The 71,325-nt window shown below is 45.6% G+C and overlaps 2 protein-coding genes across 2 annotated transcripts; one reads left to right on the top strand and one right to left on the bottom strand.

Annotated features, from left to right (window-relative positions):
• The first annotated feature begins 15,993 nt into the window (after window positions 1-15,993).
• Window positions 15,994-41,314, top strand: SDE2 (SDE2 telomere maintenance homolog). Its single transcript, XM_014598175.3, has 7 exons — window positions 15,994-16,195; window positions 18,440-18,557; window positions 20,922-21,033; window positions 33,793-33,962; window positions 34,805-34,916; window positions 35,915-36,272; window positions 40,479-41,314. The coding sequence occupies exons 1-7, from the start codon at window positions 16,088-16,090 to the stop codon at window positions 40,692-40,694; spliced, it is 1,194 nt and encodes a 397-aa protein (XP_014453661.1). The 5' UTR covers window positions 15,994-16,087; the 3' UTR covers window positions 40,695-41,314.
• A 22,634-nt stretch (window positions 41,315-63,948) lies between these two features.
• LOC102576805 (left-right determination factor 1) lies at window positions 63,949-69,597 on the bottom strand. The gene is made up of 4 exons (XM_059717384.1): window positions 69,353-69,597; window positions 68,101-68,332; window positions 66,797-67,036; window positions 63,949-65,666 (listed from the first exon to the last, which is right to left on the bottom strand). The coding sequence occupies exons 1-4, from the start codon at window positions 69,570-69,572 to the stop codon at window positions 65,327-65,329; spliced, it is 1,032 nt and encodes a 343-aa protein (XP_059573367.1). The 5' UTR covers window positions 69,573-69,597; the 3' UTR covers window positions 63,949-65,326.
• Between the last annotated feature and the right edge of the window lie 1,728 nt (window positions 69,598-71,325).

The following is a 71,325-nucleotide window of genomic DNA, read 5'->3' on the forward strand; positions in this document are numbered from 1 at the left end:
GAGATTGCATAGGTGGGTTTCTTAGAGATGAATACCGTAAGAGCGTAAGCAGTCGTCCTGGAAAAAAATCACTTTCTATAGTTACAGTATCACACAATAATTAACCATGTTCTAGTTCTAGCTGTCCAGGCCCTTTGCAGATGATCAAGTTATGATAACAACTATTTCTCTCTCTTTTGAAGTATCATGCTTTCTTGTGGAAGGGGCCTTATCGTAATTAGGCCTAGTGTAAAATCTTTTATTTCCCAGTACTTTACTTCTGTGTTGGTAGACTGGCTTAAAACTGCTGAGGAGAAACAAACAGGATGAAGCCTAATTAGTTCTCAAATGAGATTCCTGTGACTCTACTGATTTATTTTAATCTCCTGTTTAGTAGAGCCTCAGTGAGCTGGTTTGCCCCAAGACCCACACTCTAGCAAACATCCCCCTGAAGACTTCCATTAGGGAAAAAACAGTGGCTTGCTACTTTCTATCCATTAGGCTCACACTGGCCTCATTTTATGGTGCTCATCTTGTAAAATATGTCTACTTCTGCACTACCACAATACCCACCCTATGTGATGTTGCCCTAAAAGCTTCCATCTTTCTGTAACTACTGTACATAGAAGCGCTGAAAGAGACATAGCATTCATTTCATATTTATGTTCAGTGGCACTGTCTCAAGCGATATGCAGTTTGTTTTCACAGGTGCCCAGGGGAGCAGCAGCTATACGGAGAAACTCAAGCATACTTAGTACAATGCAAACACCACACGGCTGGCTACTCAAAGCACAAGCAGCAGACCTCCACACCAGTTTGGGTCCTCACTATCATTATTGTCTTTGGCATGCTAATCCTCTCTAAACCCTTAACTTTCAAAATCTGTTTGATCCTGCTTCATTTTGAAAGGAGTAAGAGCCTCTTGAAAAGGTACCGATGCAACACAAGTCTAAATTGTGAACATCAGCTGATTTATGTTAACAGAGATGAAAACATTATTCTGAGGTCTGACCCTAATGCAGTTCTGAGGTGCTCTGCAGCCTCCCATCTTTCTTAATGAATACTCTTAAGTCTCAAAACCCACTTTGAGGAAAACTAGTCTCCTGCGAGAAAACTGAAAAGGGAATGAGGTGCTGGAGTGGCAGGCAGTAAATTTTAAAGTGACAGCAGGTAACTTTAATTATGTTCTTTTCACTCTTATGAGCCTGGAGAGTTTTATTTCTTAAACAAAAAAAACCAAAGCTTCTTGTCAAAGGGGGGCCTTTTTCTCCCCTGGAAATTCCTTGTAGACCACACAAATCATTGTGTCCACAATATTATTTTCCATTTTTCCTTAGAAATCAGTTCCTCCAAATCATCTCAGACTCATATCTCATGAGGCATCTCAAGATGGAAGCAACAATCTCTGTAAGGAATAGACTAGATATCAGTCCCTGAGTGTCTGTCACATATATACAACAGACTGATTAGAAAAGTTAGATCCCCTGAAAAACTCTTTCTAAGCAGTGCTCATTCCTCATCCACTTTATGTACATAGTCAGTGGGACCAGTTATCTCCTCTTCTTCTAGGTATCTGTTTCAGGGTAAGTGGTCTCATCACCCGAGTGATCCCCACAGGTGGCATAAGTGAGATCTAGAAATTCCCTACATGACAGCTTAATAATGCTTAGCACTTACATAGCACTATACTACCATGTTGTCTTTCACAGACTAAATTAAGGGGCAGCCCATACAAACTATGCGACTAATGCAACACTCATCCCATGCGTAAACCATGGTTTTCCATAGACAAGGCACATTTAGAAAGCATATTTAAATTCTTTTTCTTAGCTAAGTACTTCTAAATATTTTCCACAGTAGCAAAGAAACCCTATGAACCACCATCCTCCCACACCACCACTGCTACTTCAAAAAGCTGCCTTCAGTTCACCTGCAAAATCTTCTTCCTTCCTTTGGTATGAGAGTGAGGCACTTCTCACAGTGACTTAACCAGCAAGGTACTTGAAGCAACAGATGTGTCACTGATATACAGGTAATTCTGCTGGATGTAGACACACTCTTCCCAGGCTTCATTTACATGTGACATAAGAGGCAAGGTGCTATATTTCAAATTCCTTGTGGATAACACGTAATTATTTATCTTCACTGATTAACTTGCATCTTCCATTTAGGACAAAAAGAAACACTGCAGGGCAGACCAAGATATACAGGTAGTCCACTTAAAAAGAAATTGAAATATCAAAAGAATACAGATCAGTCAAATAGGTGCTGAAAGATTTAGTATAACCTAATAGGCAAAATGGCTTACAGGTACAGCCTCAAACCAAGACTTGAAACTGGATTAGAATTCACTTAGTATGGAGGTGAGGTGTAACAGCAGTTTAAAGGTGACCTGGAAAGAAAAAAAAAGTTGAAGTCGCTCTATCAAGAAACTGAGCTTCTTTATTGACTCTTAAGTTAGTATAATTCATGAGTGTTTACCAGCCCTTTAGAAACGTTAGCAGTGTCAAATGCTATGTTCCTTGCCCTTGTTAGAAGACTGCTAGAATGACCCAGAGGTGTGGAATGGAAACTTTCTCCACCGTTCATTTAAGGGATAGACACTAAATCCATATCTAATGGAGCTTACTGTCCAAGAGACCATGTTTAGCAGATGATTACAAACAAAACAGCTTTAGATAGCATGAATAACTTCTTTTGTCAATTAATTGTCACTTCCTTGTTATCTCTGATGTTGTAACTAGTTCTCCAGGCCCAAATTTACAATAGAAACAGAAGCAGAGAAAGAAAAGGAACTTAAAAAAAAACAACAAAAAACAACTTTTATCTCTTCTTTAAAAAAATGAAAAGTGAAAAAAAAAAGGAACAGAGCACACACTATGGTTTTTCCTTTGCAGGTTATCTTAAGCTAGCAGAATCTTCTCTATAGAAAGAAATGCATTAACTATTAGTTCTACAAGAATGTTGTTCAAATATGTGGTACTGTAGATATCCTTTACATTAGCAATGTAAGTAGTCATATCTGAAAGAAAGCAATGCTGAATTCAACACAAAAAGGATGTTAAAAGGATGAAGCACACACATGCCAGATCCTCAGCTTAGAACTCTCTCACTAAAATCAACCCAACTATGCCAATTTAACACCAGCTGAGAATCTGGCCTATAACATTTTACCAAATTACTAAACCATTTGTGTCATAATCACTGGCTCTAAAAAAAGTCTGTAACCACAAGCAACACAGCTGATAATATGATCAGGAATTCCAGCAACTGTGTGTCACCCCTGCCAATAGTCTAACCAGTACCTGGTTGTCTGTCTAGATGTCTAATACAGTAATTTTGCTGGATATGCAGGGCATTGGCTGGAGAGACAGGACATGCTTCCTAAGTGCAGGAGGACAGGATACATAAACCCATGTAGCCTGGCGGGCTGGTCCTTTGTCACAGTTTTCCAAAGCAGCAAATCTCAGTATGCTGCCTACTTATCCCTAGTGACAGACTGTGTTCATGTTTTCTAGGCATTTGACACCCCACAGTGAAGGTAAGGAAGAGGGTTTTTAAACGCAAAAGCTTGCTAAGAAATTTTTTTCCAACTATTTAAGTTGGTCTAATAAAAGATATCAGATTCACCCAAAGAACCAAATTTTCTCAGCATGCAGTGCTAAAAAGAAGGTCAAGCAGGATTGTAGTTGTGAACTCATAGCCACAGTTAAATAAAAAAAAAACAAAAAACCCCTGCTTTGTGAAACCATCTCAGTTGTGATGGTTTTATCCTGGTCAGATGAAAGCATCATCATAACTAATATTCCCTGCTCTTGTGGTTTTATTCCAAGTCTTACAGTTTTTCTTCTATAGTCTCTTCTTCTTCAATCCTGTGATTACATGAGAATCTCAGCTGCCTTTTAAAAAGAATAATCTTCTGTGCCTCATGATGATTGTGTTGGAAAGATTGAAAATGTGAATCCTTAAGCTTCACAAAAGCTTCACCAAAAACACAAAGCCCTTCTACCCCAGCACCAGCCAACCAGCCAAAACACATAGAAGGCCAATAAAAAAACCTAAAATGTATTATTTTTAAAACGTAATGATTTTAAAGCTAATCTTGCTGTTGTTTGGAGCCTGACATGATTTCTGAATGCTTAGGATTGGTAATACTCCAGACAGAAAAATAGCTCTACTCATGGTTTAAATGGGGCCTAAGGTATCAAGTATTTCCTTTTTTGCTCTTTTAACAACTCCAGCATTCTCATTGTTACACTTTCCAACCTTCGTTATGTCCAGCACCACTGTGCTCTGGTCACACTCCTTCCTCTTAGCACACCTGTACTCCAGGGGTTACCTCAAGGAACCATATAGAGCCACTCCACCAGATCTGTTCTGAAGAATGCTCCTACCTAGTGGCTGTTCCTGGCAGAGAGGAACTGCAGAATGAGGACCACTGCATCCAGGTACTTGGCTTTAAATAGTCTGTTTAGACCTGTATTCTGTCCTCTTTTTTTTGCTGCCCTTCCTTCTGTGTTAGTTCAGGCAAATCATTGCTAAACCCACGTGGGTGGGGCTGTGTAATTTGGGAGCTACTCCCAAGTACTGGAAATGCAACTTCAGTTTTAGGAAGGAGAGTTTGCAAATCATCTCTCATCTCAGTTGAAAAACAAGGATGTCAGTTGTGGTTTTTTACTTCAGGCTATTGTCTCAATAGCTACAGCTTGTTTTGGTCTGTCAGCTTGAAATTATTGCAAATAGCATCATGTTCAGATGAAGAAGTCATGTTATAAGGGCATGCAAAATTTGCCTTCTTTTGTTTCCTAAATATTTTGATGCTCAGGGACCTGCCTGACAGATAATAGAAATGTACTATGAAATAGTATACATTTCATACTGTACTGTATGGTCATTCTTAGCTTTGGATTTTGGCACTGTTGCCAAACACTCAGATGCCAATTAGAAAACTAGAATCCAGTTCTTACATAGATTAAGTAATTCAGCACAGTGTCTCTGCAAGCTATAATTAAAGGCAGTGAGCTCCATTACAGGGACGGCAAAAATAAAGAGAGGCAGAGAACTATTTTTGGAATTGTTTTCTTCTGTAAAAAAACTATTGTACATTGCAGTTCACCCACTTATCTCTCTCCAGACGCAACCAGTTAAAATAATCTAAACAGACCAAATTTAACAGCAAAAAACAACTAGCAAACTGGAAGAGGCAAACTCTGAGGACAAGTCCCTAAAGTCTGACTGGTGGAATAGTATTGACTTCTAGAAAATATGTTTCCCAAACCTCTCAAAAAGATCTGTTATTGCCAGTGTTCAAATTTGTTGTTGTTGTGCCAGGAATGGGGTCCCCTTGTGCTAGACACGGTATAAATCTCTAATAGCTTTTGCGGCCCAGGTTCATATTCTCTTTGGTAACTAAATAGGACTTACAGTATGTGGAATTTAGGTCTTTATAACTCAGGACAGAGAATATGTTAACATTAATGTAATCAGCATTCCACTGGTGTGAAAAATGTGAAACCCTAAACCAGGGTAACTTTGCCTAATCTGGGGGAGAATTTCTCCCTAAAAAATTAAAATTCTGTTGGTGTGAGTTGTACCGGCCTAGGTTTTGACCTTCCACGTGCATCCTGGGGCAGCTGTTTGCTAAAACTTCTCTTGCCCCTTAATGGCAAGGTGCCATAATGGCTGCCCACTGTATGAGCTACCCTGGGATAGCAGACAGTCTTTTTTGTTTCTGATTACAGTGTGATTTGCATAAATGTGCAAAGCAGATATACATTATACCAGGATAAGTGTTCAGCTGCCTATGCCCAGAGCAATGCTGATGGACCTGGCTCTGGCAACTGCAAAACCATTAATGTTTTTAGGCTTATTTGGTGCCTCCATTTTGGCCTGAAATGTTCTCTGGGCGTCAGAGCTGAGGCTCGTGCACAGGAGCAATTACAATTCAGATCAAGAATCTAACACCTAACTCCTGCCTAAGCTCTGGTGCAAACCAAACCAGAGCTGAGAAGTCCTCACATTCTGCCTGAATTCCTTACGTGATCAAAGAGCATGCCTCATGCCTAGTTACTAGCGAGAGTGTTAAGTTCAGTACAAAGCACCTACGGTCAAGTCTTGAACAAATCTTCAAGCACAGTAGTTTAGAGCTCTTGTCCTGGAAGACATCTGGGTTCAAGGTCCTCCTCAGTCTGAGGGAAATCAAACTCATGTCTCCCATTTTCCTAGAAGCCAGGCTCTAGAACAGCCTAGCCAGGGGCACTGTCTTAACCAATAACCAAGGATCCGGGTTTCCCGTTTGCTATGGAATAACACCATTTTTCTCTTTGAAAAATGCAGGCTTTCTCATTTAAAGGAGAAAAATGTGGATTTTCCTCTTTAAAGGAGAAAACCACAAGAAACAGCAAGTTTCCCCTTGTAGGCTGGCAGCCTTCCAACCTGCAAGGAGCTGCCTGGGGCTGGAGGGAGTGGGAGGAGGGTGATTGGAGGCAGGGGGCACCACCTGCACCTGTGTGCGCACATACACGTGGCTGGCATACAGCCAGGCAGGATGGAAACAGCCCTAGCAGCTGGATGCAGGCAAGTCTATGGGGGGCGGGGGTTAGAGGCCCAGGCCTTGGGGACTATCTGGGGGAGGGGTGAGGCATGTGCGTGGGTGTGTGGCAGAGGTGTGTGAGGGGGATGGGTGTGTGTGGGGGGGTGACTACTGGTGTTGGGGGAAGGTGTCCAGGCGCTGGGGCTGCAGCGGGGCGGGGGGGGCAGGTGGGATGTGCCTGCCCCTCCAATAGGAGAAGGGGGAGGGGGAACCCTTCAGGGGCGGTAGAAAGCTATGTGGCTGGGCCGGCAGTACTAGGGCTGGTGCTCATGCTCACAGGGGTAGGGTGGCCAGGAGATGCTGCCTGGGGTGGGGCTGTGGCCAAGCTACATGGCATGGCACAGGAGCCACAGCCCAGGGTGGGGTGCCACAGGCCTCCCCTCCTCCTCTCTCCAGTCCACGCTGGGGCAGGACTTGCTCCGCCACCCGCACAAGTCGGAGCCACCGCGTTCCAGCCTAAGCAGGATGGGGGACAGCTGGGGGTCCCCTTCAGCAGGGCTGTGCCAGACGGCTGCAGGTCAGGAGTGAGGAACACAAACATGGCCGCGCGGGGGGGGGCTGTGTCTTGGGAGTGAGGGGCACTGGTGAAGCTCAGGGAGCAGGGGGGCTGTGGCTTGGGAGTGAGGGGCAACGGCATTGGCAGGGGCAGGGCACTGGCATATCAGGGCTGCTCAGTGCCACAAAGCAGTGGAGGGGATAGCCACAGCTAGACTCACATCCTGGTGAGCAAAGTGGCAGGGGGAGCTCTGATTTTTCCATGATAAAAAAACCCAAAATCAAAAGCCAAAATATATTGGTGTTTAGAATTTATTTTATTATAATGATTGAGGCACTGATAGGCTTCCAAATTGCTTTAAAATTATAAATATATCAATAAAATGTTGTATTCAATTGATACATATATAGTGGTGATTAATTTTAATTGTGGAAAAACGTGGATTTTGGTGTTTTTAATTAGAGAAGTTGGGACTTTTATTAGAGAAGCTGTAATTTTTAAACAAAGAAACCAGGATCCTTGCTAAATAACTGTGTATGCAAAATGCGTAAACAGTCTGAGCTGCAGTGACAGGAACCCAGGTTTTTCCCTTTCCAGATGAGTGCCTCATATCAGCCCATTCTGTAGGCAGCACTGCACCTAGACTCCTGACGGTCCCAGGTGAACTTTTAGTATCGGGCCCCCTTCACCAGAGATAATGATAATAATTACTATTTTCAGGCCCCCTTCTGTCTGGGCCCAGGGCAGCCACCCGGTTCACCCATGCTTGTGTCCAAACCTGTCTATAGGGCGGTGGTCAGCACACTTTTCTGGGAAGAGATGTACGTTTGAAGCTACTCTGGCTGAGCAGGGCCTGGAACCCACATTTGCTACTTCCAGGTCAAGTGGTCTGACCACTAGGCTATCAAGCAAAACATGGACACTACTACTCCTAGCACTTGAGAGTGAAAGTTGTGTTTACTGCCCTGCTTTGTACTGTATTCAGTACACTTAGTGTGAGCAAGGCATCCTGGCTGAGTAGACACCTGAGCGCTCTGGATCCCAAGATGATGAAGGGACCTTTCATGACCCAAGTCAGACCCTCTAAGCTCTGAGGAGATGACAAGTTCAGGGATATCCCCTCATCTAGAAATATTACTAGCTAGCACTAGGGCCTGTCCTACTCAGCACCTGGATGCTCTGGATTGCTTTTTAGAGGCAGCTATCTCTCCCTGTTGACATAGGGATCCTAGGTGTCTAACCCCACTGATTTGCGTTACATCCCTGGGGTCAGATACCTAAGTAGAAGTAGAGCCACCTCTGAAAATGATGTGAATTTGACCCACTTTGTCTCCAAAGATCTTACAATCAAAATGGACAAGACTAAAACAGTATGAGGGAAGGAAAATAACACATAAATGGAGTGAATAATGTGACTGTTGCAAATACAATATTAGTGCCCCAATTGTTTTTTTTTAATTAAATAAATAGCCACTATTACTTGTTGTCAACCACTGGTTGAACCTAAAAACAGTTATTCACCACCTGTCTGTTAAGCGATTTAATCAGTGTCATTTGTGGCCACTAAAATCAAGACACTGACTGTGAAGTACTCAGTAGATTTGACAGTAGCTATAGCATTGATGCTAGGATGATATAATATTTGTATTCCTGGAGTGCAGTGTAGTGCTCCCAGCTCAGTATCAGGTATCATAATACATTGCTTTTACCCATTATGCCAGTAATACTGAAAGTGGAGCAGATGACTATTGACATTTGGCAGGATGCTGTACTTGCCGATATCAACTTAGATTCCTTCCAGTTAATTACATTTTTTGTCAAATGGCATGATGTCATAGTATTTGAAATTAAAAATGTTCCCTCATGTACCACAGCATTCAAAATGATTATCCCAAGAACACACACTAAGGTTTCTCTACATGTTGCTGCAACTTTCCATACAAAAAACTGAAGTTGTTTCAGTTTATGGACTGAAAATAGACAACCAGCAGTTTGTAACTTAAAATGCCGTAGAAATATAATCAAAAAGTATCTCAGGTATTTTGATTAACCAGTCTCTGTGTAAACTGTATTATTTAACACACCATCCTGAAGACAACAAATCACCTTCTTAAAATACATTTTTCAGATACCTGCAGTGATTACTTATGCATAAACCATAATATTGTCCCATCATTGTTCATCATTTAAAGTGATACAGTCCTTTTAAAAGAAAGCAGTATTTTTCACATTTTAAATAACGTTTTTCTTCTAGTTGTGCTTAACAATACCTTTGTAAGACAGAAACAATCCTCTTTATTTTCTTCATTCACACACACACATTTTTATTGAGTTTTAAAGAAGTTTTTTCTGTTCATTCTAATATTGTGCTGTATATCTCTTTCTTCCATCCCATATCTGCCTTTTGGATTTAGGTGGTAAACTCTGTGCTTGTATGGCACCTAGCATAATGGATCCTGTAAACATTATGGAATACAATGACTACTAATAAAAAGAAGTGAATGATGTGAGAGTTGAACAGACAATGAATATGGAAATATATATTTTTAAAAGGAAAAAAACTTTACACATAACAGATTAATAGACTGGAAGACCAGAAGGGATCATTAGGATTACCTGGTCTAGTTTCCTGCCTAGCCCTGGCCCAATAATGTTTTTTGGAAACCTGGAAGTAAACAGGAGAAAGACTTATAAACTAATGCCTGGAGCATAAGCCAAGGTAGTAGGAAATCCTACATTCTGACCCAGGCCCTGCCATTGACTAAATGTGTGATCTTGGGCAAGTAATTGAGTATGTCTGTCTCAGGTTCCCCTTCTGAAAAATCAGAGGATCCTCTTATCCTATAGGGTGACGTGAGGGTTAATTAATTAATGCCTGTAAAATGCTTTCAATACAGAAAACAGTAGGTATTATTTATTGATTGAGCCTAAAACTCCTCTGAGGAATTGGAGACTGCTTGTTGTTTTATCCAGAGACTAAAATTCACACTGCACAAATTCACATTGCACAAGCTCAATGGAAAGTAGACTGGAAACAGAAAATTATGGAAATAGCTGTCTGATACAATTACTGCGTTTTGGGCTCATTGATTTATGCAATTTTGGGAGGGGAGGAAACTAAGAAGCTATGTAATGGGTTCTGGGGACAACAGTGTAATCAAGAGCACAGACACGGGAGCTCTTGAACACTTAAATCTCTGCTCTAGTACTGATTTTTGTGTGGCTTCAAGCAAATCAGGAGAACACAGGCTGCAAAAGCAGCTGCATTGATGTACCATACTCTGAGATCAGCTTGAAGAAGTGCTGCATTTCTCACTCCCACATTTACTGCAGAGGTCACTCGCGTGCCATCTTTGGACATGGTGCAGGGGATCCAGATTTTGGCTATTAAACATCATACAGAAGAAGATTCTTGGTACGAAACCCCCAAACCCCTTGCATGATGATAACATGATATAGGGGGACAGGAGGGCATGATTCATCTCCTCACTCAGATTTTACATCAGTGTAACTCTGTTAGCTTCACTTCTCATTTACATGAGCATATGGGAGAGAATTAGGTTCATAATAGGTATATGAGGATAACATTTGGCTTTAAAAGAGTTCTGGATGATCAGCCATGGTAATAGAATTGTCTGGCTCAGTTCCCTGCTCTGAGTGCAGAGGGAGTTACAGTTTGCTCCTCCTGCGGCTGTGGCAGCAGCTGTGCCAGCTGAAACACATTCAAGGGGACTTAGAGTTCAACCAGAGCTCAGCAGGAACGCCACCAGTATCCACTGCCCAGGAAATGTGTTGAATCAGCAAAATCCACCACACCTCAGAGCCACCTTCTTTCTGGACATGCCGGCCTACTCTTTGGCCCATATAAACCCTGAATGCCAGCAGTCTGGATTCCAGAGCTGGAACTGAATCATGTCCTCTGAATGTAATAGAAATCCCTGATATTTTAAACAGTGTATATAAATATGTATACTCATTAAAAGTCGCAAGCTGCATTTACAGCCTATAAAACCAAATACCCAAAAACCAAGGGAATTCGCATTAAAAGTGACTTTCTAAAGATGAATCCTGTGATTGTGAATGAAAGGACCACTGCCACGTAATGGCAGGATAAGATGTCAGCCTGAACTTGGGGCCTGATCCAGCACAAAATAACCACAGCTTTCCAGACTGTGCAGACTTCAGAAGATTCTGGAGGCGCTCTCTGCAGAAAGGTGACCTATGCTTAAAAAACATCTCCTTATGGCAAGTCAGGTACTAAGGGCTTGGCTAGACTAGGATAGAAGGTGTGTCTTAAAATGTTTTATCTTATGTATTTTAAAGCATAGGGCAGACTGCATTTTAATATTCGCTGGTTGGTTGAGGCGAATCCTAAGAGGGGATACTGTTGACTACAGGAATTTTTTAACTGTGTTAGAGGTAAGCTGCTTCACTGCTCTCTGTCTCTGTTCCCCCTCACACTCTCCGTTTCACTTAGTTCAGTTATAAATTCTTTGAGGGAGGGATTGTGTATTTGTAGAGCCCTCAGCATAAAATGGGTCTGCAGTTCTGGTTCAACCTTTTGGTGCTACTGTATATAAAATGATAATGATGGCAAGGACTGTAGGTCAAAGGTAGAACAATCAGAGCATCACAGTGATTCAGGAGCCTACACCCATATTCAAAAGCAATTAAAAGCCCTTAGGAGCCTATGTGACATTGACTTTCAACCAGGTCTTGCTTCCCGTCTCCTCGAGTCCATTCTGAGTATGCAACTTGCAAGCCTGAATAAGTTAGGCACTATATTTTAGCCACACATAGTACCTCCCCTTCCCCAAAGAGCCTACAGTTTAAATTACAGCAGTATCCTCACCTAAGGGACAGTGAGTTGAAATACAGAGATAAAGTGATTTGACCAAGGGTACACATGAAGTCAGTGTCAGAACTAAGATATGAACCCTGGTGCCCTAAGTCTCAGCCAAGGGTCTTAATCAAGTATCCCATGCATTTCCCCTGCACTGGGGCTGTGAGTCGCATGCACTCCTGTGAGTTACACATGCTGTAGCTGTACATCAGCAGGGTTAAAACAAACCAATCCCTGGTAACTACAGCAGAATGATTGGGGTAGAGGGGGATCCTCTTGAGGGAAGCCTCTTTCCCTGGGCACTGTGGGATCTTTCAGCTCTGTCTCCAACCCACTGCATGCAGGGCCCCTGTTCCCCACCCCTGTGCAAAGCTCTGCAGCAGGGGCACCTGTCCCCATGGCCCTCCACTCTGCCCCAGCTGTCCATTAGTTCCAGGAAACCCTGCCCAGACGGGCCTTGCTGATGTCACTCTGGAGAGCCCTGGGGCTGCATGGGGTGGGGTGGCGCTTGAGCAGCCTGGTCCCATTCCAACCTAACACGCTGCACAATCTGCCCTCTTGCTAATGGCAGGAGCAATGCCAAGAGTCAAGCATGAAGGGGAGCCTGGAACTCAGGCCTGCTCCCAGGGCAGAGGAGAGGCAGGTGTGTGCTACCTGACCTGCGTGTGCTTTAGGGCAGCTTGGAGGATGCTTTGTCCCCAGGGCTAAACCAGAACTGAACTCACTTTACAAACACTACAAAAATAGCTCTGTTAGCACCAGGCAAACGGGGAAAGGCTGCATGAAAGAATACAAAGCATTGTTTGACATCCACCCTGAGATATGACTTGTATGTACTGCAATCTCTGGACAATCCTTTCAGGATTGTACTATGTATCTGAATCTCAATATTACTTAGCTGGTTAAGGGAATCACCCCAGCCCAGCTCAGGTAGATACCACATTTCCCATTTCTTTTCAAATGCAAGAAGAACAAAATACCTTCTTGACGTCACTCCAGTCTATTACTTAACAGTATCAGATCATTAACATAGAAAGTCATGTTTGTTTGTTTTTTTAAAGGAAGTGCATAAACTTTAAACTACATCATCACCATTAGGAAGTGCCTTAAATCCTGGTTCTGGCCTGATCCTGATTTTTTGCAGATTCACGATTGTCCTAAATGTGCAAGACTAAATCTTTAGCTTAGAGTGGGCAAAATCTTTTTTTGGTCCATAGCAAATTTGAGGTTTCAGTTATCCTGAAACTGTCTATGAAGTCAGGTTGATTTTGCTGACGTTTCTTTTTGTTTTGTTTTTCTGGGGGTAAAAAAATACTTGTGGGGGAGCTACATTAAAACCCTCCCAAAAACTTGCGGGCCATGATCTTTTAACCAATGGTGCTCACATAAAATGCGGGCAACCTAGGTCTATAAAAAAATTCCACTACTCTTTGAAAGACAGAATGACTTATTAGCTTGGTGATTAGGGCACTCCAATGGGAGATGGGATATCTGGGTTTCTTTCCCTGATCCCGTGAATGTTTAGACATTAGTGGGACAGAAGAAACTGAAAACACATCACGCCATGACTTGGTGATTTAAGAAAGTTTATGGAGATTTGGGATTACCAGATTGGCTCCAGCTCCTTCTTTCAGTAACTAGGGTAGCACCTGATCTTTACTGCACAACACTAGGGCAGGAAGAAACCAGCCTTCTCAGCACAGCAAGAAACCCAGAGGAGGAGGGAAGTCTTGAAACCAGCATCTTGGCCTTGGTAGGCTTGTACTTTTTATTCCATGGAGAACAATACACTGGGCTCTCAGTTTGCAGAGAATGGTGATAGGACAATTCAAATAGGTCTCCTTCCTACAACTTGGTTGAGTGCTTTAACCCCTGAACTGTTTTGCAAACCTAACCCTTTGTTTCCTTAGCTTTTTGTTATCAGTGCTCAAAAATGAAACATTTTATTTTGTGTCAAAGGGAATGTTGGGTGTGGAATAAAACGCTTTTTTCAGGTTTTCCTTTCAGGAAGGAGAAAAAACAATTGTGGTTTGATTTAAACTGGATCTGTTTTCAGTTCAGCTGCTGAACGTAAAAATAAATTATTCACACTATCCTACTTTAAATGGAGAGAAAATTCAGAGAGAATGCTGGAAATATCATTTAATGCTTGGTTAGAAATTCTTTCAATAGAATTTCAGTGCTTAGGTGGGCACCTTTCTGCTCTGTAGACACTAAACACGTTTAAGTCTCTGTTCCCCAGCCTAACAAGCTAAGCAGTTCCAGCTGGGTTCCAAGCTTGGCCCCAGCTCCTTCCAAAACTGCTGAACTTTGCTGTACAACACACTGGGACAGGAGGAAACTAGCCTTCTCAGCAGAGAGGACCCAAGCAGGGTGCGGGCCAGCCTGGAGCAAATCAGCCTGTGCAGGGCCTTGCCCCCAGATGCAAGAAAGCCTATGGCAGATTTGGTGGTGAGGGACCAGACGTGAAGCCAGCAGCAGTGTGGAATCGCAGCATCGCTTCACCTGGCTCCGCAGCCTCCTGCAAAGCAGGGGCCTAGGGCAGTCGCCCTGATTCACCTGCTCCTGTGTACAAGAAACCCAGTCAAGGAGAGAAGTCTTGTACCCAGCAGCTTGGCTTTGGCAGGCTGGTACTCATTCCATAGGGACAAAATGAACTAGGCTATCAATGTGCAAGCAGCTCTTGACCCATGTACATCTAACTTTGTTTCTTATATCCCAATTCCTGGTCCTTATCTCCAGTTCTAGTTCTAGCTTCCTGACCCCTTGGCTTGGTCTCCCAGATGTAGACCCTAGGCATTTAACCTTGGTCTGGTATAAATGGACCTGCCTCTTAATCCTCACACCTTATTTGGCATCTCTGATCTAATTGACCTCTAGCAGTTGACCCTGACTTGGCTTCTGACCTACTGAGATAAGATGCTTTTGCTATTCCCTGAAACTGTGCCTCTTTTTGAAATATAAACTTGACTGTTCCACAAAGGCTGCTATACTCCCCTTATCACAATAATATCTATAAGTACTTTCTTGTACTGGATTTCTAATAAACATAGTAAAGGCAATACTGGCTCACCAGTGGCAGCTGAAGTCTTTTAACTCTCTCATCATGCATAGTCTTTTAATCATTTCATCATTTAGACCTGCTCTGAACTGGATTAGGTGACAGAGGTAAAACCAGGTGGGTAATCTACACTTTGCCATTGCTACCACCAACCTCAATGAACTGGTGGGGTTGGAGGGGGGGCGGGGTGTTGGTGGACACGGGGTTTTGTCCCCGCTGGCCCCACTCCCCCGGTCATTCTTGACAGGCAATTTGCTAGTATCAATATTTAGTCCTTGGTGCCCAGCCAGCTTGATTTTTGTTCTCAAGTTTGCCTTTTATTATCCCAACTATATAGCTGGTCCGATAAGAGATCTCACCTTAAGAAATCCTTGCCTCTCGCATAATACCTGGACCATCATGACATCACTCTGAACATAAAAAATAGGTGTCTTTCCAAGGTAAAGAGCTCAGAGTTCATGAATCACACCCCTAAAAATCCTGAGACTGACTTGCAAATTGCATGATTTAAAAAATAACAATCATGGGGCTCGATTTTTTTTATTTTTTTTTTTTGGATAAAACTGTAAATCTCATGTAATGGCCTCGCTGGAGACACCAAGTGCTCGAGTGAAGCGTGGAATAAAACGCCATTGGGACGTCTTTAGGGCAGCAGCTGACGGTCACGAAAGAACTGCCAGTCGTAGTCGGTGACGTAATAGTACTAGAGCGGGACCGCACCCACAGGCTGCTCCTCCAGCCCGGCCGGGGGCGCTCTGCCGGGCCCGCTGCTGCAGCCCAGGCCTGGTATTAGGTTTGGCCACTACAAGGAGTGCGCGCACCCAGTTGCGCATTCGTATTATTAGTCTTCTCAAGCCTGTCCCTCCTGTTACCTCCACCAGCCATGCTACCGCCCGCACATCCACGTGATCAACCCCCAAATCGGCCAACTCCACTGCGCACGCGCATTATCACAGCCAGCCATTCTGCTGCGCATGAGCGTTATCAGCCACCTTTTAGCCTATTTTCGTGGGAGCGGGTGCCGTGGGTCATGTGACTAGTGCCCTGCTTCCGCGTTGGCTCTTAACGTCATCAAAGCGCGCCGCTCTGCCTTTCCAGCTGTTCGGTTGGGTGGCTATGGTGCTGCTAGTACGAGACCCAGCGGCCTCTCGTGCCCGGCCGTTGCTACTACCCGATGGGGGCGGCTTGGTCCGGGATTTGCTCCGCCTTCGCTGCCGGGCGCAGGTAGGGTGGGGCCCCCGGCGCGGCGCAGCCCCTCCCTTTTCTCCTGGTGGTGGTGGCGGCGATGTTGCCTCTGTAGGGAAGGTCCCGCTGCGCGGGGTCCTGGGGGGTGTGATATTATCTCTAACCCCCACTCCCCGTCCGACTTGGCTCCTTCTTTTCCTGGGCGGGGGGGGTTTAGTTCCCTGCTACAGAATCCGGAGGGGGCGGGGCCAGTGCCAGACCTGTCTTGCCTGTGTCGCGGGTTGGGTCCCCGCACGGGCCACGAGGCCTTTCGTGACTGGGGCTTGACCTCTGGAGGTCCCCTCCAGACCAGCTCTCTAAGGCTTCTGTGTTTTGTGCCCTGTCTCCTTGGAGGCTGTGGCTGCCACTGGGTGCACTAGAGGGGGCCTTGTGGCATGTCGTGGGGGCTGCCCTTTGCGCATCTCCTCCAGCCAGTAATGTGTGCGCCTTGCCCATAGCAGTGCCCTGGCACTCCCAATGCTGGGTACCCCCCGCGGTGTCTGGCCTCTGCTGCCAGCGAGTGATGGAGCCTTTTGGCAGGTTTCATGTTTCCCCCCAACATGCACAAAATGAGCTGTTGCTGCCCTCATGGCTTGGTGTGTGGCCAGTGCCAAGTGTGCGGCCAGCCTGTAGATACTTGTCCCAAACTGCTCACAGTGTAAATAGCTGGGGAGATGTGATGCGAGTAGCCTGAACTCGCATAGGAAATCTGAGTAGAGCTGTGAGTGGCCTGCTTATGGTTCTTATCTTTTTCAGACTAGAGGTGCTGCCCCTGACAAAATGCCAGCTCTTAGCTTCCATTTTCAGTTTTGCCTCCAGAAAAGGAACAGAGCCGTTTTTTTTTCTGTTGTAGAGAACTTGGGGAGACCAGGACCCTGAATTCCTATTTCAAAGCTCTGGGTTTCACATTTGCATATCTCCGTATTGACATGACACGGCACCCCGCAGCACCGTTGAAAGGATCTTGGGACACCCCAGGGTCCTGTGCTACCCTGGTAGAGAATCATTGACTTGAGCAAAGTCTAGCACTTTACTACCGAAAGGAACATTACCCCTGTATTTAAACAGAAATCAGCTGTACTCAAAGCTTGCTTTCATAATTAAAATAGCTTTTTATTCTCCCGTCTCAGCCATAGGGAGAACATCAGAGCTTGCGTGGTCCACCTCTGCAGGTGGCAGAAGTGACACTTCTTGTGCCTTGTGGCCACAGTTGGGCAGCTGTGCTTCACTTGTTTTCACCTCCCTGCTCCGGGAGACGGGGATCTTGAAATGCAGGGGAGGGCAATTTATTTTGGGCAGAGGGCCGCTTACTGAGTTTTAGCAAGCCATCGAGGGCTGCATGGGAGGCAACCCAGGGCAGATAAATATTAATTTTCTAAATTTTTTTAGGGGGTCAGTCGGGCTGGATGGAATAGCCTGGCAGGCTGCATGCAGCCCACCCGTGTTGTAATGCCTCACAATTATTGTGAGAACTGACAAACATGTTAGACAAGTTTTCACAGTCTTTGATTTATCCCGTTGCCTAAGCTTAGCTGAGCAGAAGGTACTCATTTTGGATGGTGCAGAATGCTATTCTATGTCAGCTGGTGAAATATGGTGTATTTTAACAGTGGACATGAAATGTAAACTGTGGTATGAGCACCGTTAACCTGCGCTATAATCTTAAATGGCAAATCATGCACATTAAATCCTGTCCATCAAATGAGTTCCTTGGTAACTTGATTTGAAATGGTTGTAATTTTTTTTGGGTAGTGTTAAAGCAGTGGCTCTCACACTCTTTGGATTCAAGGCAGCTCTCCATAACTTTTGTGAAAAACTAATTTTTAGACTACATTGCTTTCTTCTTTTCAAAAGGTCCTGGCAGTGGGGATGGGGACATGTCTGAAACTGGGCTTACCTGCTTAGTTTATATGCGTATTTCCAGCACCTTGGTTGAGAATCACAGTGTTAAAATTAACATTATAGCAGTGATGGGACTAGATGCAAGAGACAAGAATTTCTTTTATTGGACCAACTGAGTAGTTGAGAGACAAGCTTTCAAATGCCAAGCATTCTTCATAAGGTCATTTTTAACTTTTTAAAATTACTTATTCATTGAATGGTTTCAGATCTTCTATGGGGTTTTTTTAATACCATATAAAAATGGTGGTGGGGGAGGCCATTCTCCTCACAATTGTACTCTTAGACCAGGATCGGTCGGCATATTCCATTTTATCTTTATAGAATGAGCTTTATTATTTCTAGGGAATTCCTGAGGAAAGTGTCTATGTCAAGTGCAATGGACGACTGGTTAATTCTGAAGATGAGCTCCAGGATGGAGCTGTTTATAGTTTGGAACCAAGACTCTGTGGTGGAAAAGGAGGTTAGTTACTAATTCTTTTCTTGTACTAAATAGAGGTGAAGAATTGTCACATTTTTAATCTGTTGGAGTCAAGGCTCAGAATTTAAAAAAAATCTCAGACTTTATCAGTATAAGGAGTGCACAACTGGTATGCTATGGTGGCAAAACATTCCTGTTTGGGGAGTAGTCCTTTTGTAGCAGTATAGTGAAACCACTCTCCAGGAGTAAGACAAGATGCAGCATTAAAAACTCAGTTTTGCTATTATATTTGCACCTCTTTTGGGGATTCCGTGTTTGCATGCCTTTGATCATTGTAGGTGTGCTGGCAGAAGTCCATGAATTCATCTGGCTTAAGTGACTTATGAACATAAATCTGATTTTCAAAAGTGATTTGGGCCCTTTGACATTATAAAGTATGGCTTGTTTGTTTGTTTTTTACCCCCAGAAGCACTGAAGCTACAACATGCAGATTCTTAGCTTATTGTTTCATAATAAAACTAGTGAACCTTGTTTGAAAACATTTTAAGTGTCAGTTTCCTTATTCTAAGGTTCATGACCGTAAACCTGCTGCAGAACCCTACACAAAATCAAGCATTCGTAGATTTTTTTTTTTTTTTTTTTTTTTTAAAGCTCCCAACTATGATCACAAAAATGTGAAATGAGTTTAATCAATGCAGTATTGTCCTAACAAGTCTTCAGACAGTTTGAAACTGTACCTGTGAAACCCCCAAAAGACTATTTATGTGGTCAGAATATTTTGCTGCTGATTCCTTTAGAAACATTCAGTTCTGTTGTTCATCCTGCAGTCTCAAATTCCCCTTCTAGGTGTCACTTTCCAGAGTCACCTGCTTCAGCCTGTAATTGTGTTGTAGAAGTCATGCATTGCTGGCTGCTTATGGTGCTGCAGATTTTTTTTTATTGATGCATTTTTTTAAAAAGCAGTTTAGTTGCATGACTTTCACATTTGCTTCAATAAACTCTTATATTTAAATTCTGAGAACTGGATTTAATATTTTAATCTGCTATGTCTATAGGCAGAGTTAGGAAGTAGCTCCTTATGTGCTTTGGGATATCAAATCCTGGGCAACCTTTAATAAAGCTACTCCTGCTACAGTGTCTGCTTTGTAAAATTCTGCTTACCTCTGGCATTAATTTTGTTTTAATTAAGTAAACTTTCTCAAGGTGAGTGTCCAGTTATGTAAGCTTTTTATGATAGTCTTGCAAAGTACCTTAAGACTTGGAGTACAGTACAGTTTCTTCTACTTTTTAAATTAAAGAATAACACTTGGCACTTTAAAGCACTCTAACGTTAATCCATGCTGCACCTCTTTGAGGTAAATGTAATTCTGCTAATTCATGGTTGGGTGATAAAAACCAAGACACCCATTAAATAAATAGCCCAGTTACAAGTTAGTGACACCAGATGTGTACATGTAATCTTAGCATTACTGAGTCTCTGCTGATAATGTCTCTTTCCATCCCCTCCCACCTCCCCCCAAAAACCCAAACAAACCAAAAAAAACCCAAACCACAATGCATTGTATGATGGCTTCTGTCAGATGACAGATATTTGCTCAGACTTTTACAAAATCCAGGAGGAAAAAATGCATTTTTCTAGACTACTGTTCAGGGAGTCTCAGTCAGGGATTGTGACAGTGGTCCCATAGGGAGAGATGTACTAGTTAGATGGAAGGGAGGAGTCCTGAGGTGCTTTCAGAACAGAGAAAATTGAGGAACACTGCATTGGGGGATTCCAATAATAGTTTGTAGCTTCTGGGTGGAAGCATAGGTGCTGTGATATTCATTGGCTCTCTTGAAATCATGCCAAATGAATTCCTGAGCTAACGTGAGAATTTTTTTCACTTAAATGCCTTTTTTTGACTTGCAAACATGAACACACTATGGTTGGTTAAAAGGTGCAGAAGTTTACTGCATGTCAGCTACTCTTTGGTAACTGGCTTTTATCCCATGGTAAATGGAACGTAAATCATGGTAAATAACTCTCTCTTATTGAGAGGTAAGCTACGGAATAGGAGCAGTCAGTTGTTGTGGAGCACTGATACATGATAAATCCTCACTCCTTGCTCTGCAGTCAACTGTTGTGCCCATACCCTTGGGTTTTTGGCCCAGCAGTATACCTGATCATATCTCTTAAATATGTATAGCTCACCTTTTGGGCTCCAGTATGCCAATCACCAACTCTATGTCCCATTTCTTGCTCAGTGAGGCTAAAGAATTTTTTCCTTAAGGTAGGTACATATTGTGCTTCACTGTCTCCCCTTATTTTTGGGGGCAGGCAAAAGTGTTTTTAAAACAGTAGTGGTTCTTTTACTCTTGATCTCTATCACAGCTTCATAGCTGACTTCTGTTAACTCTTTCCCCCAGGTTTTGGATCAATGCTCCGAGCACTTGGTGCTCAGATTGAAAAGACAACAAATCGAGAGGCTTGCCGAGATCTTAGCGGAAGGAGGCTCCGAGATGTTAATCATGAAAAAGCGTGAGGCACTTATTTCTTCAGAAATGTTGTTATAAAATAGAACGACCACATATTCTGTTGTTAAGGGAAGAGGAGGTCAAATGAGTGGTTCCTGTAGCCGTGTTTTGTTGTGAATACCACAAAGCGCCTTTGGGTCTTTCAAACAGTAAGCACAAAGTGGGACAATGACAGCAGAAGTCTACTGTGTGCTTGCTTAAGTGTATCTCTCTAGTGTAAAATAGAGGCAACTGTACTGTGAAACCTGTTCATTAGCAACAAGTAATAAATCATTCTTTTATGTTTTTCTTATGGGTAGGAAAGTCTTCTACCTAACGGTCCTCTGAGAATCCTTTAATTCCCCCCCCTCCCCCCCCAGTAAAGTTGCAGAACTGTTACTCATGCAGCTTTGGAGCCCAGTCATCACAACTTCTTTTTAAGGCAGTTTTCTGTCCATTCATCTATGAAATTCCTTTGTTTCTTCAGGCTACATCTCTTAAATCATCTTCTTTCATGGCTCTCTTTGGTTTTATTTGGGTATGCAGACAGGAATAACTCTGGTCATTCAGTGTCAATATCAATCCAAGGCTGCATTGCTCTGTGCGCAAGTCCTGTGTAGTACTTGCTCTGGGTGCCTGTGTATACAACATTTTGAAACATACACACTGTATAAGACTGAAGCTAAAACATGCGTGATCCATATAATTGAGAGCTCAGCAGTAGCCACCACTGCTCTAGAAATCCCTATCCCCTGCAGTCAACTCCTTAAACCAGCTCTGGGTCCACTACATAGCTGATGCACTTGCATCCATTATGCTCTACAAAGTCTAAGACTGAAAATCTCCTGGAAATGTTTCAGGTAGAGGAATCAAACCACTGACATTCCACATGACAAACTTATTTATAATAGTAAATGACAGATATTTTGCATTTTTCTAGCACAGATGAAGATTCAAAAGTGCTTAAAAATATTAGTGAACTAATCTTTGGTCCCTTTAAAATAGGTGATTACCAAAATCTCCCTTTTGCAGATTGGAAATGGAAGCACAGAGAAGGTAAGTGATCACAGAACATCAGGACCAGAAGCATTTATAGAACTTATAAATCCTGAATTTGGGACTTGATAGAAGAAGACTGAATTCTGTAGATAGCTCTGGTTTCAGCAAAAATACTATTGCCAACTAGCATGTTGTGGTGGAGCACCAGCAGGGTGCTTGCCACTTAGGGAAGTTGCAAGCTCTGGGTGAGCTTTTTGGCTCAGCAGCAGGGAAAACACGCCCCCCAGGAACCATTTTAAGGGGGAAAGTGTGTCAGAGCACTCACGGTGCTCTGCCACTTTAAGAACTGAGCCAGGCAGCAGGCAGGTGCAGCCCTGTCTTGAGGAGTGTCCATCTTAAGACTCAGGCCAGCAGGGCAGGGGGCAGCAGTTTGCTGCCAGACACTATAAAAGCAACATCTTGTGAATTCATAGATTCATAGATGTTAGGGTCAGAAGGGACCTCAATAGATCATCGAGTCCGACCCCCTGCATAGGCAGGAAAGAGTGCTGGGTCTAGATGACCCCAGCTAGATGCATATCCAACCTCCTCTTGAAGACCCCCAGGGTAGGGGAGAGCACCACCTCCCTTGGGAGCCCGTTCCAGACCTTGGCCACTCGAACTGTGAAGAAGTTCTTCCTAATGTCCAGTCTAAATCTGCTCTCTGCTAGCTTGTGGCCATTATTTCTTGTAACCCCTGGGGGTGCCTTGGTGATTAAATCCTCACCAATTCCCTTCTGTGCCCCCGTGATGAACTTATAGGCAGCCACAAGGTCGCCTCTCAACCTTCTCTTGCAGAGGCTGAAAAGGTCCAGGTTCTCTAGTCTGTCCTCGTAGGGCTTGGTCTCAAGCCCTTAACCATACGAGTGGCCCTTCTCTGGACCCTCTCCAGGTTATCCACATCCTTCTTGAAGTGTGGCGCCCAGAATTGCACGCAGTACTCCAACTGCAGTCTGACCAGCGCCCGATAGAGGGGAAGTATCACCTCCTTGGATCTATTCGTCATGCATCTGCTGATGCACGATACAGTGCCATTGGCTTTTCTGATGGCTTCGTCACACTGCCGGCTCATGTTCATCTTGGAGTCCACTAGGACTCCCAGATCCCTTTCCACTTCCGTGCCACCCAGCAAGTCATTCCCTAGGCTGTAGGTGTGCTGGACATTTTTTCCTCCCTAGGTGCAGCACTTTGCATTTCTCCTTGTTGAACTGCATTCTGTTGTTTTCTGCCCACTTGTCCAACCTGTCCAGATCTGCTTGCAGCTGTTCCCTGCCCTCCGGCGTGTCCGCTTCTCCCCATAGCTTTGTGTCATCTGCAAACTTGGACAGAGTACATTTCACTCCCTCGTCCAAGTCGCTGATGAAGACATTAAAGAGTATCGGTCCAAGGACCGAGCCCTGCGGGACCCCACTGCCCACACCCTTCCAGGTCGAAACCGACCCATCTACCACGACTCTCTGGGTGCAACCCTCTAGTGAAGGAACTGTTGAGCTGAGAACAATTAGGAGGTAAGGGCAGGAGCTTATGGGGATGGCTTGGAGGCTCCTGGTCCTGGGCATGACCTAAAACTGCACCCTGCTGGGATAGGGAGGCCTGGTGGTTCTGCCTGTGGTGAGGCAGGGCCACTTAAATACCAGGTTCGAGGACCATCCCAGTGAAAGTTGGGTTGGGGCACCTAAACCCCTGCCCCCACCACCTGGTGGGTTACATGATAGCAATGGAGGGAGTAGTGTGGCCAGGGACATCCATGTGGGACACCTGAGCCCATTGGGGTGCAAGACCCTGAAGGGGAGTAGCGCAGGCCAGGTAAGTTTTGAGAAGTGCCTGAGCATGAAGGGGTGGAAGATGCCATGAGTGGAGCAGTTGAGGCCCTTAGAGAGGGGGCAAGCAGTTGACACCCTGTGGAGAGGGTGTGAGTTATGGGCTAGGCATGCCGATAAGCGACACCTGAGTCTGCGGGGCTGTTTAACCCCAGAGTACGGGGTGGAGCAAAGAGTGGCAGTTGTGAAGCCTCAGGAGTGAGGGGCATGAATTGGGGCCCAAAGGCAGGGGCTCAAGTGGAGTCCCTACTAGGAAGGGGGGAGGGTAGGGCTGAGTTAGGCCAAGGTAAGCCTTTTGGTGCCTAAGGCCGCAGGTGGGCCAGAGGCCGAGGGGAGGGTGACAGAGGAGGAGCCAGGAGGAGAACGGGGTGAGCCATCAGCCCCTTCATAGAGAGCAGCTGGGAGAGCTGCCCGTCTACGAAATCAGGTGCAGAGTCGGCACAGCATTTAGTGAACCATCCAGTGCTTGCTCAATTGAGGGTAGCGGGAGATGCCCAAAAGGCTGCGTGCTTGCTGGCTGGGGAGTGAAGAGTAGCAAGCCTGAGGACCCTCTAGGTGAGGGCAGGGTGAATATGGTCCCCCGGGAGAGAAGGGGCAGTACAAGTGAGGCCTAGGAAGGGCAGGATGAAAGAGACTGGATGAGAGCCGGTGGAGAGAGAGAGGCCTCTGTGAGAGAGAAATGGTACGAGTGTGGCCCTAGCAGGGCAGAGTGGAAGAGACTCAGTGCTGTGATGAGTTGGACCTGGCCTCAGGCTGGAGCTTAGCATGGCTGTGAGCAACATCTGTGAGGTTTGGGATGTAGTACAGGGTTGGTTGGAGCTACATACATAGGTCCAGGAGAACAGGGCATTGAATGGGCAGCTTCGTGCCTAATTAAGATCATAATTACTTAACAACAAGGTGTATCAGGTGAGAGAGGCAGGCAGTATGCCCAGGGGCAGTGGGAGACCAGCACTGTGGCTGGCTGGGGAGCTCCCACGCTTGCCACGCATGTGTATAGACTAATCTCATCTGAGGATCAGTGTGATGAAAGCCAGCTTTCATTATATTTCACCTGACAGGAATGCAGTAAGTAAAGTCAGTTTTGTGTCACTTTTTATGGACGATGACAGCACATCTTTGCCCAACACAAATTGTCATATTTAAGACACCTGTGTTGTTTTCCTCTTGTTTTGTTTTTCCAGTTTTCCATTCTGTTTCACTAGCAAACAGGATCCCTCACAAATGCACATCCTAGGAGGGCAGAAGACTAGTTTGTATCTGATTTCAACAAGAAATCTTGTACGAGTCATCTGCTCTGGAAAATACAACCCGATAAACCTAAGGCCCAACCACTTATTTCTCTACCTGGGGAGCATGGTTTCTTGAGCTTCTGTACCTCAGAACTCTTTAAAAGGTATGCAGAGCCTTGGAGCTCTAAGCATGCAAAACAATCTCAAGCAGTGAAAATTAATGGCTAGTAGAGAATAAACATTTCTGCACCTGCCTTCCTTAGGGCTTGGAAGTCTGATCCAAAGTTTGTTGAAGACCACTGAAAGGACTCATTGGCTTCAGTGGACTTTGAATCAGGCCCTCAGTCATCAGATACAACTTCTTTATCGTAGTAAATGCCAGGATTCATTTTTCCCAGTATAGCCTCCTGTTTTTTACATGCTTAAACCAGGCTAGATAGATTTGTTGTTCAAATCCTTGTATAGAGAGTATCTGCTTTAAGAAGTGTCATGTTAGTTCTGGTCAGTTCATTCATCTCCAGTGAATTGCATGGCTGATTAACAATAATGTAATCCACAGGAGATTCTCAATTACATTTTTCAAACAGCAGCTGATCACTCTTTAATTCCATTAGTTTTTAGTTATAACTTATTACCATACCCATAGGATGTAATTAAGTGGTCAAGCGTATTTAAACAATGACATATTTTCAAACCTTTATCAACCCCTTGATAGTTTAAAAATATTCACAACATTCACCTTCTTTGAAGGATGTACAACTAAGCATGGCTGTTCTAGTCAAATTTAATTAATCATTAATCAAAGGTTCAGTTAACCATAAAAAATAATAGTCTTTACAACCATGTCAATGCACATGGCCTTATCATTAGCCTAATCCATCTTTAAACTCTTTTCCACTAGCTGTTTATTTTTTATAATTACAGGAGTCAGTCATTGTCTGCAGTTATAGCAGTAAGATTGCTGGAAAATGTTTAATGCTCAATTGTTGCATGTAGCATCCCACTGAAAATGCATTGTGAGCCATCTTATTTTTCTGCAATAATTGATCAAGGATGAAAATCGTCTCTGATGTTGAGGAGTACACACTTCCATTAAGCACCACTGCTAGATAGGGGAATTCCCCATGTCACAGCTGCTACAGTAGGAAGCCCTGCATAGTTTTGCATACAGAGGAAGTTTGCATGTGGATCATGCCTCACCTTCTTTCCAGGGGGTTACAGGAAAACAGCTACAATCATTGCAATTGACAGGATGAATAGCAGCTACCCTGAGGACGTGTTCTCCAGGTTGCCCATCAGTTGGGAAATGTATTTATTCTCCTCTTTCTTTCTTTCTCACTAAACAGTGTGGTGGCATTAATAAGCATTGTTTACACTGGGCACGTCTACACGAGACACTTACTACGGATTAGCCTTATAACACTGCACAGTACTTTGGCAGTTAAAAACCATGCTAATAACCTACTGCACAGTGTTATTAGGCTAATATTCAGTAAGCATCACAAAATAACTATGCACCAGCACTACTATATAGTAACTCTAGTTACTGTGCATTTAGTTTGTACTTTATTAAGGAAGTACTAAATTAAACCTGCAGTACCTCAAGTGCATTAATGAATGTGTAGAGGCACCCACTGTGCTCCAATAAATGTATTGGCTTTCTTCATTCTGCATGTTACACACCTGAAAGGCATACAGTGTACAGTTTATAAGACAGGCTAAAGTTCTGCATTATACTATATTAAGCTCTAGCTTAGAAAGCCGTTGCCTTTCTTTTGACACGCAAATTCGTGAAGCTTTCTGTCTTTCTGTCTTTCTGTCTTTCTGTCTTTCTGTCTTTCTGTCTTTCTGTCTTTCTGTCTTTCTGTCTTTCTGTCTTTCTGTCTTTCTGTCTTTCTGTCTTTCTGTCTTTCAAGATGGCCGCCGACAGCTGAAGCCCTTCTAAGCTCCTCCAGCTCAGGTGCTTTCAGCTCGTTGCCTCGCACTCCCTGCCCCCCTTTTCCTGTCCCCCCCCCCCGAAAAACCCCTTGCCTCTCCCCACCCTGTCCCTGGGGACCCCCTCCCTGCCCCTTCCCCCCACTTTCTGAGCCTTTTTCCCCTGGGCTCTGGCAGCCTCGTTTGCCTCTGCCCCTCCCCCACCCCCGCCTGAGTTGTCCCTTTGATTTCTGCTGCCTCCTCCCCCAGGGCCCCTTCCCTTGGTCCCTGCCATCTGCCCCTGCCTTGGGTCTTGCCCTGAGCCCCTGCGGGGTTGCTCTGCCCCCCTCAGGCCGATTTTGGGGCGTTTCCAGCCCCCTCCCAGTCCCAGTCCCCCGTGTCAGCCTGAGGCTTTTTTTTTTTTTTTGCTGCACTTCGCAGTTTAACCCTGTCCTGGCGAGGAATGGCGGCTCCTACGCCTGGCAGCTGGCATGAGGATGTCTCTCAGGACCTCCCACTGTCTCATGGCCTGAGGGTTCATGCCCCTCTCCATGTGGGGCTCGAGGCTTGCGTGGAGGCTCTGGCCGCCCTCCTGGGATGGCGTACCATCCGCTACGCGGGGCGCGTGAACACGGTCCCGATGATCTATTTGAGCAAGCCCGCCTTGGTTGACAGGGTGTGTGCGGAGGGCCTGGACATTGCGGGCATCCACTACCCTGTCACGCCCCTAGAGACTCAGGCAGTGAGGGTGGTGATTTCCAACGTCCCACCGCACGTTTCCAATCGGGAGCTGGCCAGGGGACTCGAGGCCTATGGGGTTCCTGCGAGTCCTTTTCGCCGCCTGCCGATGGGAAACAAGAACCCTCAGGGCAAGCACGTCCTGTCCTTTCGGAGGCAGGTCTTCATGCTCCTCAAGGAGGGCCCCCAGTCGCTGCCTCGCTTCCTGAGCCTCACGCTCGAGGGGCGGCGGTTTATTATCTATCTATCTGTGGGAGAGACCACGTGCTTCAAGTGCGGGGGCTCCTCCCACCTGGCCGCGCAGTGCCCTCGGAGCAAGGCGGCCGGACCATCGCCACCTGCGGCAGCGCCGAGAGACGGCGCGTCGACCTCTGGGGCACGCAGCAGGCCCAGGGAGGCTGGGAGCTCTTCCTCCCGACCTCCTTCCCCCCCCATTCCATCTCAGGGGATCGGGGTCTCCAGCGGGAAGCCATCGTCCAGCCGAGGGGCTGGTGCTACTACCATGGCCCCACCGCCCCCTCCCCCGTCTGTGGCGCCCCCTGCCCTCGGTGCGGCAGCCCCACCGGGTGGAGAGGCGGACGCCTCCCCTTGCCCCCTGCCTGCCCCGGCCGAAGTGGCTGGGGTGGCCGGGGACTGCGGTGCTGGAGCCTCATCGGATGATGGGGCTCGGGCATCCTCCCTACCACCCGAAAAAGAGAGGGAGATGAGGGGGGCCTCTCAGGACACCCCATCCCTGACAGACCCCTCCTCGGCCAGTGCCGAGGACCCCCCCGCTACAGAGCCGGACCCCGTTCCGGCTGCCACACCACCCGCCCCGTCGGATGTAGCCACCGACGAGGCAGACTTAGCGGGTGGGGGGGAGGGGCTGTCAGGGGTCCCCCTCCCCTCGCCTGTCCCCCAGCCTCCGGAGTCAGGCGGCAGCAGGGATAGTGGCGAATGTCTCTCTTCCGGTGGCCTGGCCCCGGGGGTGGCGGGAGAGCCCGCTGCCCCTTTGGTCACGCCCCAGCCTACCGGAGCAGATGGGGACGTTAGCGAGATGGAGATCCAGCTCTCGGAGTCTCGCAAGAGACGTCGTGAGCGGGATGGCCCCTCCCCCCCCAAGAAGACAGGGAATGTCCTCGCGGAGCTGGTCCTCGACTCGGACGACGAGAGGCGGCTGATGTGCCTGGACATCGAGGGGGTCGACGCTGCAGTTGGCGAGCTCCCGCCGGGGGTGCGGCCTCGCCGCTCTTCCGTAGGCAACATCCACCCCAAGCTGGCGGAGCCCCCCTGGGTCTCTCCTGACTATGGGGGACTCCTGTCCTTGCTGAAGCTAACCAAGGGGCAGAAAAATGTAGCGGGGCACATCACCCAGTGGTGTGCGGACCCCAAAGTGTTTGTCAAGGCTGCCAGGGCGGCGGTCAAGCTCATGAAGCAAGATCGGGGCACACGTCAGATGGCCTACCGTCTGGACAAGCTTGCCCAGAGGGTGAGAGTGGAGTGGGGCCTGGGCGGGTCCCTCGACTAGAGTAGGGCACGGTAGGCCTTCCCTGACCTGTCTGTATTGCCTTGCTCTGCTCTTGGGTGCTCGCTCTTCCACCCGCACTCTGCTTTGCTCCTCCTCTCCCACACCCACCCCCATGGCAGCCACAACCATTGGCACCTTCAACGTCAACGGCTGTCGAGACGCGGTGAAGCGCGAGGCCGTCCTGGAGCTCCTGCGGCAGAAGAGGCTGGCCATCGCCTTCCTACAAGAGACCCACTCTGACAGGTTCAACCAGGCGGCCTGGCGGGCTGCCTGGCGAGGACAGGTGTTCCTGAGCCACGGCACCAACCTCCGCGCGGGGGTCGCGACACTCTTATCGCCGCAGCTGCAGCTTGACGCGGCGGTGCCGCGGGAGGTCGTCCCCGGCCGCCTGCTGACCGTCCGCGTCACCCTCGCGCAACACCGTCTGCTGCTCGTCAACATCTACGCGCCCTCCGATGGCCAGGAGAGGGTCGCTTTCTTTGAGAGCTTGGCTGCCCTCCTGCGCGACGCTAGCAAGGATGATGACCTGCTCCTCCTCGGGGGCGATTTCAATTGCACCACTGCCCCGCGCCTCGACCGCACAGGGCCTGAGCCCCACCTGCCCTCCGCTCGCAAGCTGCAAGCTGCCCTGGAGGGGGCAGACCTCGTGGACGTCTGGCGAGCCCTGCATCCCGATGCGCGCCAGTACACCTGGGCCAAGACGAGTGCCGGCGGTCTCACCATGGCTCGCCTCGACCGCCTTTATATCACCAGGCACCACCTGCCACTCCTGCGCAGCAGCCGCATCGCTCCCTCGGGTCTATCAGATCATGGCCTGGCCTTCAGCGAACTGAGCCTGCCGGGGAGAGCCTGTGCACGGGCACCGTATTGGTGTTTGAACATTAGTCTGCTCCAGGACTCTTATTTCCGGGACTGCTTTGCCCACTTTTGGCGGAGGTGGGAGGCTGCGAGACCGAGCCACTCCTCCTGGAAGCTGTGGTGGGACGTGGGCAAGGTCCAGACCCGAGCCTTCTGCCAGCAGTACACCCAGCTGGCCGCGAACGAGACGCGCCGCCGTGTCCGGGAGTTGGAGGAGGACGTGGCGGAGCTCGAGGCTGCTCTGCTGGCCGCTGGCAGCGACGCAGCACTGAGCGAGAGCCTCCGGCTCCGCAGGAAATGCCTGCGCGACTTGGCGGAGAGCGCGGCCCGCGGCGCGAGGATCCGCGCCCGCTGCCAGGAGCTGGTGGAAACCGACGCCCCGACCCGCTTCTTTTTCGACCTGGAGCGGCGGCGGGCAGCGAGCAAAGTCTTGGACCATCTCAAGACTCCTGAGGGCCGGGTCATTACAGAGCCGGGCGAAGTCCGCGAACGTGCCGTCGCCTTCTATCGCGACCTGTTCGCGGCCAAGCCGTCGTGCCCCGAGGCCACGCGGGAACTCCACGAGGGCCTACCGTGTCTCGATGCCCTGGAGGCCGGCGAGCTGGAGCGGGACTTGTCCCTGGAAGAGCTGGCGGCGGCCACGGCCGGCCTCGCCTCCGGCAAAGCCCCGGGCCTCGACGGGCTGCCTGCCGAGTTCTACAAGACCTTCTGGCCTCTCCTCGGCCCCAGCCTCCTGCGCGTTTTCCAGGAGAGCCTCGCCGACAAGGTCTTGCCGATCAGCTGCCGCCGAGCGGTGCTGACCCTGCTGCCCAAGAAGGGAGACCTGGGCTACATGAAGAACTGGCGGCCGGTCTCCCTGCTGTGCGCGGACTACAAGATTCTGGCCAAAGCGCTGGCCACCCGCCTCCGCGCGGTCATGGCCTCTCTCACCGGGCCCGAGCAGAGCTACTGCGTGCCGGGCAGGACCATACAAGACAACCTGTTCCTGCTGCGGGACCTGCTCACGGCTAGCGAGCTCTTTGGCCTCGACGTCGGCCTCCTCTCTCTCGACCAGGAGAAGGCCTTTGACCGCGTGGGCCACGCCTACCTCTTCCGCACGCTGGAGGCCTTTGGCTTTGGGCCCCTCTTCACCGGGGCCCTCCGGGTCTTGTACCGGGACATTTCCAGCCTGCTCAAGGTGAACGGAGTGCTTTGCGCTCCGTTCCCCGCGCGCAGGGGCATTCGCCAGGGCTGTCCGCTGTCGGGCATGCTCTACGCCCTGGCCATCGAGCCGCTGTTACACGCGCTGCGCCGCCGCCTGAGTGGGGTGGCCCTGCCATCGGCCACGGGCCCGTCCGCTGGCCCTCGTCTCCGGCTGTCGGCCTATGCGGACGACGTCACCGTCTTCCTCGCCACCCAGGAAGACGTGCGGGCTCTGGCAGATTGCCAGCGGGCCTACGAGCGCGCCTCCTCCGCCCGCATCAACTGGGGCAAGAGTGACACTCTGCTGCTTGGCGCATGGACTGGCAGGCCTCCGCCGGACTTGCCGGGGGGCCTCGCCTGGCGCCGCGAGGGCCTCAAGGTCTTGGGCGTGTTCCTGGGGCCGACGACCTTCATGGCGCGCAACTGGGACGGCCTCGAGGAGGGAGTGGAGGCCCGCCTGCAGCGGTGGCGCTGGCGCCTGCCCAGCCTTTCCTACCGGGGGCGCGTCCTCGTCATCAATAACCTGGCGGCGGCCACCCTGTGGCACCGCTGCGCGGTGCTGGACCCTCCGCCGGAGCTACTGGAGCGACTGCAGCGGCTCCTGGTCGATTTCCTGTGGGACGGACGCCGCTGGCTCCCACGAGCTGCCCTCTACCTGCCCACCGGCGAGGGGGGCCAGGGCCTGATCGATCTGGCCAGCAGGGTGGCCGCCTATCGGCTGCAGGCCCTCCAGCGGCTCCTGTACACCGAAGGCCACCTCCCGTGGCGACAGCTGGCGTGCCGATTCCTGCGGCGAGTGGGGGGCCTCGGCTTTGACCGGGAGCTGTTTCAACTGGACCTCACCTTCCTGAACGGGGCGGTCCTTCCCCCGTTCTACCGCAGCGTGGTGCGGGCCTGGCGGGCGGCCTTCCATCTCTGTCCCCAGGCCAGGCACCTGCGGTTCCCGCAGCTCCTTCGAGAGCCCTTGGTCCACAACCCGGCCCTGCACCGTGTCGTGCCGAGCCTGGCCTCCGCCAGCCTCACGGCAGCTCTCGTCGAGGCGCGCTCCACCCGCCTGGAGCACCTCCTGGACCCCGCTCGGTCGGACTGGCTGTCACCCGAGGCCCTGGCTGCCCGGCTGGCGATGCGCTCCGTCCGCACCGCGGGGCGGCTTCTGCGGGCCGTTAGGGCCGCCCTCCTGACGGAGGCAGCGACCGCCCTGGAAGCCCATCTCCAGACTCGCCGGCCCCTCCCCGCCGCAGACGCCGCAGAAGACGCCTTCCCACCGCTACCCGTCATCCCAGCGGTACCCGGCGAGCTGGCCGAGCGGCCCAACACGCTGCTCAGGCTCCCGGTGCCCCCCAGCAGCAATACGGGCTGCCCTTTTGGCACCCTGCCCCGCAAGGGCCTCTACATGTGGGTGGTGCGCACCCGGCACGCCCAGGTGCTCGCCGGCCGCCCTGACACCGTGTGGCGGCGGCGCCTGGCGCAGCCCGGGACCCCGGCGTGGCGCACGCTGTATAAGGCGCCCATCGCCAAGAAGACCGGCGACCTGCAGTGGCGGCTCGTGCACGGCATCCTGGCCACCGGCACCTTTGTGCGTCACTTGGACCCAGCGGCCTCGGCGGCCTGCCCCTTCTGCCCGGGGGTGCTGGACGAGGACATTTTCCACGCCTTCCTCGACTGCCCCCGGCTGCAGCCTCTCTTTGCCGCCCTGGGCGCACTGCTTCGGGTACTGGGCCGAGACTTCTCCGAAGACGCCTACGTCCACTCCTTTCCATACCGGGCGGCCGAGCGGGCCACGGTCAGCCTGGCCAACTTCCTGCTGGGCCAGGCCAAGATGGCCACCCTGAAGAGCCGGCGAAACCAGCTCAGCGGCACCGGGATGGTCGACGCCCTGCAGCTCTTCCGCCTGCTGGTGCGGGCCCGCCTCTCGCTCGAGTTTGAGCACGCTGTCCTCCGGCGGACGGTGCCCGCCTTTGAGGAGCGCTGGGCCCTCGGGGGGGTGCTGTGCCGGGTCGAGGCGGGACGCCTGATCCTCGCTCTGTGATGCCACCGGCTGCTCAAGCCGCAGAGACGCGTCAAGCGGGCCGAGGCCCTGGACTTTTGCTCGTGCGGGTCGACCCCGGAGGCCTCCATGGGTGTCCCTGCTGGCAGAACTGTAAATACTGTAAATAGTCCTTATGTTTCTTTGTGTTGGTTGGTTTTTTTTTGTTTTGTCTAGCGTGTACGGGCAGGCCTTGCAGGCCACGAGCCCAGGCCTTGTCCATGAGGCCCAGAGCTTCGGGCATCCTTGTACATGCTTTTGACTGGCTCCGAGTCATCACCTTCCGGGGAATAAAGGTCTCTTAAAAGTCAAAGTCTTTCTGTCTTTCTGTCTTTCTGTCTCCTTCACTGTTCAGTCCTTGTTTTGATTCCCCCCCCCCAACCTGTGGGTGAAAGGGTTCAGTAACTGGAAGGCTACCTCAGTTTAGTTCTTATTTCCAAGATCTCTCTCTCTCTCTCTGTCTTTCCAGAATGGCTGAGTGGGTGAAGCAGCAAGCAGAGCGGGAAGCTGAAAAAGAACAAAGACGCTTGGAAAGGCTGCAGCGTAAACTTGCAGAACCAAAACACTTCTTTGTTAATTCGGATTACCAACAGCAGTGTAATGAAATGGCTGAGCGGCTAGAGGATTCAGTACTTAAAGGTATTGCTGAGGAACTGATATGTTTATCAATAGATATAGAATTATTTTCAGTTGGCACCTAAATTAAAGTATGGTTCGAAGTGACTTTTGTGACAAATGGTTATTGATATATCTTGGACTAGGCAGTACCATTTTCATTTGGGTGAGGTGCACTTGGTTTTACTAAAATTTGGTCTAATTTAATTTTTTCTTCCTGAAATAGCTTTGTTAGAATATTGTGAGACACTAGAACACAGATGCAAGTAATAAATCATCCTTATGCTTAAAGTAATCTGTAGATACATTCTGCACTTGTGGCAGTGACATTAAGAATCATCTTAAAACAATGATAAGTGCTAATATATAAGAATCAACTTTAGCTTTAAAGGACTGTGTATAGCTTAAAGGACTGTGCATAAACAATATACAGAAAACAGGAGAAACTGAGTATAACATAATAAAATATTTTGATTTGCATACCCATTCTCTTAGGCTATTTTACTTAGCCACTATATTACCCTGGTGACAGTCTTGACATACAGGCCAGTAATTGACTGGGGCATAAGAGAGCCGGTTCAGAAGTGGTCACTCTAATTCGGGGTCAGCTCTGTAGAGCTGCAAACCAATAAGAGTTTCTACTACTGTTGAACTTGTATAAAAGACTTTGGTGTCTTGGGCTCGCATTCCAGCACTTCTACTAACAGTAACTGAAGACAAATTCAGAAAATAACTGGAATCTTAGAGCATCCAGTTCTCTAGGAAGCTTTGTTTTAAATCTTCTTCCCCTGTGGACTTGGGAGTATCATAGTATGTAGGTTACTATGGTTCTACAAGGCAACTCCATTTTTAACTTTGCATTGAAGGGATGCAGGCCTCCTCCAGTAAGATGGTGTCTCCAGAGACCAGTGATAGTCGGAAGCGCCCAAACGAGTCCGAAAAGAGCGGAGCAAAATCTGAGAAAAGGAAATGTTTGTGGTAAGTGCAGTGCCCTGATCCACTTTGTAAGGGAGAAGGAAGTTAAGAGTAAAGGATCAGTTTTTCTTTTAAGATGCAGTCTATCAGAAAATCTACCAGGAACTTCTGGCACAGAATTGTGACAGTTCCAAAAGGCAGGGTAGAACCCAGATCACTTGCATCTGTGTGCAACCTACTTCATTAGCAGAGAGTTGCTGAATTTAAGAATAGCTCATTGGTTGGTTATAGCTTTTACCTCAGGGTGCTACTTCTCCTATCACTCAGAGCTTGTTTGCAGTTCTGCACAGCTAACTGGCAGGGTGGCATCCTTTTGAAGGAAAAATGCCTTGACAGTCCCTCACAGGTCTTTGTTGCAGCTCTATATGTCCTTTTCAAGCTCTCTTCTTCACAAGGGGGTAAGGAAAGTAACCCTTTGAAGTATCTAGGTTCTACTGTAATACATAGAACAAGTCAAAGCAGTGGCAGGAGTTTTGCCCCATCCCCACTTCCTGTCTTAACCACATACCTGGATGTGGAGTAGTAGAGGTTTCTTTTTCCTATCACTATTCCTCTGTCTAAATACACTGGGTCCCTCCTATTTCCTTATGTAGCTTGAGAATTGACTTTTCAGTCTCCCAGTCTGGTTGTCTTTCTCATAGTGGGTATAGCATATGCACTGTTCCATTCTTTAACCAGATGGGATGTTCAATTCCACTATTTAAGACAGCAAGCTAAGATGGTTACTGGCAAAATAAAGATGTCAGCACAGCAATAGGTTGCTTTGTGGGAGTGATGGATTCCTCTATTGGGGATTCTTTGGGAAGTATGATTGCTTTGGATCATACACAACAATAGTGACTTCTGGCTTGCTCAGCATGGGAGTCCAGCTGATGTGGGGTCCAGACTATAACCCCTCCTTGCTATATTAGTATGGTGAGGCTCCTTAGGGAATCGGACACTTGAAGTTAGGTCACTTTCTTAGTTTAAAATATGTTAACTGGAGCACTTGTTTATGACAGGATGGGATTGGAAGGACTGGAGGATCCTGAGAGCACAGATGATAGTGAAGATAATTATCCTAGTACAGCAGAAGGCAGTTGCCACTCAAGCAGCAGCCACATTGAAAAGACTGAAAGCACAATTGAGTGGCCTAGTAGTTCAGAGGATTCACTAGGATGCAGCTCGACCACCAATACCTCTGAGAAACCACAAGAGCAGGCAGAAGATGCTGAAAAAGATCTACCAGAGGAGGTACCCACAGAGGAGCAGATTGCAATTCCAACTGATGAAAAAAATGACACAACAGAGACCCTGAAAGAAGAGGAGCAAGAAAAAGTTTCAACTACTCAAGAGGAAATAATTCCATTACAGAGCACGGTGAGCAACACCATGGAAATCTAGATGCTATTGCCTCTTTTCTTGCTTTACCCCATCTGTTTTTTAGATCACTTTTTTCCCCTATTATCTACTGACTGAATAGACTGACTTCCGTTAATGTAAAGTCAGTGTTTTGGAGTCTAAAAATCCCCTTGCCTTAACTGTTGCTCAAGATGCACACTTTCTGCCTATGAGTGCATGCTTTATAGCTCCTTATAGTGGTTCAGACACTCTGTCACTTCATGTCCCATTTTAAAATGTTAGAGTTTAGCATGTACAAGATCATAATCCATATTCAGAAATTTTATTTTGTAGTTGGAGGCAGAGATCAAAGTGCAATTGGAATTCTTAGTTCAGTAATTCTGTTCTTGACTAGCTAGTCTTCCTCCTCCTTTTCTTTCCCTCATGGGCTGAGGCACTCCTGTGTCCTTCATGTGCAGCCAGTTTTTTCCCCCTCCCTATTTTGTGTAGAAAGTTCTGTGTCAGTATGATGCAGTTACTTCATGGGATGAGCAAGTTTTGCACTCACTAGTGTACCAATAAGTGAAGTTGCATTAGGCTTGTTCACCTTGTGTGTAGTGTAGCTTGACTTAATTAGCCTCCTTGAGGATGAATAATAAAGCCCTAAAAGATCAACTTCTATATGGTGCAGACAAAACTATCAGAATTCCCTTCTATTGGTTTCCTTTTTAAATTAAACACTTTAATCCAGGCTGTCCAAAAATTACACTGATCTGGCTCAAACTGCAGCTCTCATTTGGGGAATGAGATTCTGCTGCTGCATATCTGACAGTAAGAGCTTTGGGGTGAGAAGGGCAATGATATGTGATGTGTCTGAGTTTTTACAAATGCAGGTAGAAAAGCAGATCTAAAGGAAAATTACCCATTACTTCAACAGTGGAGTAACTTCCCTACTGATGTTGGAATGAATTGCCCCACTGGGGTTGAGCAATTCATTGTCATTCATGAAGCTTGCTCAACTGCTGCTGAGAGTATTCTGCTTTAAATTTAAATTAGCTCTTGAACAAGTGCATTGCTTTGACTGTAGACTTATCACCTCTTACATGAGAAGCCTGAGTTGGCTCTAAGCAATAAAAACCTGATTTTCTTTCGATATTGAGCACACCAGCACTAAATAAATAAGTGTCAACAATAATGGCACCCACTTGCCCATCGCTTGTGGAGCGTTATTACACGCTCAGTGTTGTTTGGAACATTGAGATCTGTCGGCATAACAAAATGCCAATCCCTGAGTGACTCAGATTCTGTGCCCCATTTGACTTGAGTGAGGAGTCTGTCATTGTAATGTTTTTTGAAAGTATTTCTTTTTCATTGTGTAGAAACTTGTAAGTTTCTATGGTTGGAAACCCTGTCTTCCATTTACTGAATGTTGATAATTGGTAAATAGGGGTGCACTGATTTAAAGACTTTCCTGGCTGATATCCATAGCTGATTTATTAATGAGGCATATCGGACGATACCAATCCAATAGCCGATTTATAGGAATGCAGCTGAGCAGCATGGAGAGCAGGGCCCTGCAGGCAAGTCTGTGAAGGAGAAAAGGTAGGGGAATGTGGGGGGGGGGGCACAGTGAGGGAAGGAGTGGGGCTGGGGGTGCTGCCCATCCAGGGTGGTGAATAGGACCTGGGGCTGGGGCAGGGAGTGGTACAGCTGTGGGTAGCTCATCCAGGGGATCAGTGTCCTGGCACTTTTTAAACATTGCCACCACCTTTTTTTTTTTTTTTTTTTTTAAAGTAAAGCTCGTCAAATAAACTTCAGTTCAAGTGCTGCTGCCACCATTTTTAAGCGCAAAGACACTTTTAACCAGAATGGGGTGCGGTGAGGGCAGATGCCTGCTGCGGGCTCAGGGCTCTCCTCTCTGCTGCCTTTTAGGAGCAGAGCAGAACAGAGTGAGGGCAGAGGTCCACTGCAGGCTCAGGGCTCTTGCCCTGCTGCTTTTGCCCTGGGAGCTGCACGCTGGCTGCGTGTCACCTGCCTGGCGGCTAGAGGAACAACTTGCCACCCCCACTGCCACCTGGCTGGTAGGGGACGCATGGCCAGTGCGCTGCTTCCATGACAAAGGCAGCAGGGTGGAGAACCCTGAGCCTGCAGCGGGTAGCCTGCCTCTGCCCTGTGTACAGATCTGATGGGGTACATGCCCCCCCCCCAATGCCTCCCCTGGGGGTACGTGCAGCAGCCCCTGTGCCCCTGGATGAGACTCCCATGGCTCCTTGTCCTGGCCCCAGAGTCCCATTCACTGCCCTGGCTGGGCAGCATTCCCACCCAGCCCCTGCCCCACTCCCTTATTGGGGGGGGGGCCTTTGATCTTGCTACCTCTTCCCCTCCACAGGCTTGCCTGCAGGGCACTGCTCTGTATGCTGCCTGGCTGCATTCCTGGCCCTGGGCATGCATGCGCACAGCTGCAGCATCCAGAGACCCTGGCCAGAAGACCTATTATATTTATTGGTACACTATTGGCTATACTGGCTAAAAAAGCCAGTAGCTGATGATGTTAATTTTCCTTTTATCAGTGCTGATCTGATGTGGCACCAATGTATTGGTGCACCTCTATTGGTAAATGAGCGAACAAGCATTTAAAATGGGGAAGTAGTGTGAAATGTAGTTCAGTCAGTTGAAACATAGTGTACACTGTACTATAAGTGGGCAGTATTTTCAACTGGATGTTTATCACCAGGCAGTGTTTACCTTTCAGACAGTATTTGCAACGTTTCCTATTCCTGGGACAGGAAACTCCACCAAAACCACAATTAATTGTTATTGCAGGTGGTGAGTGGCTCTTATAACTGCTTACTGCCTTTTTAGTTTAAAGTAGTGACTGTGTGTAGTAATGAGACCTTATTAAAGTTCCTCTCTGCTAAGAAAGAGCACTTTTAAATATGTGCGTATCTTGGTAGGGTGCTGTACTTGGAAATAACAGCACTGATACAGCAAGCACTTAATGCTGAATGTAGGGTTCGTGACTGAGCAGTCTCATTCCCATCCCTGGGACTATCTCTTTTGGTAATTCTAGCACGGTAGATCTGTGTTGCAAGAAATGATTTCCTCCTCTCCCCCCGCCCTGATTTTCTTGAGATGCTGTTCAATAGATAACAGAAGTGGAAGATACTTAATTTCTTTGTTTAGGGTGAATTTATGATTTGCATCACTTCTGCTTTTTCCTCCTTTGTCAAAATGAGAAGCATCTCTGGAAGCTCAGCATCCCCTAAGCATTTTCTTAAAAAAGTAAAATATCTGCTATTCCTGTAATTCCACGATTAACTGCATAGAAGTGTGTGGTGCCCATCTGTTTTCCCTGTCACTAATGGGGGAATGCTTAACTTTGAAAGTAGCCAAGGTAAATTTAATTGACTTCACAGTTAAGAGCTGGTAGCTTTGTCACACCCAGTTCATGACTTGTGCAATGTAAGAATGAGGCATTGAATCATCAGGTGTTTTCAGTTCTCTTAAGAACTGTGTGTTCATAAAGTATTTAACTTCATGTAGCAGAGATCCCAAAGTTTGAGAGAGGACAGGTGGAACTACCTTATCTATTACTTTCCAACAGAGGAAGAGATGGGTTTGGCTTGGTTATTTTCTTTATTTCAGGCTCTTTTTGTGAGTCCTCATAGGCACAATGCATTTTACCCTGATCACCAGTTTGGTCTGTAGGCCATTGCCTATGGGGTTAGAAATCCATCTGATTTCCAACAAAATGATCTTTTAACTTATACCTGAAGGTGTGTCTACAGTAGTCATAGTTTTTATTGCCACTTAGACAGATATCGGAGCAGGCCTTAAGCTATTTATTTACGGTAATGCTAGCATGTAGCTGTGGTGGCATGGCACTTAGTATGGGCTGCAAAACCATCAGCATACTTACTAGTCTTCTCAGGCAGGTTTGCAGCCCGTGCTGATCTGTGTGCTGCTACAGCTACGCAGCCTAGCTCAGGTATGTCTCCAGGTTGCAGTTGCAGCTTGACTGCAGTGTAGACATAGTGTAACTATGGAAATGCCCAGCATGCTATACCTGGAGACTGTATAACTGTGTTATCACACTTTGAAAGTGTTTAGCTGTATGTTCTGTAAAAGTGAAATCTAGTTGGAGACTAAATAAGTGTAAGCCATAAGAGGCACTAAGTCTCTTTTTTTTTTTTTTTTTTTTTTCCAAAATGGTAATGAAAGGATTGTGTATTCTTGTCTTTGCAGAAGTCTACGCCAATAGATCTTCTGGCATTCAACTCTGCTGCTGAAATGGAAGCTCTAGGATTAGATAAGCTGAAGTTTGAACTGATGGCTCTGGGCCTGAAATGTGGAGGCACTTTACAGGAAAGAGCAGCAAGACTTTTCTCTGTGAGAGGTCTGCCTAAAGACCAGATTGATCCTGCCTTATTTGCAAAGCCTTCTAAAGGGAAAAAGAAATAAATGTTGGGGTTTTTATATACACACACAATCTCTCCATACCTGAGGGGTTTTTTTTGTTCTATGGTCACTCTTTTTAACTAGCTACCTGCACTACTTTGGCATCTGTAGGTAGTTTCTGTTTTTTCTAACTGGAGTTTAAATAATGTAATACAAAGAATAAATTGCTAGATAAAAAAAACAACAAACTAGTGTGTGCTAAATATTAAAGGTAGCAAAGCATAAAGATGGGAAATTGTGAAGATTTTTTGTAAATAAAAGAACATACAGTGTCCATGGATGCTTGGGAAAAATTGTGCGCTTTATAGAAAAATGGTGTTTTTATATATGTAAGTTGTGTGATGAGAATATTGAAATAAGTGAATACAGGATTGCTTATCTGTACTCTAGGTATTCCCTTCTAGATAAAGAAACCATAATTTTAAAATATGGTTCAGGTTGAATAGCTGAAGCTTGACTTTTTTGAGGGGAGGGGGAAGATATTTTGTATGGGGAATTTCAAATATGGATTAGGTGTACCATTATGTATGTTGGTGTTGTCAAATATTGGTATACCATGATTCTCTGTAAATATACATGTTCAGTATCTGAAATGTTTATTAAAGGAATATTTACTTATTTAACTCTAGAGAATAGTCTGCATTCAGGGAAAGGAAAAGATGTGATAATCTTTCTAGAAATAAATCTGTGAAGGAAGACTATTTACCCAGAAGATAAAGGTGCCATGGTCTGAAGTTGAATGAGAATTTAAAGGGTTATCTTTTTCCCTTTTACTCTGGCCCTCCAGGGAGTTGAAGCACTGTTTCATATGCAACACTCCTGGGTATCCTGAAGTGAGTGGAGGTAGATGTTGCAAGTGATCCTGCAGAACTGCAAAGCTCGGATACAAAGCAGTGGTTTATGATTTCAGTTTCCATTGCACTGGGTGGGAGGCATAGGTAAAGGTGGTGCTCAGTTCAGTACCACAGATTTTTTTTTATTTCTGTCCCCAGGAAAAAAAAAATCTTTTTCTATTACTTTTATTTAGCTTTTGCTAGCAGAGCAATTGAAGCAAAAAAAATCCTTTGTTGTATACAGTGGAATTGCAGTATGAGATCATTTGGCATTAGGACAAATGCCAAGGTGCAGTGAGGTACAGCAGACATTGTATAGCAACTGTCCCTGCACTTGCTCTTAGCCCAAAGTAAATGAAAGCTAAACTGTGAAGCTTAGCCTTGTTTCACTTTGGCTTCACTTTTACTTACTGTGAGATAATAGTAGGTACAGGGACAGCTTCCATGTCCATAGCTGCCCCCTTTTAACTCACTTAAAACAGGACTGGTGCTTTCCACAAAGCAAAGCTGCTAGCAACTTTGGACTCAGTCAGCTTGTAGCCTGAAAGAAAGGTATTCCTAGAAGATGTTTTCCTCTTTCAAGTTAAGCAAAAAAATTTGAGGAGGTATAGAGGTGCATTAGAAAAATGAGAAGAGGAAGCTCTTTCCTCCTGTTTACCTGCAGCTTCCCTACAGTCGGATTTGCCTTGGGATCCATACCTGGGAACTAGAGTAACCACTGTGAAAAATAATCATCTGCTGGGCAACCAATTTACTTTGCATCAAGCAGATTGTGTTGGAATCCTACATCCCCATACTTCACTTCCTGTTTTCACAAAACAGAATCATAGGTAACCAATCTCTATAGTCTAGCAATAGCCCTTATGTTGTCTACAATCATACATAATGTAACTCTAGCAAAGTAGGCTGCCTACCTCTAGGATTAAAACATGGAGCAGAATCAGGCTCTCTGCACATCTTGACATGTAAAAAGCAGTACCTATGTTAGGAAAACCTCTGAGTCTTCATTAGATATAAAAATAGAAAAGGAGATAATTTATGGTGTTGTGATGCTTAGTAAACACTGGTAGCACTTCAAAGGACCTTTTTTTAAAAGCTTATTTCCAACTAAATATATTTTCAATACTAAGTGTAGGGTTGAAAATGGTCACTTTAATTATCTTACCCCTGCTATTTTCCAGGAAGGAATAGTATTCAAAATAATAAAAAAAAAAAAAAAAAAAATTTAAGGAAGTAGGGCTGAGGTGGAGGAATGACAGTAAATGGAAAAGTTCTCCTCTGTTCCAGTGTTTAGTATTTTGTTAATAGGGGTGGAAAAAGCAGTAGTGCACTGTCTCCAGTGGATCTGGGGGGTATGCAGTCATGTGGATGCACCCTCACCTACCACTGCTGTCTGTGGTTGATCTGGGGATGGGTAGCTCCAGAGCTGCTCCTGCCCTGCTCTAGCCACAACTGCAGCTGTGCTGGGTGCCAGGCTTGACTGGAGACAGCGGTGGCACCACAGGTTTCTCTTTTGAGGGTCTGTTCCTTGCCCATTCCACCCCCACCCAGGTGTCCCTCGCTGGCTGGGAGAAGGCACTGGAAAGAGGAACCTGAACACTGCTACCACTGTCCCTGGCTAATGCAGGAACATGGAGGAGCCCCAGAGTCACTCCTGACCTGTGCTGCAGGGAGTGGCTGCACGGGGAGCTGGGTTCAGGCTGGGACAGCAGCAGTGGCACATATTCTGCTTTCCAGCAAGTAATCCAGGCTGGTGGGGGACACCAAGGGTATAGGGTTACCATATTTCCCGTTTCAAAGAAGATACTTGTGGGAGGGAAGGGAGAGGGAGATGGGGTAATATGATTAGGGGGGCAGTGATATACCTGTGCCCTGCCCCTGCCCCTCACTCCCAAGCCACAGCCCCCACAGCCCTGCTGCTGCCCCTCACTCCTGACCCACAGTGCCCTGTCCCCCAGACCACGCTGGTGCCCCTCATTCCCAACCCGCAGCCCCCCTGTCCCTGCTGATATCCCTCACTCCCGACTTGCAGCCCCCTGGCCCCCCAGCCCTGCCAGTGCCCCTCACTCCTGACCTGCAGCTCCCTGCCCCCCAGCCCTGCTGCCCACACAGCTCTGCTGAACCCAAAGAGCCCCCTCACCCCCTTCCCCTGCCTCCCCACCCTGCTGCAGCCCTAGCACCAGCAGGCACACACACATGCATGTACACACACACAGACTTACCTGCCTGCAGCTGCTGGGGCCTGTGCACAGAGCACGTGATGCCTCAGCCTCCAAGTACCTTCCCCTGCTGCCCCCAGCCCCAAGCAGCTCCTTGCTGGGGCAAGCTGGGAAGTACAGGGAAAGCAGAGTAAAATCCCAGACATTTGCTGATAGTTAAAGAAACTGCCTGGAAGGAGATGGGAGGACCCAAAAAGAGGACATGTCCAGGAATAACCTGATGTATGGTAACCCTAAAAGATAGGGAGAGGTTGGGGGGGGGGGGGGGGAAGGCAGCAGAGAGCAGGCGCCAGAAGGAAGCAACCATGTACTGTTCCACTGTCCTTGGCAAAGCCCAGCTTCCTGTGCAGCAGCTCCCCACTGCCCCTGGGTGAAGTGGGGCAGGAACAGCTCTGCTGCCTTGTCCCCATCTCCAGGTCAGCTAGGGACAGCAACAGCATACCTGCTGCCTGCCTAGTTCCTAGGTATCCCACACCAAGGGCTCCAGCCACCAACTTGCCTTGCCTCCCATCCCCCCATGGTGTGAGGAGCAGCGTGTTGCACCCCCTTTATCCTGGATCCATCCATGCACCATATGTAAAGAAATCAAAAAGAATATAACTATAGCATGGTCTTTAACATGTACTAATCTAGCCACGGGTTGGTAACATACCCACCTTTACTATGGTAATGTCTTCACTGCAGAGCTGGGCTCTTAAACAGCTCTTCCTCTCTGCTGTGCAAACAGCAGACTCACTCAGCTGTGAGCACACGGCTCTTCTTGTGGCGCATGCAATCTGAATTTCCCTTGCTGCATGTGCAGTATTCTTCTGCCACCTAGCCCCACCTTGCCATTACCCAGAAGCAGAGCCCAGAAGCAGAAGTGGGAGGATGGTCACGCTGGCCACCTACGCTATCAGAGCAGTGGGGACAGTGGCAGCCAGGTGGGAGCCTGGGGGCTGTATTTTAACCAATCAGAGGCTGTATGCAGTCTGCATGCCACCAGTTGGGCTGAAGTATGAGCACTGCTTACCCTTGGGCTGGTAACTTTCCCACTTTGCAGTACTATAGCATATGTTCTTATGCAGACTAGGCCTGTATAGGTGTTAGTTAGATCTGTATAGGTGTTGTATAGGCTAGGTGTTCCTGTGATGCCTTCTAACCCTTCCTTTTGTGTTTCCAGAGAGACAGACAAGAACACCAACAATGCAATAGGGGAAAAAAAATAAAGAGTGGCGTAGCTTGTTGCAGAGCTAAGCACCACAGAGGATACCCTAAGGAGATGAAGCCCTTACCAGGACTCAGGATAGTACTGCTGTGACTGCAGCCCAGTGTGTGTGCTTAGATATGATTTTGTAGTGTGGACACTTGCCCCTGTGCTAGGCCAACCTGGGTCATCCACGCAAGTTACCTGCAGTGAGGGCCTGCTGCTTCTCTTGCTCTTGGGTGAGGGAAAGTCCTGCTGTATCACTTGCTTGTTAAAGCAAGTGGAATATGGCAGTACTGCCTAAAAACTATTTAGAGCTGGAAATGGAGTGGTTATGAGCTCTTTCCATCTTGCCTGTCATTGACTATCAGCCACCTTTGTATTGCACAACCTTATCCTGAGGTCTCTACAATCTATCAGCATTTATTTAATTAGTGTTTTTTTTGTTATGATCTCTCCTCTACAAGTGTTCCAGCACCACTGCTAGTGGCCTTTCCTGAAGGAAAACAAGGAAAGTACAGTGAAATCCTCACACTGATGTAGATGGTCAGTGCAGTGGCTGGCTACTTGTTAATCAACAAGTACTCTTTCATGCTCTGCCATGCCCATCATTGGTCAGTGGATAGTAATCTGGCTGGACCTGTGACCCAGCTCTATTCAGCTTTGTTGATTATGCCCCTTTGACTTTCTCTTCCCTAAGTCTTTTTCCGATTCTCTCTACCCCTGTAGACTCTGTAAAATACAACCCAAGACCAAGAATCACACAGCAATGGGTTGAATACAAAATGCATCAGACAAAATTATTGACCGTGTTTGACTTGGAAATGGTATAATTAGTGCTATGTCATTGCATTTTTTGTCTTATAGCTTTGTGCTACAACATCTGCCCTTCCTGGGCAGTGACCTCTTATTATAATTAGTAATATGCATCAGCTTTGTTATGCTAATACCACCATAATCTATGACAGACCAACTATAAGAAGCAAATTACCTTCATTTTACCACTAGATGGCACTGTGCACTCATAACACAGGCTAGGGCCTCTGCCCATCAAGAAGAGGCAACAGGCAGCCTGTAATACCCACCCTTTTATCATTATTTTTCACAACCTGAGGTTCAAGCCCAGAGCCACAATGCAAACCTGCTGGGTCTCCTGCATCCAATATAGTAGTGCCTGAAGGATCTCAGCTGTCCCAAAATTTAAAAAAAGAAAAAGGATTTTGGCCAGACCAAGCCACCCCAGAGACTCTTCCAGGGTGCAGATGCAGACTGAAGCAAGAGCCACAGTCTGGGACTTGGCTTACCATGCAGAAACTCCTTTGGGGTTTCAGCCTGCCACACCAGGCCCTGCATTTTTGCACCCCAGAGCCCTGTCACTGGCCAGGCGAGCTGAGGAGCGCATCTGAGCTAAGCATGAGTCTGGGGGGGAAAGAAGCCCTTTGGCAGCCCAGGATGACTTTTCTGCCCAACTGGAGTGGGGGATTCCCACAGCCACCCTCAAACTCATGTTTTTTGAGTTGCCAGTCAGGGTGTTGTGTAGCAGCAATTTTAAGAAGAGATAACAAGAAAGTCTGAGCTACATGGTACATATGCCATGTAAGCAGAAGGAAGTTTAGTTTGCTTTCTGGCCAGCAAAATTTTTATGAAGAATTGTTTACGGTTTACACTGACTTAATACATTTAAACCTGGTATCTGCTACCCTTGTAAATTGAAATTAACTCCATTTTACAGATGAATTATTCTGGTTTTACCTAAGCGTATCTAAAAATCAGAAGATTCTCTTTAGAACAAAATAACTTTGGGGCAGACATGCTGTACAGCAAGGGCATTCAAACTGCTAAACTAAAAAGCTAGATGTTCAGGTGTGTCACACAACTTTTCACTAAAACTCCTGAGGTAGCATCAGTTTGGGTGGTATTACAGTTTATTTGAAGGCACATTGGTCTAATACAGTGGTTAGATGTAATTATTTGTATTACTCTGAAGTCAGACAGAAGGCAGGGTAGATTTGCATCTTATAGACCAACTAAATCAAAGATGCACAGGCTTGTAAGCAGCAGCTTACTTCATCAGATGCTAAGGGTCCCTGATGCATCTCTGATTTAGTCTGTAAGGTGCAAAATTACCCTGACTTCTGCCTAATACAGTGGTTCTCAACTTTTTTAGACTAAGGGAACCCTTCATTTAAACTCAAAGCACCCCTCAGAAAATGTAAGCTCTTAGATTTCACTCATTTTTTTGAGTATGAAAAAATTATGACTTTCTTCTGTTGCAAAGAACTCAGAAAGACTACAACAGGGCAGAATGTTTTTGGCACTTTGGATTCCTTTTTGAGATCCTGAGTGTTTCTTGTGAATCATGTGTAGGTGTTTGCATGCCTAATAGTGCTAATATTGCATGGCACCCTGCTGCCCCCTTCAAAGGATCTCAAAGCACCCCAGGGTGCTGTGACACCCTGGGTGAGAATCACTATCTAATAGTTAAACAAGGATATTGGGAATATGAAGTCCTGGATTTTATTCCAGACTCAGTAGCTGATTTAGTGGGTGGTTTAATCAAGTAAATCCATTTTTCGGTGGTCTCGGTTTCTCCACTGGTGAAATGGATAGAACAGTGCCCATTTCTGAAAGCACAGTAAAGCCATTGGATGAGAGATTATGTAGAAGTGTGAAGTATTATAATGATAGTAACATATAGCACTCCGGGGGGGGGGGGGGCTTTCATCTGAGGATCCCCAAGTGCTTTACAAACACTTATTAATTAAGTTTTGTGGCACTTCTTGCGAGATTAGAAAGGGATGTGCATAAATTAACTAATGTTAATTATCTCTGACTGAATCCATATACCTTATCTTTGTGCATAATCACAGCTTTTGCAATCTTACATATATTAGGCCTATCTAATACAAAGTTTTCTGAAAATTTAGGCTGCACTATAGATGGATGCTAAGAGCACACACCAACTGCCGAAACTTCCTTAGCCTGACGAAGGGTTTTTGAACCCAAAAGCTTGCTTAATAACTATTCTCCAACTATTTGGGTTGGTCTAATAAAAGATATCAAATTCACCCAAGGAACCTTGTCTGCCTAAATAAAACATTGACATTTTTATACATATGTATATAAATTAAAATTAATGGGTGTGCCCCTTAGCAGATTACCCTTATTAATAATCCCATTTGCTTTAAAATAGGATTTTTCCTTGCATAGTGAGTAATTATTTAGATGGAGCAGATTGTAATTACAAAGGGAAATTGACATTTGATAGCAGAAAAGAACAACCAGACATTTTGTTTATAACCCATCCTTTTTCAAATTTGTCGTACCCGTAAGGGGTCGAGTGGTATAACTTATTTTAGGATAGACACGCAGAACTCCGAAGCAAGCTTTTGTTTATTAAAAGGAAAAACTTAAACAGAGTATACTCACAAAATCCAATACAGCATGCTCAAGCCTTGTTACTTGTTATGCACAATTTCTAAAGACACCCTTAAAGATGATGCCTGGAGCAGATCAGCTGAGCCGTCGGTCGTGCACTACCTGCAAAGCTTCCCAAGTATCTGTTCCCCCAGCAGTACGCTTCTATGAGAACCCTAAAATCTGCACACTTTGCTTAAATTTTGGGTCAAATTTATTCGCATCTAAGCGGAATTTAGGACCAAATTTAGATTAATCTTTACTGTGATTGGCCAAACGCAAGAACATTTTGTGGTTAGCATGGTAAGTTGCTAGTTTCAATTTTGTACCGCATTGTGGTGAGATACCTTTTTCACCTCTGATCTTAAGAAGCTGATCTTCAGCCTCCTCAAGTAGCTGATATGGAGGGCGGAAAGAGAAAGAAGAAGAGAGAAGAGGAAAAAAACCACAAAACAAAACTCCCGGAAGAGTATAACCTAAGAGACCTCACCATCGCGGAGTTGTTTCTTTGTGGTTCTCCGGTACAGGTGTTTTATTGCTTTGACAATGTTGTGAAACCATATGTTTCCCTGCCTCGGTGGCTCAGTAGCAACCATGCAGTCAGAACACTTAGGTTTCTCTTCTGTCAAGTTTGTACCTTGCTCCTGTACTGTCAGCAAAACCGTAGGTATGGGTATCACAAAATTCACAAGGGGAGAAATTCCCTTTGCAAACCACATCTACTGAAGGTGACAGAGCAAGGTGCCACTGGATACAAGGAAGTGTGTGTCTTAGTTTTCCCAGCATGAGTTTTAGAAGGGTCTTAAAATTGAAAATGAAATTAAATATACTGCAGGCCAGGTCTGCACTATGAAGTTTTGCCATCATAGTTATATCAGCTTGGAGAGAAAAATAAAAAAAGATCCCCTTGCCAGTACTTGGGTCAGCAATTCCCCTGAAGTAGACAGGGGTATGCTAACAAAAGACGTCTTTTGTCCTTCTGTATAGCTGGGTCTGCGGAAAAATCTCCTTTTGCCATGGATCTCCATAGGGGCCTCTGCTGGTTATAGCAGTGCAGGACTCTTTTAGTGTAGATTACCCAAAGGCCACATCAACTGCAATATTCTTATTCACTTACGAAAGGCAAGATTTTGTCCCAGAGCTCAGAGAAAAAGGTGGGCCTTTTATCCACTGTCCCTAGAAGGGATCATGGAGTTACTTGCCTAGATTAACTCCAGCGTGATCACTTGGGCTGCAGAATAATGTGCATTTATCTGAACAGAAACATGGCACTCATATTCATATTCCAGAATAAGAGTGTCTGCACAGGGAGTGAATCTCCATAAGGAGTTAACCAGGAATAAGTTCATGTCTCAAAAATGCTATGTGTTCTGTGCTGTAGGACCAGGATATTATATTCCCAAAAGGCAGCCCTCAGAAGATAGTCTCATAACAAGAAGTTTCACAATAAATGTAAAAATGACCCCTTAACAAAAAGAGGAAGTGCTTAAGGCTGTCTAAAAGTCTGCTGAGAGAGAGACTGAATACAAAGGGAGAATGTTCAACTAGCATCAGGCAAAAGAACATGATAAATATATTTACATCATCCTAATGTTTCACTAGTCCCTCAACATGTCGTGATTTTTGCCGTTGTGTTCCCACTGGACAGGGAGCCAACTTTAGAGCAGTTTCAGCAGGAAAGTTCAAGTATTTAATTAATCTAAAGAAAATGCTGCTTTCTTACTAGTAGAGTTGGTTCTTTTTGTTCAGTTTTTGAAGTTGGATGAAGTAAAGGTTGCGCTGCTGCTGCCTGTGTTGCTACATGGGATTTCTAGGCTGGCACCCTGACATCTGGCCTTACGTTTGCTACAAAAGAGTACATATTTTTTAAAAGAAACAACTCTTTCTGCCTTGCACCAACCCCTCAGCAAGCAAGAAGTCTGTCAGATGGGCTTCTCCTGTGGAGCATCTTTTCAAGTTTGTCTCTTCCTTTAATGAAGATCTGTAGTATTGTCTCGGGTTTCCTTTGAAGATTGAGTTTACTGGTAATAAAATGAGTTAGAGAAGAACATTTTCACAACCCTTAGAAGGCCTTTTCCTTCCACAGGGATCCACATCTCACCAAAGCATGAGTATAAGTTAAAACATGCATGTATGTATGCACATATAGAGGAAACAGCATAGTGGGGCTCATTTTTTCAGTCCTTACTTGGAAGTCCCGGGACTCTGTACTATAACCATAACCAAAAATCGATCTCTAAACTGACTAAGGGCAGGTCTGTGTTTCAGCCTACTTTTATAAGTATTTGGTTAAAGTTCTTTTTCACTGATGCACCCGTACCATTGCAATCCTGGTGTAGATCCAGTTAGAATATTTATACCAGCATAGCTACTCCTTTATACTAATATAACTGAATCTACACTAGGGATTACATGGATTTAACTGTAGAACGGTATTTGTCATAGATAGACAAAACTAGTTTCCAAATGGATCTATTTAAACCAAGGCCTATATGAGTCAATAGAAGAGTTCACATTAGTTTAACTTAAATTGTTTTAAAAACTGTCACAGTCAAACTCAGTTATGTAGACCAGCTCTTGTACAATCTCGGAGAGAAAAATCATGTTTTCATGTACCATAAGCTTAAGAAATCACAGTAATTAATAATAATTCAGGCATAAATCTTTACAGGTAAGTCTAAACTTACTAGGCAGACTTTTGCCAATCAATAGAAGCTAGAAAAGAAAGCTTTAGTTATAAAGTTATCAAAATGATTTAGCAACACTAAAGCCCCTGGCCCTAAAGTTATACACAACCTTTAAGTTGCCTGTAACTTCTCCTTTCAAGGGCAGCCAATAGGATTAATTTTTTCCATTAGAAAATCAAGTCCTTCTAAAACCAGCCAGCTTTGCAAAATAATTTTGATTTTGTTATAATGTTTTTTCAGACAAAAAACTGGGAAGGGGAAATACTAATACATTAAATATGAAACAACAAATGCACACATGCAAAATGGGAAATCACTGGCTAGGCTGCAGAGACGGACCTGGGGATTATAGCAGGTCACAAATTGAGTGAGTCAACAAAATAATCCTGTTGCAAAAAAAGCTAATAGCATATTGGGATGAATTAACAGAAGTGTCCTATGCAAGTCACAGGAAGTCCTACTAATCTATTCAGCATTAGTAAGACCTTACCTAGAGTACTATGACCAATATTAGTTTTAAGCACCACGCTTTGAGAATGATGTGGAAAAAGTCCACAGGAGGGCAACAAAATGAATAGGGGTCTAGATAATCTGACAGAGAGGAAATGAGGATTATTTAGTCTAGAGCAAGGGTGTCAAACTCACCCCATGCTCCAGCCTGGATTTGACCCATGGGGCTCCTTTGTGGGATAAATCCACCACAGGGGATGGGGCAGAAGGGGCAGCAGTGGAGATGGTAGCAGCAGGACTGGTGGCCGCAGGGCAAGCAAGGCGGTACCAGTAGAGCCCTCACTTGCCCTCCTGCCATTGATGGCTATGTCCATAGGGGACCAGGGTCCTGGATTCTGCAGCAGGCCATACCCCCTTTAGTCAGTTCCCCCTTCCCTCCTCCTCCTACTTCTGGTAGCCCACAGGTAGCCCACTGAGACAGATGAAGTAGCTCTGAAGGCTGTAGGTTTGACAACCATGGTCCAGAGAAGATTAAAGGGGGATGTAGAAAGGATGACAATCAATTGTTCCCTATGTCTACAGAGGATAAGACAGGAAGTACTAGTCTTAAACTGCAACAAGAGAGATTCAGATTAAAGATATTAGGAAATCTTTTTCACTGTATATGGGGATGAATAATCTAGAGAGGATGTAGCATCTCCATTTTAAGTACAGGATGATTTAGATTGGAATGATGCTGCCTACAGCAGGACTAGATGACCTGCTGAAGTCCCTTCCAACTCTACCTTTCTCTGTTTTATTAACTTGTTCTTGACATTTTCAGAACAAGATACTTTGAAAAGTCATTGAATAATGTTTTAAATGTTATAAGCATTTAAGAAGTCACCATTTAAATGAAATCTTTTAAAATTAACCTGAAACTAATTTTTGTTGAGATTTATTTATTTATTTTTTTATAGAGGATTTTGACATTTGGGGTTGTTGATTCTAACAGAACAATAACACACTTTGAAATCCTCCACAAAACACATCTTCTCCCATTCTCTGCTTTCCTTTTAAATATAGAGGGTTTCTCCAAAGTTTTTAACAACTGGAGCTTTTAGAAACAGTGCTGTGTAGAGTAGAGGCACTTCACAGCTGGCATTCTAGATGGCTAATTAATTATAGTGACATTACAGATTAACATAGTGAATGCAGCCTGAAGATAAGGAGGCACTGATTATTGTAAAGTGCTCCACCAAGTGGGTTGGGGGTGTAGGCAGTGTTCTTTCACAAATCATTACAGATTTGAAAGGGGTGTGCACTGTCCAAGACTGTTGGTCTGAAATTAGAGCAGCTGCAATTTGTTTGGGATGTGTCTGCATGGCCAGAAGGCATGTGTTCACACTTCATGCCTTTCTTCCATTTTAGCTACCCACAGTGCTCTAAGCAAGCATGGAGTACTGATTTCGGAACACAAGAGGCAGCGATATGGTCTCAAAGCACCTGCTCATAATGTTTAGAAAGGAAAATTGTATTATGGGGAATGTCAGTCTGGGAGATGTGCTGGAAGTCTCATACTGCTAGAAGCAAGACATAGTGGGAGTGTCCAACAATTACAAATGACACCTTTTTAGCATGTAAGATTCTGTATTCATTTTAGACCTCATTATAATGGATAAGGATAAATTGATCAGCGGACTGGAAGCTCATAGCTACCTAGGGACCAGTGATCATGACTTGATTACATTCATTTTGGCAAAGAGAGGATAAATTACAGTTGGTAACATATATCTATACTCAGTGCTTCACTTCTTAAAGCTGAGGAAAATAAACAAAATTGATGGGGAGGGAAAAAATGGGCAAAAACCCACCAAGAATGAAAATGGAGAGTTCTTCAAAAACAGGACTGACAATCCCCATAATACAATTTTCCTTTCTAAACATTATGAGCAGGTGCTTTGAGAGCATATCGCTGCCTCTTGTGTTCCGAAATCAGTTCTCCATGCTTGCTTAGAGCACTGTGGGTAGGCAAAATGGAAGAAGGGCATGAAGTGTGAACACATGCCTTCTGGCCACGCAGACACATCCCAAACAAATTGCAGCTGCTCTAATGTCAGACCAACAGTCTTGGAAAGTGCACACCCCAGGCAGACTTGGGCCATGGAAACACATAACAGTTTGAAAGGTACAAATGCAGTTTAAACCTGAAGTGGACAAACACACTTGTTAAACTGGTTTAAATCTGCCTAGAATGGCTCAAAAGTGCACCCGAAAAATCAAATACTATTTTCAACTGGCTCACTGTGAACTGGTTTAAAGTTACTTCTGCACACCAAAAGTTGGGTAACCTGGCTTTGGTCAGTCCTCCAGGCATCCCACATTGCATCACTCTTTACACACCCCCAACACACCCTGCTGCAACTGGCCTCTCTGAACTCTACTGCTCCCTTTTCTTTCGTTGGCTCAACAAGCTCCCTTGCACTACTTGTTCAATAAAAGATTTATTTCTAACAGCCAGCTGTTCCTCACTCCCAGCTTGACCATGGCTCTTAATCATTCCCCTCCAGCACTTGGGAACCAAAAAGCATTGGTCCAAGCACTTAAGTCAGACAGGCACACGGCAGACTTTGTTCACTTGCAGGCTACTGATGTTTATTGTATTCATATTTAGGAAACAAGGACAAGCAGAAAAGTGAAAACAATCCTAGCCACAGGTCACCCACCCACTGATGTTCCCAAAGCATAGGTGCAAGTACTTCCTCTGACTCACCTACTGGAAGACATGCTGGGCTGGTGCTAAGTCCCACCTCTTGGTGTTGGAGTCATAGTACTTCATACAATCGTGAACCAGTTCCCAATCAGTGCCATTTGGGAATGATGTAGTTGTTATGTGTGTCCTCACCCTGTATGTAGTGCTCCCCAAAGCCTGTTGGTAGATACTCAGGAATGCAGCATAGCTTTCCATTAATACTCATTGTGGCTGGTAGGGCTCCTTGCTATACCAGGAGTTGTGGCAGCTGGGGATCTCCTAGCCTGTTTTAAGGATGAGGTTTTTAAGCTAGTTTTTATGGTTGGACTGGGAGGGGTCTCCCACCTAGGGCTAGTAAGGTTAGTGTTACAGCAGGGGTATCAAATGAGTGGTGTGGGGCTAGCCTGCAGGCTAGGCCAGACCAGCCCCGTGCCTGTCCTGAAGCAGCTGAAGTGGGGGCCATATGCAGCATGGAGCTCCCCGTGCCTCTGGGTCAGGATGGTGGCTACAGTAGAAGGGGGTCTGTCCATACTAGTTCATTACCCCTGGATCCTCCCCTGCACATGGTGCTTATCATAGGTGGGTCAGTGGCATGCTTGCAAACCCACAAAGGGTTAACAAGGCCAGAAAGACACCCCCATGCCTCCATGTCTTAATCCTCTGCTCCAGTCACTAATTGCCACAGAGACTCGTAATGCAGCACGGGCTCTTTTTTCAAATCCAGCCCAGGCTGCAAAGACCAAATCTATTGGCAGTTTTCTTGATTAGAGATGACCCCCACTTAATGCGGTTTTGCTTACCACAGTTTCCTTATAGCGCTCATTTAAAATATGTACCTGGTTTCACCTAGCGTGCAGAGCGCTTCGCTGTAACGCTCAGCGCTGGCTGGGGAACAGCAGCGCGGGCCCAGGGCGGGCCGGCACGAGAGCGGGCTTTGCTCCCGCACGTGGTGCTGGACTTGGCGGGGAGGAGCGGCAGCAGGGCGACGAGGGGGAGGAGGCATGAGCATGGAGCCCGGGCTGGTGCCCAGGGCAGAGCGGCAGGAGCCCGCGGCTGGCGGGCAGGTGGGGAGGAGTGACGGTGGCAGCAAGAAGGGGCAGGTGGGCAGGGGCGTGAGCGTGGAGCCTGGGTTGGCAGGACACGTGCGCATTGTCCCCTGCTCCAGCCCGCAGCGGGCCCGAGCCTGCGGAGCTCCTGCCGCCCCCGGGCTGCAGCCCGTGCCCTGTTCCAGTCACGCACTCGCCTGCAGGGCATGGACACTGTCCTGAGCCTGCAGCAATCCGGCGGCGGCGGGGCAGTAGGTGGTGCAGAACTAATTATATTTACTTAAATCAAATCCTACGGAGAAACGGGTTTCACTTAACGCTGTTTCGCTTAGCGCTCAGTTTTCCCGGAACCAATTAAGAGCGCTAAGTGGGGGTTGCCTATATATGGATGAGCTCTTGCGCCTCACTTCTTTATTCTTCCCTCCCTCCAAGCTCTAGCACATCCATCCCCTTTCATCTTTGCACTGGCAGTGTAGTGCCAAGAGACATCCCTGTCACAAAATGCACTATGTCCAACTGTCACCTATCACTGAGCATCTCAGTAGAGAGACTAAAAGACTACCTGAGACATAGAGAGTGAGTTACCCACTTACTTTCTGTTTGTGGTCCTCGTGGATCACAGCTGAAGTATGCTGGGATAGGGAGTGCTAACATGAGCACAATACAGTAAGCGCCTATCTTGCAGCCACTTTGTCAGTAGCAAGAAGATGGAAGTGCCCAGTTCTGTCAGTCCAGCCCTTTCATTTTCCTTCAAATGAAAAAGGAAAAGCTGAAATTGTAGTCAGAGCTTGTGAAATAGCATCTAAAGACGATGATAACACTGAAGGAATCCCACAGTGCCCTAAAAACGGTCTACTTATTGATTCCCGCCCTCCTCCCCCACTTCTCTTTGTTTGTCTGGAGTTCCTTTCCCCAGCCTCCAGCTGTTCTCAGCAGAAGCCCAGTGGATCTTCACTGATTATCACCTTTGTTCAGATGTGGATTGAACATTTGCCTTTCTATTTACTCTACCAGTTAGGTCAACCTTGAAAGCCTAAGTGTCAGACACTCTTTGCAGGACTTTGTAAAATGCAAAAGAGAGGAGGAGGGGAGAATAAAGTCTCACCAGCAGATAAGGTTGCCACTTACCCTGTTAACAGAGCAACATTGGTTAAAATGATAATAGATTTGAGGATCAAAGACAAGGAGAGCAATTTAATTAATCTGTGAATCGCATCTAATACGTTGTTCTCAATATCTTGTGTTTAGCTTTCCTCCAAAAATATAATAATAAAATAATTCAGAGAAAGAAACCTAATCTTTTCTACTTTAATAAATAAAGTGCCACCCTGCCCTGCCTTCTACTCGAATAAAGTCATATCAGCATTTTCATCATCCCTATTACTTTTAGCACCCAGGGACCCTAGTCACATGGAAAGAAATCTTCACATAATTCTGAAGTGAACATTCATATAACTTATGTCCCCACAGGCAGTGTCATTAGGAATTTCAGCACTGCACATATTGGTACCTTAATACAACTAAGCAAAAAACCGATCCTTACCCTCAGATTCAAGATTAGGACTCTCAGAGACAGTGCTAGTTAGTGCCCTAATACATATACATTCTTAACTTCAAGCATGTGAGCAATAGTCGGACTATTTAACTACTCAGCATTAAGTGTGTGTGTGCATGGGAATACAACCTAAAAAAAGCAGAAATTAATTAAACCTAAAAGAATGTTATAACACTGTCTTGTACTCAGGGCTTGAGCTACTTCTCAGTGGGCGCTTTTACATGAGACATTTACTGCACAGTAGACTAATTAGCTGTGCAGTAAATGTCTCGATGTCTACATGTATGCCCCTTTTAGGCTGGAGTAAACTTGTAAATACAAGTACTATCCTGCTGCAGAGTAAAAAACTGCAGCAGTGCACGTGCCTGCTAGCCCCATGCTGAAGCACCCTTATGCCCCAGCCAGCTCTTCTGTAGCATATTAACCTGGTGGAAGCAGCCCCGGGCTGGCAGGCTAACCCCCACAAGCCTCCTGCCTGCCAGGGCTTCTCCCCAGCTCAGTGTGCTGCAATGCCAGGCACACATGCAGCAATCCACCCAGCAGCAATAAGCTCCAGGGCAATAATCTCCAGAATTTATTGCGCATTAATAGGCACATGTAGATGTGCCCAGTTAAGCCAGTTTTATACTACTGTAAATCAAGAAGGGTGCTTGGGTTTTTTTTCATACCGGCTGAGAATCTTTTTCCATAATTAAGTGGAAAGTGTCTTTCTAATGCTTCTAATGAAAGGTAAGAGTTAACATTATTATTTTAGGATAAAAATTCAGATGCCAACATAAGATGAAACTGATAGTAAGTATCTATTAATGGAGCTGTTGAGATAAAAAATATGTCCATATAGATTCATAGATTTATAGATTCATAGATTTATATGTCCATATTTGTGGGGCATCTATGTCTCTCCCATATCTGTGACTCTTTTCACCATTAATATTGGATGATATTTAAAAATCTGTGCCCTTATCCTCGTCCTGCAATAACGTCCCATGAATGGCTATCCAGAGCCCTGCTGCAGTCAGTGGGGGCACACAGCCTGGCTTGTATTGGTCTGATTGCAAGAGCCCCTCTTATTTCCAGATTATTTAATTCCACTCCATTTTGCTTTCAGTTTTTTAACATGTACTTTCCTTTGTTTCCCAGTGTCCTGTCCCAGAGCTATGCTTTCAACACCACATTTGCTTTAGTAAGTGCCTCCCTCTGCTCTTTCTTTTTATGAGATAAAAAGTTGAGTGTAAACTAAGCTGAAACTGTCTGCTGAAAAAACTTTGGTCTTCCTTCAAAAGGGGAGATATGAAAATGAAAGAGGGGAAAATGACAGCTCAATAAGCTTTTGTGTGTTACAATATGCACATATGTTAAAACTGTAGGCTGTTGAACAGAAGATACCTACAACAGGTTGGGGTGGATTGAAGAGATGAGCTGGGAGATGCTGCTGTACTAGTGACTGGCAATGAAACAATTCCCGATAAAGCTGAGCTTTTTGTCTTATATTTCATACATTCCTTTCATCCTAGAGGTTTGATCCATCATGGGAACTCCTTTCCAAAACTCTCAACTCTCTCCTTCTTTTACCTCAACAGACCCAATGTCAGCTTCATTTTTACTGTGAAATGTACTGGAGTTAAAAATGCAGAACCAAATTAAACAAGATCAAAGGAAACATTGTGTATGCCACATGACCTGACCATACATTATCTTTATCCTTCCTACTTTATCATTATATTTTCCATTCTAATCATATTCACTTTGTCTTTTTTAATGCATGAACCTAGTGCCCTTGGGTTAAGGCTTTTTACAATATGGAGGAATGTTTATACTTTGTTTTTTAACAGGCACAGGGGCCGGAGTCTGTTCCATCTATTAGACACGTAGGTGGACTTAGGTGCCTAAAGTGTGGTCTAATTTCACCCCACTCCAGTCTCTGAAAAACTCTTATAGAAAAACTCTAATAGGTGGGTGGCTGGTTCTCCTGAATACTTTGTTGTGATTCAGTCTTAAGGGTAGGATGATTTTGTGTTTCAGTATCAGAGGCATTAATGGATTTTCAGGGACTTGAATAGAATGGAATAGACTCACACTTAGGCACCTAAGCCCATGTAGACACCCAATAGGTGAAACAGGATCTTGCCCTAAATGTTTACATTTTACAGTATTTATAGAAAGGCATGGAAATCATATCCTGTGGGTTATAATCTCAACATTTCCATCTAGAAAGTGTGCGTGTGTGTGTGTGCATGTGCGCATGCGTGTGTGTGCGCGTGTGTGCACGTGCCCGCATGTCTGTGCATGTGTGCATGCACATGCCTAAGCCTTTTAGCTGAGGATTTCAAAGTAGTAGGCAGAATTCAGCTTTACAAAGCTTTCAGAGTCAGGAAAGTAGTGCTGCTGTCCATACAGGGAGAACAAAATTGCAAATTTTTGGAGCCAGTTCCAAAAAGGAATGTTGGTAGAATTTAAGCCCCAAGTCCAAATCTGAAATTCTGAAAACTGCCTAGCTGCCAAAGAATCCTGGAGGCACCCAAACCCACAGGTGCTGCCCCATTTGAATTTAAACCTCACATATCTGGAGATGCACCTCTATGAATGTCTGGAACTGCCCCCACCTTGACGGTGTGGAAAAGTTCAGTGCCTAAGCCTGTTCCACTAAGTGGGTCTCTACATAGCATGTGGGTATGCTTACAGTATTTAGTTATTCTCAAAATACATCTAGGACACACCAACAGGATTAGAATCCTCACACAACAGTGGCAGGTGCCACTTATAACATTTGGCTAGAGTAGGACCCCATCTTAAATAGTGTTGCCTTATAGTTAGAGCACTCACCCAGAAAGTGGGAGCCCTGGATTCAATTTCTTCCTTGACCTTAGAAAGATCCAAACCCAAATCTCCAGTTCTGAGACTGCAGGCCTGGCATTGGCTAAGTCAGGGCTGCTGGGACGGCAGTATGGCATGGACCCAAAAGGAAGACCAGAGGCATCTCATAGTGGCCACTGAACACTCATCACAGCGCAGCAGTTTTGCTTAATGCCAAGCTGGGCTAGATTTGAACTGGTGCTTTGGAAGAACTTTGCAAATCTAATTAAAAGTCTCTTGACACATCCAGTACCCCTAAAAGCCATTTGTGAAAATCATGCTTTGATTAGAATAAAAAACATAGATCATTTTGATATAGAGTGTTGGTACATATGCACTTGCACACACATACACAACATTGGCAGGATAATCATGAGTACATACATGTAAACAACTATCTGAACACATGAAGGGCTATGGCAATGTGTACATTTATGTAAATGTGTATATAGAGATGTGTGAGATCACGATCATATATATATCTGTATACTAGGGCTGTCAGTTAATTGCAGTTAAAGTATGCGATTAACACAAAACAAATTAACACATTAATTTTTGTAATAGGCATTAATGATACATATCTGTTTTCACCAGAAGTGGGCAAAATATGGCCCACCCTGCACCCTCTCCAGACTTGGCCCGGTAGAGCAGACGAGAATGGACCAGCTCTGGATGGAAGCTGCATGTGCAGCTCCAACCCCGGCCTACCCCGTGCCTGCTTTGGATTGCCCACCTGCACTAAGCAGTGGCAGCAGTGGTGGGGGTGGGCAGAAGCTGCTCTTTGGTGTAGGGGCAAAGCGGCCCTTCTTGCTGCAGCCACCTGTAGCCCATCCCCGTGCTGCCCTACGGCTCCTCTCCAACACCATCACTATTGCCTTCAGGCCACCCAACAGTGGCAGTGCAGAGGAGCCATAGGGTAGCTTGGGCATGTGCTCTGGGTGGCTACAACAAAAAGGGCCCGGTATTGGCAAGGGAGAGAGGCCGCTTTTCCCCCTGCACTGAGTGAGCAGCAGCTTCTGCCCAGCCACTAGGGCTGTGCAAAACATAAGTGTTCCATTTCAACCAGCGTTTTGACGTTTCAACAGAACAGTGTTTTGTTTCAACTTTTGTTTTGAGTCAAAACAGCTGTTCTGTTTTGTTTCGTCAAAATGTTTTGCCGTTTCTACCCTGCTTTGACGTTTCACCCATAGGATATAAGGGGGAAGGTTGAAACAGCCTATAACTTTGTCATTTCTAGCCAGATTTGGATGGAGCTTGCAGGAGTGGTAGCCCCTTCTGAGGGCATGATGTGTGCCACATTTCAAAAAGATAGGTGCAGGGAGTTCGGAGAAACTGCACCCCAAAGACTTGAGAGAAAAGCTCATGTCACATGTATGTGTTAAGCCACAGCAGAGTCTAAACTGCAGGTATGGTGGCCCCTGCTAAGGCAACAAAGCCTGCCAAGTTTCAAGGAGATACGTGGAGGGAGTTCGAACAAACTGCACCCCACAATCCTGAAAGCAAACCTTGTGTCATGTGTATGTATTAAGACACAGTGGGGTCAAAACTGCAGGCTTGCTAGCCCCTGTGGAGGCCACAAAGCCTGCTAAGTTTCAAGGAGATAGGTGTAGGGGTTTGGAGAAACTGCAGCCCAAATTCTTGAAAGCAAAACTCATGCCTTGTGAATGTGTTAAGCCACAACAGGGTCAAAACTGCAGGGGTGGTAGCCCCTAGCGAGGCCACAGAGCCTGCCACATTTCAAGAAGATAGATGCAGGGGTTTGGGGGAAATTACACCTCAAGCTCCAGACAAGCAAAACTCGTGACATGGATGACACTGTGTGTGTTAAAGCGCAGCAGGGTGAAAGCTGCAGGCCTGCTAGACCCTGATGAGGCCATAATGCCTGCCAGCTATTGAGGAGATAGATCCAGGGGTTCTGGGTTTTGGGGCCCTGCACCTCTGGCTGCTGACAGGCAAAACTCGTGTCATGGGTGAGTGTGTAGCTGTGTCTGTCTTGGGGCATGGGGGAGGGGAAACTACTGCAGGCCTGGCTGCTAGGCCCTGCTGCGGCCACTAAGCCTGCCAGCTGTCGAGGAGATCGGTGCAGGGGGGTTCTGGGGCCCTGCACCCCTAGCTGCTGACAGGCAAAACTCGTGACAAGGGTGCTTATGCAACTGCTGCCTCTCATCAGGTAGCAGGACTGAAGATCCCCATCACTTGCCACCACAGACCTGGGGGTAATAATTGAGCACAGTATGAACATGAGCCAGCAGTGCAATGCTGTAGCCAGCAGGGCCAACAATATGCTGGCATGCATCAATTGATGCATCTCCAGCAAAACCATTGCAAAGAACTGATTCTCCTGTTCTACTCAGCTCTTCTCAGCGCTGGTGAGACTGCAGCTGGAGTACTGCATCCAGTTCTGGGCTCTGCACCTTAACAAGGACGTGGTAAAGCTTGAGAGAGTCCAGAGAAGGGCTAACCATATGATCAGAGACTTGCACAGCAAGCTGTACAAGGAAAGGCTGAGGGACCTGGGACTCTTCAGCCTGAAAAAGAAAAGGCTGAGAGGGGATTTGATAGCAGCTTACCGCTACATCAGAAGCGTGCATCTAGGGCTCAGTGAGCAGCTGTTCACCAGGGGGCACCCTTGGGGAAAACTAGGAGTAATGGTCACAGTCTGGACACCCTAGTTCTGAAGTAGTTTTTCCTAATGTTGAGCCTGAAATGATCTTCCAGGAGTTTGTGACCATTACTCCTAGCCTGCAGTTTTGACTCTGCTGTGGCTTAACACATACATATGGTATAAGTTTTGCTTTCAAGACTTTGGGGTGCAGTTTCTCTGAACCCCCTGCACCCATCTTTTTTAAACACGGCACACTTTATGCCCTCAGAAGGGGCTACCATTTCAGCAAGTTTTATCCAAATCTGGCCTGAAATGACAAAGTTATATACTGTTTCAACCTTCCCCATTATAGCCAATGGGCGAAACGTCAAAACAGTGACAAAACGGTTAAACGTTTCGACTTGCCTCGTTTTGTTTTAAGGCTGTTTCAATCATATCTGTTTCATTTTGATTTTGATGTTTTGACCTCAAAACAGGTTGAAACAGCGTTGAAACAAAACTGGTGGCGAAATTTCGCACAGCCCTACTGGCCACCACCATTGCTGCTCATCATGGGCGGGTGAGTCTGGAGCAGGTGCAGGGTGGGCTGGGATCCGGGCTGTTCACATGGGTTCTGGCTGGTCTGCTCCAGCTGGTGTGAGTCCAGAGTGGGCACAGGGTGGGCCGGGATCAGAGCTGTGTGCTGTTGGTGATGGCGGGAAGGAGCCTCAGGATGCAGACTCTAGACTGTTGGATGGTGGGTTTTGACTGTTGTTTAACTGTGCAATCAAAATTGCAATTAATTGCACCTTTTTTTTAGTCTCGCAATTAATTGCAATTAATTTTTTTAATCGTTTGTCAGCCCTACTATACACATATTCTGCATGTATATGTGTGTACATTAGGACATAGTTTGATTCCTATTGTTTGTACGTCAGGTAATAGTGATGAAGATTTTACAGCCTGATGAAGCCATTCAAGAGATGGAAATAATGCCAGGCTAAGTCTGTTCAAGGAGTTTCATTTCCCAGATAATAGAGATACTACAAAATCCTGATCTTGCATCATTTTTCTCACATAAATGGATCCCTGAAACAGAAAAGCTCCAGAAAAGAACAGACCACCAGAAATTCGGAATTTGTGGTAAGAACACAGTATGCAAGTGTGAGTTTGTGACTGTGTAACAAGAAATCCCAATAAAAAATTCTGACTAAGAAACAAATAATCATGTTATAAGGAAACACTCCTGGAAGCCTAATAAATAGTTTGAAATGATGGTTTCTTGGTTTTAAAGTCAAACATATGTTTGATAACTAACTAAAAACTCTGGAATGAGAACATTTGGTTTCCCAATATTTTCTATTATTGTTTTAGTTTTGTTCCCTATCTATACAGAAAGATCAGCCTGGTGGAAAAAATATTGACCTGATTCTCAAGAATCATGTACAGTCCTAGAAGAGCTGGACAGAGCGACTGAAAAGTTCAGCAGCCAAATAGCGTGGCACTTGGCACTCTTGCCTGGCTTTTCTTATGATACAAAATCAGGAAGACCATAAATTAATTTGAAATACAGCAAATTTAGAACCAATAAAAGTAGACTTATCGTTAATAATAGTTATCAACAAAAGGCACCTGTGTTTTAATTTTATACTTTATTGTTTTCCTCATATTTCAAAATATACAAGATGGGAAACAATATCCCTACATTGGAATGGCTGTAATTTACATCTGAAAAAATAAAGGTCTGATCCTGAAAATCCTTACTGTGAGAGTAATCCTTTTTCCCAGCATTTGCACTGACCTCAGGACTGAAGGATCAGAACCTGTAACTATGTATATTAGCCTGCAGGCTGAAGTTGTACTTGGCTGATGACACAAGGTCAGAAATAGGCGGACAAGGTTCCTTGGGTGAATTTGATATCTTTTATTAGACCAACCCAAATGGTTGGAGAATAGTTATTAAGCAAGCTTTCAGGTTCAAAAACCCTTCGTCAGGCTAAGGACGCTGCAGCAGTTGCTGCGTGCTCTTCCTGGATGGAATGAAAAGTAAACAAGCCAGGGGCTGGGCTGGGCTGGGTCAGAAATATACACCTTCAAGTTATACAGTATATACACGTAAGTGCTTCCAGTCTGTGATTCAAAATAACTGTGCTTGGATGTTCAGGACTGACATGGACAAAATTGGTGAGCACCAGATTTCCACACATAGCTAAAACTACTTGGCAAGATACTACTTTAGCTGGAAATTGTCACTGTCATTTCCTTTTTTCAACTGCAGGTGTTCCATTATGGGTTTAAATTCGACTGCTTTTTACACTGATACAAATCAGGAGTAACTTCACTGAAGTTAGTGGAGTTACACTGGCATAAAATCAGGCTCCATATTTAGAAAATATACATGAAAACAAAATACATACATGCGTATACATGTATTATGTACATATTTCTATACACACACACACACACACACACACACTACCTGCATGTACATGTGCATATAGTAAACATGCAGCATTCCTCTGTCCACATCTGCTTCATTAATGATGGTGGGCATGGAGGGGCGTAATGCTGGGGCAATGTCTACAGGGGTACTCTGTGCAGAAGACATAGACCATTTCTACACAAGACACTTTACTACACAGTAGACTAATCTACTGCACAGTAAAGCATCACCATCTACATGTGCAGGCATTTACTGTGCAGTAAATTAGTCTACTGCATGTGCAGGTAAATTTACTGCACAGTAAAGCCAAAAAGCATGAATAGCACATGTAGATGCACCCACAGGCAAGCAGAATTCCTGAAGAGGAACAAATGCAGTTCCAGCAACTTATCTCAAATTATTTGGGGTTATTTCAAAGGATGCAGCTGGCATCAAAGGAGAGGCTTTGCTGCATCTATGCCCTCTTTCTGGAGTATATGCTGTGGATGGCAGCATCTGCCTGCACCTTGCACCCAGAGAAAGCACACATTAGGATTATGACTGCCTCTGAATTGGCCTGGAAAGCAAGGAAAGGACTTGTTGTGGCCTCTTTCCCTGTGCAGCAGTATGGTCCTGGGTGTATATGCTTACTCTACACCACTGCTATATTGTCCATAACACAGCCACACTTCTCTATGATCATGTTAGGAAACTCAGCCACTTCAATTTCTGTGTAGTTTCCCTTCTTGACAAGATACATCATGGGAAGTGGGGAGCTCTCCACAATGGCACAAGTTCTCTCCCCATAGCCGAATCGACGTAGCAAGTTCCTGGGCTGCATGCAGCCACCCATACAGTGATAGGCCTGGTATCCTGCCGGCTCAATAATCCAGTACTGAGTCCAGGTCAGCTCTCGGAAGTTGATATAGTGTTCCTGCCGACAACAAGTTGACTTCTTCTTCGGGGTGTCCTCCTTACAGTCTCCAGGCCCTCTATCATAAAACATAGCCAAAAATTATCTCTGTGACTGGAAGTCAGGACTCACACTGAAGAGCTGAAGAAATAGCTCCGTCAGTAACGTTAGAAATTAGTCTGAACTGCAAAGCTTGGGTCTGGATTTTGAGCTTGCTCATAGAAATCAGGGATGGTTAGATTTAAGGTCCATGTTCAAACCCATTCTTAATTGAGTCCAAAAAAATACAGGGAGAAGAGTGTCCTGGAATTGGAGGCATGCCCCAACTATTACATTTTCAATAATTGAGTTCTAAGGAGGAAACTGAACCCTCTGGGCTTGTGTCTCTCTGCCCTAAATCTTGTGCAGTGATTTATACCTGTACTAAATGAGTGAGATAAACTATCATCTCGGAATAGAAATGCTCAACAAACTCCCTGCACTTATTTTATTTCTGCATAAATGGCTACCCAAGGCGCAAGGTAGTAGTGAATCAGCTATCCTTTTCTGTCTTTAAAAATTCAGTTAACATCTTTACTTCTTCAGGCTTGGTCAACACTACAAAGTTTTGCTGATGTATATATTCTTACTACAGTTCTGAAAACACCGCACCTCCTACCTAACATAGGTTTGCCAGCAACCCTGCAGAGCAGATACAACAATGTCAGCAAAACAACTTTTTTGCCAGTATAACTAATGCTGGCTGGTGTGGTGGCGTAGCTTCAGAAGCAAAAGCACCTTTTTGCCATTGTACATGGTCTCTCTCCAAAGGGCCTTTGCCCACACACCAGTCCTTTCAAAAGCTCTAGAGTGAAGCCACATTCTAAGTTTTTGTGGTATGAATGATCACTTGCTAAATGTTAGAACTAGAGCTGGACCCTAATTAAAACCAGTAGTAGACTAAATTGAGCTCTATACTTCAGAGCAAACTCCTACCTCTAGAGAGGGCCAAATGGAAAGCCCAGATCCAAATATTCCAAACTTCAGGGAAGCTTGGAAATAGATTTTTGTCCAACCTTTGTGGTCCAATCGTATCTCTTCTTGCACCAACCCATTCTAGAAATGTCCCAACTAAATCAAGGCCTCGGGTCATCTCGACTGAAAATCTTTTTCCAGTGTAAGCTAGCAACAAAATACCACACACAGCACAGACTTAGATTTGACACATACCCGTATTCTTCCAGGTTGAGGGTATAAAGCACCAGTTCAGGTTTGCCCATGGCTTTATCCAAAGGGTCCTGAGAGGTAAAACGCACAACTTTGGCCATTTCTGAGGCATAGCTGCCTAGCCTTTCTCCTTCAATCCAAATCTCTAGTAGCATCGGTCCCCGCCTCTCAGTTTTTAGCCAATAATGTACTGCTTGGGTCACATCAAAATTCCTCCAGCCAGACTCCATTATTGGAACCAACCTGTGAGACAAGGTAAGGATAAAAAAAAGGTTGACTGTCAGAGAACTGATGGCACAGGACCTGCAACTCCTCCTCCTCTTACTGCTCTTCCTCCTTTTCATCATTGTCGCCAGGCAATGCCTATAGACACTGCAGCTACACAAAAGGTATGCAGATGCATTTGGTTCCTCCAGTTTGTCACACTTCTTGATGTCTCAATAATAGTTACTGGGTAACCTTAGTCAGATTTCAGAACAAAATCAATGATTAGATTTTAAGAGAGATGTACAATTTCTATTAAATCGAGAGAACAAGATGTTCTAACTAAAGGATTATTACAGTCCTTCATATCAAAATACTCATTATTAGTTAGAGATTTGACAGTGCAGGGCCATATTCAGCTGCAGCATAAATAAGTGCAGCTCTCTTTGCAAGCAATGGCACTTATACCTACCTGTTAATGCCACGGCTGAATGCAGTCCATAAAGTCCCACCCAAAAATTAAATTGACAGTTTTTGTGTCTGATCCTGCTCTTACTGAATTCCATTACAAAGCTCTTATTGACTTCAGTGGGGTAGAATGAGAGTTAGATGCAGAATGTACCTAGTAATAAGGAGTAATTAAAGAAGTCTATAAAAAAAGAAAAAAGCCATCCAGCCAAGTTTTCAAAAGAGACAGAGAAAGACAGGTGAATGATGCAGAAGAAGGCTGTGAAAAGAAGAACTAGAACTGACTACTTGATGCAACTGCAATCTTTTAATGTGATTATTATTTATGGTTTTCAGACCAATCATAGAAATAGTCAGTTCAAACTGAATATTTCAGTCTTCCTAGCAATAAAGAAGCTCCTTTTATTATGGGCTTAAAAGAGGATATAGAGTCAGATCCTGGAGTCCTTGCTTTGGGCACTTTTTTTTTTTTTACAAATAAAGGCTACATGCCTAATTCTGCTTTCATTTACCCTGATCGGTTACAGTTGTAACTCCACCAAGTTCACTGAGTTTCTCCTTATTTAGCCAAGTGCAGATAACATCAGAACAAGGTCCAGTAAAATCCAGATCCCCACTAGAGAATTATTGCTTACCTGGAATCAATCAACGAAGTTCGGTTGGTGCCATCAGCTTGGCATTGAACCCAATAAACACTGACTCTGGCATTGGTGACTGGCCTGTGAGATTGCTTATAAGGGATGTTTGTTCTGTTCAGGGGCTTTTTGAAAAGTTTCAGCTCAGCCATTGTGACCTCACTATTTTCAGGTATCCTCCCCTCCATGTCAAAGACCAGATTTTGGCGTGTGGTGTCTGAATAGAGAACTTCTCCAGCAATGTCTGTGTTCATTGGGAATAACAAAGAGACCTTGATGTCATTCCCACCACAAAGCTGTCATGCTTCTTTTTCACTCACAATTATCATTACAACATGCTCACATTATGCTCCAAAGAGTGACTGCTTGAGTTTATAAGCAGATACCAAACACACCTTTTCTAATGACTTCAGTGAATCAATAACTTACAAACACCCTTATCATCTTCCACTGCCACTAGGGAGACAATGGGGGGGAATCTCAAATTTTACTATATTATTTCCCCCCAAACTCAAAAACTCCAGTGGCTGTATAAAAGCAGAATGCTATAATTTATAAAATTAAAAAAAACCAACAGTTTTTATTATCTGCCTCGGAGCACTACAAAAAATCATTGAAAAAAGCAGATTTTAAAAGAGTTCACTTATAAGTAGCATTAATATAGCAGACAGAGTTGCTTCTTTTTGTTGATTTTTTTTCCAGTGGAAAACTGGGTTTTTAGCTAACCAAACACCTTCATAGAAAGGATATGCTTTCCACAAAAAAAATTGATTTCTTTTTCAAACCAGGAAATGGGGTGGGAAGAGCAGGGAATAAAGGTTTGAATAAAGGTTTTCTGATGAAATATCTATTTTTTCTACCAAATATTTTGGCCAACAACTATTTTTTTTAATGTTTGTCTAAATTTTCCAGTGGGGGAGGGTTGGGGCAAAGACAATTTTCTAACAAGGTCTACTCAGCATGTATAACTTATAATCCCCTTTTTAACATGTTAATCTTTAAGTGGTCATCTTTATTAACCTAAATTATCCTGCTTAATTAAAGAAAGGTGTTTTGAGACAAAGTTCCATTTCAGAAACAGTCCTATCAAAATCTCCAAATAATTGATTTCAGCCTATTATTAACACTGGATGAAGAAAGTTTGGATGCAAACATGGATCCAAGTCCCATCCCCGGCCTGCCCCCGCAAGTTCAGCAGCTGTCGGGATCTGGGGCTTTGCTAAGCTAACAGTAATAATTTCAGCGGTGTTACCTGCATTGCCAGGAATCCCTCTCAGGATGCCAGCCAAACTTGGCAAAGCTCTTCTCTTCACTCTGTGATGCCTCAGCATGGAGATGTATTTGTTCCTTATGTGCTCTGGGATAACCAGATTCATTACATCTCTCTTCTGAAGTTTAGGGACCTCAGAGAGCTGTAGTTTCTGCAGCAAAGTTTCCTTGAGCCCCTTCTGGGTAAGACCACCAACAGTCATGGATAGGCAGAGTGCACAGAAGAGCCAGCCGAACCTCACGCTCATCCTCTGTCAGTCGCCAAATAGCTTATCAGGAAAGAACAAGCTGGTCACTCTCTCCTGAAATCTGCTCTTGGCAGAGGTGCCTTCTTGCTCGCACAAGCTGTCTGTGTGGGAAGGAGATCTAATGTGCTGGCTTTTTATAGCCAGTCTAGTCCCATTGGCACAACAAATTCCACAAGTGGAAATGAAGCAGAGGACTTGAAAGAATTGCTGCCCCATTGAGAGTAACCCAACATGTTAACACTTTCATGTACTGTGAACTTAATACAAGAATATCAAGGCGTCTCTAGTTACCTGGTTTAGAAAAGGATTTCTATTCTTTTTAGCTCCTTTTTAACTGTTCCCCACAAAAGCTCCAGACAATTGGAAATGTTTCATGTTTAGTGTAGGCCAGAGTGAACTATTTCTGTAGAGTTTGAATGTATTATTTATATATCTCACCAATATACACCGTACTGTACCACTTGTACAGGCAGACACAGTCCTAGACCACAAAGGTCTCACAGCCTAAAATAGAAGATAATGTCACTCCAATGCATAATTCATCAGTGGAACAGCTGAAAGTTCAGTTTCTGAACAATAGAGCTTTAAAAAATATTTAATTTTAAATCATAAACTTTTTGTGCCAGGGACTGATTTGATTTTCATGGATTGCACCAAACTCTTTACAAGGACCAAATAATCATAAATCCTAGTGTTTTATTGTTTTTTTTTAGTGCCTTTTAAACCAGGTAAGACATTTCTAAGCCACAGAACTTCAAACATGTACAAGTTTTACATTTCAGAAAAACATCCTTGCTATTTTTATGGTTTCTTGTAGGTTTAACAATATAACTTGTGTTTAAAAGAGCAGTTCATTATACAGAGGTATTTTTTTAGCTACTGTTGGAGACCAGATTCACTGGTCTGCCCAACCACCCCCACCTCACCACACTGATTTCCACATCATGCAAAAACTGAGAAAATATCCACTTCACTTGAACAGTTGTACTTTTAAGCAACACCAAACGTTTCAGCTCCTGCAATTTACCGAAGGGAAGATTTCACCCTGAAATCCGAAATACTTTAAAATATTTCAATCCCCTAACATTTCACACATGTCGATGTAACACTGACATTTTGAACACTGGTATACCAGGAGGTGATCATTTGAGTTACACAATGCTCGTATGGCTAAGTGTTGATTTGACAGCATTTCATCTGAGTGGAGGCCAATGGTAAAGCCATGGTTTTACAGTTTTTTTCCTGGACATACTGATTTTACAGTAAATAATCTGCAACAATTAACTGATTGTAGCTTTGAATGTGGAGATGTTTTCAGAGGGAGGAGGATCACTGGTTGTAAAACAGTGATAGGCCATGCGTTCTGATTTGCCCTTCTGTCTGATTTCTTTTTTTAACCTGATCAGGAGAGTGATTCTAGTCCTCTTATCTTTTTTACTAATTTGTGCATGTCTAAGTAGTCCCATTGACTAGCAAAAGCTATTAAAACAAATACTGCTATGTAAAGTGAAAGTTCTCCATAGATTCTTTCGCAGCAAGGATTTCTTGATCAGAACGTAACTTGCTTCATGTCTGATGTCTAATCTAGGCTGAAGATTTTTTATTGCCAAATGTGCATTGGAAGCAGATATATGGGCTGTACACGTAAAATAAAATAATTGAGCAAACGGAATGAAGCTCAGCTGAAAAACAGGTGGGGATGTGGATT

This window comes from Alligator mississippiensis, chromosome 1, assembly GCF_030867095.1.
Source record: "Alligator mississippiensis isolate rAllMis1 chromosome 1, rAllMis1, whole genome shotgun sequence".
Taxonomy (NCBI): domain Eukaryota; kingdom Metazoa; phylum Chordata; order Crocodylia; family Alligatoridae; genus Alligator; species Alligator mississippiensis.

Excerpts from the sequence above, each read along its gene's own strand:
- SDE2 (XM_014598175.3), top strand. The coding sequence starts at position 16,088 with ATGGTGCTGCTAGTACGAGACCCAGCGGCCTCTCGTGCCCGGCCGTTG. Across the intron at positions 33,963-34,804 it reads AGAGGATTCAGTACTTAAAG|GGATGCAGGCCTCCTCCAGT; the intron begins GTATTGCTGAGG and ends TTTGCATTGAAG. Across the intron at positions 36,273-40,478 it reads TAATTCCATTACAGAGCACG|AAGTCTACGCCAATAGATCT; the intron begins GTGAGCAACACC and ends TTGTCTTTGCAG.
- LOC102576805 (XM_059717384.1), bottom strand. The coding sequence starts at position 69,572 with ATGACTGTTGGTGGTCTTACCCAGAAGGGGCTCAAGGAAACTTTGCTG. Across the intron at positions 68,333-69,352 it reads AGGGATTCCTGGCAATGCAG|AAGTTCTCTATTCAGACACC; the intron begins GTAACACCGCTG and ends ACATTGCTGGAG. Across the intron at positions 65,667-66,796 it reads CTCAACCTGGAAGAATACGG|AGGGCCTGGAGACTGTAAGG; the intron begins GTATGTGTCAAA and ends GTTTTATGATAG.